This window comes from Pinus tabuliformis, chromosome Q (genome assembly GCF_031772625.1).
Source record: "Pinus tabuliformis cultivar Carrire ecotype Pingquan chromosome Q, CPIR1, whole genome shotgun sequence".
Classification (NCBI taxonomy): Eukaryota; Viridiplantae; Streptophyta; class Pinopsida; order Pinales; family Pinaceae; genus Pinus; species Pinus tabuliformis.
In genome coordinates, this window is record NC_142296.1 from 224,047,704 (window position 1) to 224,119,792 (window position 72,089).

Sequence of the window (72,089 nt, forward strand, 5' to 3'; positions counted from 1 at the left end):
GAGAAGGAATAAGAAGGATAACTCGCATTTTGGAGAGGAGATCTTATGTTCAGGCCACAGTTATTAGGCACCTCAGCAAAGGAGAAAAGACTAGGTCTGTAGCCTTTTCATGATTGTTTTGAGGGCTACACAACCAAGCAAGAGGGTTGATTTGTGTAAGGGAGATCTAGGCTACTTGTGACGATTTTGAGGGTTGTCTTCCTATGATCTAGGGCAGCGGCTGCTACAGCAAGAGACCGAGGCCTATTCTGAAGTAATCAGAGGGCTAGTTGGAGAATCTTGCGGCTAGGAATTAGCCTTAAGGACAGTGTGTTGGAGCATCAAGATTAGAAGGGAAGACCGTAGTTGTAGGAAGCCTTAGGAGTTGATTAGAGGGGTCTAACAAGGACTATTAGGAAGCCCAAACCATTTTGTTGCAAACATATCAGACCTCAATACAATGAGCTAAGGCATGTTCTCTATGACATCTCTTATAGGTGTTGGATCCTAGAAGAGGATCAGTTTGAACCAGATTGTTGGGCAGACTATGGGAGTCAAATTGGTGGTTGTACATAGTGGTATGGTACATGGGTATTTAGTGCAGCAAATTCATGGTGCTGTTATGGTATGGAAAAGCACAATGGGATAGCCATGACATTGTGCAGCAGTGGCACAACGGGAGAGCCATGACATTGTGCAGCAATGGCACAATGGGACAGCCATGACATAGTGCAGCAGTGGTACAATGGGACAGCCATGACATTGTGCAGCAGTGGCACAATGGGATAGCCATGACATTGTGCAGTAGTGGCACAATGGGACAACCATGAAATAGTGTAGTAGTGGCATAATGGGATAGCCATGACATTGTGCAGCAGTGGCACAATGGGATAGCAATCATGTGCAGCATGGTGTTTCACGATGAGGTGCAGCATGATGACGAGATGCAGCACAATGATAGGTGAAGGAGTCACCTTAGAGAATCAATTGAAGTAGCATGTCTTCAACTGATCTCACGTATCATCTTGTTAGAGATGATCTATGCTCTTATCTAGATAAGCCAAAGTGTTGACTTATGTTGTAAATGTACTCTCTCTCTCTCTCTCTTTGTTGAAATATTGAAGAACATATAAGAAGAATTGATCAAGGGTTTCCCCGCATTGGGGTTTGTCCCTGGCTAGCACCACATCTTGTGTCCTCTTGTCTTGGCTTGTCTTCAGCGATTTATGTTTATGTTCTATCTGCAGTTTACTTTAATGATGATGTGATTGCTAATCTGGAAAATATATTGAGCTAACTATGAAAAATTAAATAAATATCTCTAAGCATAGAGCATACCTAAACTTAACATGGTATCAGAGGTGAGGTGAAGACAATGCCCAAGCAAGAGTGAAAGAGCCATCACCAAAGACAGTTGGGAAAGGACAAAAGGATCAGTGGATTCCTCATCCCTCTTCAAATTCACCGAGGGTGAAATCAAAGAAGAGAATATTATCAAAATGGCGCAACGAAAGATTCTAATGACTTACCTAAAAGATCACTATATTGGGAAGTCCGGATCTAAGGGTGGAAGGAAAGGTAGATGCCTTGGCTATTATGCGATGGAGTGTTCGAGGTAGGGACACATCACTTGATGATGATAACAATCATTCCAGGGACATCTTCAATGATCAAAGGAATGACAGGTAATGCAGGTCATCAAGGAAATAGTCGACTCTTTAGAGAAAGCAAGGAACCCTAGGTATGAAGAATCAAATGTTGTTTCTGATAAGATAAAGAAGCGTTATCTTGTATTGGCCCTCTCCTTCAAATTCTTTGGGAATCTGGCTTATTGATTGTAGTGCTCCAAATCACTTGAACGGATAGAAGGATGCTCTCTCTAATTTGGTAGAGATGGAAACAATCGTGATATTATACTTAGAGCTGATGCCACCTATCCCGAAAAGGGTGTAGGAAATATTACCCCTCAATTAAATGAGGATAACTCGATTCATTTACAAAATCCTTTTTATGTACCTGATTGCAAGAAGAACCTAATGTCCATTTCGGCAATGGAAGTCAAAGGTTTCAGGGTGGCATTCATCGATGGAAAGGTACGTGTTTGAAAATAGAATTTTCAAAAGATGCTTTTACTCATGGGTTCAGGGTTGGAAATTTGTATCAAGTTGCTGGATGGTCCATTGGGGACCATGTTAGTTGGCACATCTCATCTATAGCACTGGAGGTCTACTTATTATAGGATCAATACAATTAATATGTTGTTTTTTTATATTTTGGAATGGGGAAAATCAAATTTTGGAATATAGCATTACACTCATAAACCAACACTGAAAATCCTTTGATTTGGGGCATTCAAATTCATTATTTGGGTTCAATATGGAGTCATACCCATGTCAAAATTTTAACACCCTATATTTCTTGTCAAGAGATTTCTAATGAAGTAGAGAGTACCCTAAACAACCCTCATATGGGAAAGGCATGCCCCCAACAAAGTAACCATCAGTTATTCCCTACAAGTAGATATAAAAACCATGAAACTCCTCATAATCCACCCATGTGGAGTTGGTAATGTAAGGAATTCCTTGGAGGTTTCTATAAGCATTAACTAGTTCTAAAACCATAAACCTTGTAGTTAAGAACAAGTGACCTTAGCTAAAGGAAGGAAATGGTTCAACTCTTATTCTAACGAACTGATGTTACATATAAAAATAACCAGCAAGAGAAGTAGAGAGATAGCATAACAAAGTAGAAAAAGAAATATATAGGGGACTTAAGTATATCATAATGTCTCATATATGCATAGTAGTCTTGGTGATCTCTATATTTTGCATTGATCTTGAGTCTACGTTTTAAAAAGAGAAGCATTATTTTTGCAAGATTTTTTTTCTATATGGGTTTCTCTAGGTAAATATTATGCTCATGGCATCCCATGTATGTCTTTGCTACAATATAATTATGCTTTTATATAATAGCTTAAATCATTGATGTGGTATGTTCATATTTCTACTAAGTCATAAAATAAAAAATAAAAATAGTTGTGTAAATGAGTTGAGCATAAGCTCACTCTATTAAAAATGAGTTCAATTTTTTTGCTCACGAATTGAGCATTGAAATGTCCAACATTGTTTATAGATCATTTACATATCCCTTAACCTTTAGTGTTTTACTTGTGTCGTTCCTATATTGAATGTAAATGATTATTTTGGGTCAAAATTTTCATCTTTCAATTCTATCTTTACTTCACAAATAACATCATCTTCTTTATTAGAATCATTTGATGGAATTATCATGGAATTTTATTCAAAATTCTTAACTTAGCAATAATATAAGTTTTATTCGGGGTTGGCAGGAGTGGGAGGGTGACATTGTGACCAGATGATCAAAAAGAGCTACAATTTGCATGGGTATTGGGCATATCTACCAATAACCAGGTTGAATTTTTTATCTGAAAATGGAATGTACTTGTTTAAGGGTGCAAGGTATCCATTTCCCATAATTGCAAATGTGAGCTATACACTCCAAGTGACCTCTGAAAATGTGAAAACTTCTTATTTCTTATACAGAGATAGACTGTAGGGGCATTCACCGGACATGTCACCTCTAAAGAGAGGATGAGTTCCAGAGGCTACCTGGCCCTCTACAGGCTCTGCCTAAAGAAATAACAAAGTAAACACTTAGAAGTCTTTGCAATACACATACTTGAAGTTTGATGTCTTGCGGAATAAGACAAATAACTTTCTACAGCTGAATAGGTGATTATGTGTGTATGCAAGTTATGTATATTTGTTGTTTAACACTTTATATCAGTTTTGTTTAGCATATCATCTTCAGCAAATAAAGACATCAAAATGATAAAGCAGTTCACCCCCCCTCTGGGCTACATCTGCTGGACCAAACCTCTCAAACTAGGCTTGTCCTCTTGTATTAAAAATGCTACAAAGGCTAATACAAGAATATGAGTGTCTCGAAAGACAGATCTGACTGTAAATATAGAATCAGAAGATAGGAATTAGCTAAACATGCTCTTTCCCAAACACTAAACAGTGAAATTGTACCTTCATACAGTACTTTCCCCAATTGGCCCTAGCGGCCCTTTAAACTTGCATGGATAATTTCGAGGTGAAGATGACCTCAATTGGTTTTGAAACCTCTGCCATTAGACTTAGAAGGTCGAAAATAGTAGACATAGGCTTTTGAATCACCAAAAATGGATGAACATAGCCCCCAAATAGCTCAAGCACTGAAATGGCCCTAGTGGCCCTGAAAGCTTCCCTGAAGCTAAACAGTGAGAAGAATGCCTCAACAGGAAAAACGAGCTGTAGAAATGGATTCAGAATGCTGAAAACCTTCAGGAATGACCTTCGTTCCACATTCATTGGCTGCACAATTCCCAATGCAGCTCCCAAACTGATTTGGCCCTGGTGGCTCCTGGAACTTCCACGAAGCAAAAACACCTGCAAATGACCTCAGATGGCTGTGAAACATGTGCCAATGGCTTCAGAAGGTTTAATATACCCAAAATCAAAAAAAAAATCGTCCAAAACCACCTTTCCTAGCCAAAGTTATGGCCATTTACTCCCAACTGCCCGCTGGTCCTAAAAAGACTCTAGCTAACTTTAGTTGGAGTCCAGTTAACTCTGCCAATTATGGCGGGACCGCCCAAATTTGGCGCTCCACCAAATTTTCCACCATGCTAACTGGTAGTTAACTCCATTTTTAGCGCGCATGTGACCGAAATATCGGGTTGGTGGTTTGCATGGGATTCCATGCCAGGGGTTAAGGGTCTAGGCCCACGGTTTTGGGCATAAGGGCATATGGAATGGGGGTTGGCCCCCTTAGGGCCCCGCCCAAACCAAATTTAAAATTCTTAAGGAATTTATTCCGCCCCTATATCAACGGTAAACCATATGGTCTAACAGTAAGGCGTCAGAGTGTTATGTAGTAGGTCGTGGGTTCAATCCACAATTCCACCAAAAGTTTTAACATGCGCCCATTATTGCTGATGTCACCCCGGCCACGTGGCTGCCTTCGAGCCTACCACATGGCAACCTGTGATTGGCTGCCCAAAAGAAATATTCCCTAGAATATTTTAAGTAATATTCCCTAGAATATTTTAAGGAATATTCTTTTTTTTTTATTTTTTTGAAAAATCAAAAAATTAAGGGTTATTGGGCGATTTTGTTTTTGGCATAACTTTCTCATACAGCGACCGTTTTTCGAACCGTTTGCGGTTCCGGAATTAGGAGAACAAGCTCTATCTGGTCGTTTAGGTTCAAACTAGTTCTGAGCACTTTCATTTTTGACCATTTTACAACACTTGGTCCTGAGCTCCTGATCAATTTTGGCCCTATGGTTGGGGTTACAACTCGCTATAGCCAAAAGGATCAGAGGGTTGATGGTCTCTGGGGACTCAATGCTGGTTATCAAATAGGTAAATAATTCCAGAGAAAATAACAACCCCTCCAGTCTCTCCATTCTTCAAAGGATAAAAATTCAATTGAGACAATAGAGTTTTATCATGTTAAGCAACATTTGAACACAAAGGAAGACACTTTGGCCAACAAAGGTACTACCATGTAATAAGGGAAGTTGGAACAGGAACCAAGAACCATAATCTACAAGTCTCTTCCGTGACAAGTGGCACTAATTATTTAGATTACAAATGGAGCATAATGTTAGATATGGTCATGGGATATTAGGTCAGACATTCATACTTCTCCAATCCTGCATCAAGGAAAAACCATCTAGTCTCATTAATAATCGCATGGATCGAAGGCTTCACTTCACAATCGACAAGGTATTGGAGTACAACTTTATTAAAAACATATTCCTTAGGGAGTTACACCACATCGTCAGACAACACACCTGGAAGAAAAATAATTCATCATGAAGAGTAGAGTGGTGTGAGCAGCGCAAACATTATAATTATGGCAAGGAAGGATCGTACATAACCTTTGCAATGAATTAACTAGGCAAATATTGAGCAATCCCAGGGAATTAACAAAGAGGGATAGCAACAACAATACCATGAGGAGGATAAGACAACAGTTAATTACCATTAAATGTTGACCTTGGAAGAGGAGAGTTGGAGAACACTGTTAGGAAAATTATAAAAAGTCAGTAGTTTCAAGTTCATTGTATCTCACAAGCAGAATTTCCAGGAAATGGAGACAATAGGGAACAAAACTAAAAATGAACAGTAATCTTAACATGGAGGATGTTGCTATGAATCCTCTTGCTTTGGAGCAGAAGATAACCAGCATGATGTTAGATCGATTAACAAAGTATGTGGAAAAGATTTTGATTCTCCTTAATCATCTAAGAGAGATGGAGAACCAACAAACAAAGGCGAAGTTGATGCTCTTGGACAAAAAATACAAGTTGTTGCAAGTGAAAATTGAGAAAATTTAGGCAAAAGTAGAAGCATAAATGAAAGTTATGGGGATTAGACTGAAAAGACTGGAAGTTGAATTCATCAAATAGGCAACAAGACTTAAAGAAAATTTGGCATGGCGAGAATATAATAGATCTGGAGCAGCAAGGTGCAATTGCTACAGGAAGTAAGGTGCAGGATGAAGCAACAAAATCAGGCAAGGCAACGCTGAAAGTTGGTCCATTAGGCTCTTGTTAAATATTTTATATATATATATATATATATATATATATATATATATAATGTATTGCAGATATATTTGATATTAGGAGTATTCTTTAAGGTATATAGGAGGAACCAATTTAATACAATAGTTAAAAGAACGAATAGGTGCAGAAAATGCATTTTATGGATTTGTATGCCATATGAAGTAACAGTGCTATGTAAAGGGTTCTGGTTCTAAACCCATACCATGATTTTAATACAAATTCTCTTACCTTTTTCGATGAAAAAAATATATAAGTTTTATTATTAATTTTTACAAAATTTTATCTATATTATTTCTTTCTATTTTCTTCACATTTTGATTCTTATTTTTTCTTAATCAACCCTTTATTTTTCATGTTTATTTGAAAAATACATAGAAAATAATATATTTTAAAGACTCAAAATTGAACACATTAACTATTTTTATTATTTTATTAATGAATTGATCTTAAACCCATTGCATGAGCTTTTTACATGGCTTCTAAAATATATTTCTTTTATGGAATTTTAACTCATTACATATGTTGTATATCCTCCAATATAAAATTCCTTGAAGGAATGTTAGGAGACCACAAACATTGGCAACCAATTTCCACTATGCATTACACTCGTCCACATAATGATTTTGGTGTAACAATGTTAATTAATTTAAATTCTTTTCCAATTCACTAAAACTATTAAGAAAATTGACAAAATATAATCTCAAATAAATGTATAACCATGGGTTTTTTCAAACCGTCATTAAAATCGTCCCAGAGGGACACCTTAATTGGTGATCCAAGTAATGTGACTTTGTGGTAACTAAATATCCGAGGTTCAAATCCCCCAATTGTGTCCTGATTTACGGAGAGGAAAACGGGTTGTAAACCCCCAATGGTCCTATTATTAAGGTTTCTAACATGGTGTGGATTATTATTCTCTATTGTATTAGAATATTAGTTTGATTACTCGAGATTGTATTTAGCTCGTTACAAAAATCATTATAATATTTCACTTTTTACTTCTTGTATTAATTACTTAAACATCTTGAACTCCATGATATTTAAGTTATTAATTTGCATTAATGACTTAGTGTTTGCTCACAATTTCTTCTTTATCTCATAAGTTTTATCAAAGATTTGCACTATCTCCACTGTCATTACCTTTTTTCCCTTTTCAAGTTTTTTGGAATTGATTTTCTTATGTTTCATAGTAAGTCTAATTGACCAAATAATAACAACATTTATTTATTTATTTATTTTTAAATTTTAAGATGTGTGTGAATATTTAAATTTTCGAATAGTAGGTACATAGTGATTATTAATATTCATATTAATTTTATTTCATGGAGGTTATTATTCAATCAATAGTATTACTGATTTATCTCAATAACTATATCATTGGTATATGTTTAGATTGACAGTAAATATATTTCTAACTAGTAGAAATATTCATCATTAACTTTATATATATCATCTTTCTTTTCTTAAAATAATAAAAAACAAAAAAACATTAGTTGGAGTTGTTAGTGTCAAAATTTTAAGACCAAGTTTTATTTCAAATTCAAAATTCACTTCAACTTTGAGGTTACCCCAATCTATTTCTGAGCACTTTCACACTTCAAGTTGAATCTAAAATATGAATATACCACATAATTATTTCACTCTTTTTTGTTGGGTTGTGTTATATTCTTTCCATGACTAGCCTACATAGTTTACGGGGGGGTTAGAGGGGGGGCAGAACCCCCCCACGCCAACTGCACAGCGGGGGGGTCACAGGGGGTTTGAGGGAGGCGGTTAGCCCCCCTCTACGGGGTCCGGGGTAGCGCCCCGGGGAAAAAAAAATTGGACCCTATATTAGGTTGGGCGAACCTACCTATGGTTTTGGACGCGATGGTTTTCGCACATGGTTTTGGACGCAATGGTTTTCGGTCCATGGTATTGGATGCTTTGGCGTGTATACATATGTATTGTAACATTGAAAGGAATATAATGAAAAATCAAGCTGATAGTCCTAGTTTTGGGAAACAGGGGAAAATCTTTGTGTATATGTGTTTTGTGTGTAATTCTCTCGCATTGTTTATTTTCTGTGTTTTAGAATTCGTATGCAGGTAATTCCTGTACGGGGTTAAAAACTACATTTGGTATCAGAGTTGTTTTGGCTTCAAGGGGACGCCTTTGTTGCTAAGAGGTTTTGCTTGAGCCTGTGGTAGACCCTGTTCAGTGGGAGATCTGCGAGATCGATTCTAGTGGTGAAAGAAGATGACGAGAAGTGGAAAGATAAAGATCAATAAATTTAATGGTCAGAGTTTTGAGTTGTGGAAACTCAAGATGGAGGATCTGTTGGTGGACAAAGATCAGTAGATCCAGGTACTAAACCAATGGGAGTGTCCGATGAAGAATGGAAGAAGTTGGATCGGAAGGCAAAGAGCACAATACGAATGTGTGTCTCTGATTCAGTATTGTTGAATGTATCAGGGGAAGCTACTGCGAAGGCTTTGTGGGACAAGTTAGGGAATTTGTACCAATCTAAGTCTCTAGTGAATAAACCGTTCTTGCAGAAAAAGTTGTATAACCTGAGGATGAAAGATGGAGACTCAGTGACAGAGAAGTTGAACGCATTTAATACTGTGGTAATTCAGTTATTGTCTGTTGATATTAAAATTTCAGATGAAGATAAGTGCATCAGTTTGTTGTGTTCTCTACCAGATTCGTGGGATAGTTTGGTTATTGCAATAGGTAGCAATGCAACTGCCTTGCAGTTTGATAAAATAGTCTCATCCTTGCTAACGGAGGAGATGAGACAGAAAAATATGGAGACCTTGAATGGTGATGCCTTGTCTGTACGAGGACGGACCCAAAATAGAAACAAAAATAAGTCGTCGAGTGGGAGATCTAAATCTCCAAGAAAACATGTAAAGGTGGTTTGTTGGAAATGCGGAAAGGAAGGGCACTACAAAAGGAACTGTAAATCTAAATCTCCTAACAAAGGAAAGGGATCTGATGATTCTCCTTCTGCAGAGGTGAAAACCACCTCATATGAAGGTGAGGATGTGTACTTGGCTTCTTCAAGTACACATGTAGATCATGAGGCATGGTCGATTGACTCAGGTGCATCCTTTCACTTCACTCCCCATAGAGAGTGGTTCTATGAGTATGAGAAATATGATGGTGGTGATGTCTTCTTGGGGGCTGATAGGAACGCTAGAATCGTCAGTCGCGGAAAAGTAAAGTTGAAGTTGCAAGGTGGAAGGGTTAAAACACTTCCAGGTGTTCTGCATATTCCTGCATTAGCCAGAAATATGATTTCTATAAGCAAGCTGGATGATGCAGGTGTAAAAATAGTGTTCGAGAAGAATACCTACAAGATGGTTCGGGGAGCACTGGTATTGATGCAGGGAGTTCAAATTGGAACTCTGTACACGCTGCGAGGTAGCACTGTTGTTGATGGGTGCAACAGTTTTGTGGTTCCTAAAAGTGGAGCAGAAAATCTAGTGGTCTCTGGAGAGAAAACCATGTTGTGGCATCAAAGGCTTGGACATACCGGAGAGAAGGGCCTTCGAATACTTCATGGTAAAGGTATGGTAGAAGGTATAAGTAATAGCTCTCTTGATTTTGATTTTTGTGAAAATTGTATATATGGGAAGCAGAATCGGGTGAGTTTCCCTTCTGGTGGTAAGAGGGCGAAACAGATATTAGAGCTCGTGCACAATGATGTGTTTGGACCTGTGAAAGTTCCATCACTGGATAAGTCTATGTACTATGTATCATTTATAGATGACTTCTCAAGGAATACATGGACATATTTCTTTAAGAAGAAATATGAAGTCTTTGACAGGTTTAAAGAATTTAAGGCTCTGGTGGAAAACCAGACAGAGAAGAAGATAAAGGTGTTGAGGTCAAATAACGGTGGAGAGTTTTGCAGCAAGGAATTTGAAGAATTATGTAAGAAGTGTGGTATAGCACGACAAAAGACTACTCCATACACCCCTGAGCAAAATGGAGTTGCAGAAAGAATAAAGAAGACGTTGATGGAAAGGGCAAAAAGCATGCTCAGTGGTGCCGGGTTAGGATAGGAATTCTGGACAGAGGCGATGGAGACAGCATGTTACTTGGTCAACATATCATCTTCATCAGCATTGGAGGATAAAACTCCACAAGAGGTATGGACTGGTGAAAAACCCTCTCTTTCACATCTGAGGATATTTGGATGTGATGCATATGTACATGTTCCAAAGAAGAAAAGAACCAAGTTGGATAGTAAATCTGAAAAAGTGCATCTTTATTGGGTATAAGGATGGTTTAAAGAGTTATAAGCTTTGGAACCCAATGACAAAGGAGGTTGTGTACAGTCGAGAGGTGGTGTTCATAGAGGTGAAAGATGTTAGTAAACATGAAGTCCCATCAAAGGAACCTGAGAAGATATAGTTTGAGCTAAAGGAGGAAGAATCGGACTCTACAGCAAAGGAGGAATCAGAAAATGAAGAACCACAAACTCTGGGTGTGAGAAGATTAGTTCGAGAAAGAAGGCAGCCAGAAAGATATAGTCCATCTGCTTCCTATTCAAATTTTTCTTTGTCTATTACTGATGATGATCCCAGAGCAGTGAAGGAAGCAGTAGATTCAGAGGATGGAAGATATGGAAAGAGGCCATGGTTGATGAAATGGCATCTTTTCACAAAAATGAGGCTTGGAATCTGGTGGAGTTGTCCGCTGGAAGGAAACCCATTGGCAGCAAATGGGTGTTCAAGAAGAAGACAAATGCAGAAGGAAAGGTGGAGAAATACAAAGCTCGGTTGGTAGAAAAAGGTTATTCCCGGGTGCCGGGAATTGATTTTGGTGATATTTTTTCTCCTGTTGCCAAGGTAGCTTCTATTAGATTACTTCTATCTGTTGCTGCTGCTTTTGATTTTGAGGTAGAACATATGTATGTGAAGACAACATTTCTTCACGGGGATCTGGAAGAGGAGATCTACATGAAGAAACCTGAAGGTTTTGCAGTGAAGGGTAAGAAAGAACTGGTATGCAGTTAAAGAAGTCTTTGTATGGGTTAAAACAGTCACCAAGGATGTGGTATCAGAAATTTGATACATTTATACGGGGACTTGGCTTCATCAGAAGCAAAGCAGATCCTGTGTGTATTTTAAATTAATTGGTGATCGTGTTATTTATCTGGTCTTGTATGTGGATGATATGTTGCTGGTTGGAAATGACAAACAAATTATCCACGATTTGAAGACCCAAATGTCCTCCAAATTTGACATGAAAGATCTTGGTGCTGCAAACTATATTTTTGGCATGGAAATTAAAAGAGATCAGGCAAAGAGGAAGCTCTAGTTAAACCAGAGGAAGTACGTTGAGACAATACTGCAAAGGTTTAATATGCAGAATAGTAAACCGGTGAAGGTTTCTATTCTTGTAGGTGTGAAGTTATCTACTGAACAGTGTCCCAAGACACAAGAAGAGGAAGAGGACATGTCCTGTGTTCCATATGCAAGTGCATTCGGTAGCCTAATGTATGCAATGGTCTGTACTAGACCAGACATTGCACATGCAGTGGGAGTATTGAGCAGGTTTATGTCAAAACCAAGAAAGGAGCATTGGACAACAATGAAGCGGGGTTTTAGGTATTTGCGTGGCACTAGTGATTATGGTTTGTACTACCAAGGAAGACCAGGATTGGACAAAGTTTTGTATATCTGTGGCTTTGTTGATGCACACTGGGCTGGAGATCTGGACCAGAGACGATCTACAAGTGGGTATGTGTTTAACCTGTTTGGAGGTGCAGTCAGCTGGATGAGTAAGAAACAATCTGTATTGGCATTATCAACTACAGAGGCAGAATACATGGCAGCCACTCATGCAAGCAAGGAAGCAGTTTGGTTGCATATATTGTGTTCAAGTATGGAGTTAGTACAGGGAGCTATAAGGATAGACTGTGACAACCAAAGTGCATTTTTCTTGGCAAAGAACTCTGCTTATTATTCAAAGACAAAGCACATTGATGTTCAATATCACTTTGTGAGGGATATGATAGAAGACAAAAAGGTGTTGTTGGTAAAGGTGGACACTTTGAATAATACTACAGATGCATTGACAAAATCTGTGAGCTCTGAGAAGTTCTCTTGGTGTAGAGAAACAATGGGCGTTTCAGGGCTGGATAAATGACTAAGTTCTCATATGGCCCCATGTGGAAAGAAAACAACAAGTGGGAGAATGTTGGGTTGTGTTATATTCTTTCTATGACTAGCCTATGTAGTTTACGGGGGGTTTAGAGGGGGGGCGGAGCGCCCCCTTCATTGCGCCGATTGCGCAACGGGGGGTTCACAGGGGGTTTGAGGGGGGCAGTTAGCCCCCCTCTACAAGGTCTAGGGCAACACCCCAGAGAAAAAAAAAAAATGGACCCTATATTAGGTTGGGCAGACCTACCTATGGTTTTGTGCATGGTTTTCGCACATGGTTTTGGACGCGATGGTTTTCGATCCATGGTATTGGATGCTTTGGCATGTATAAATATGTATTGTAACATTGAAAGGAATATAATGAAAAATCAAGCTGGTAGTCCCGGTTTTGGGATCCAGGGGAAAATCTTTGTGTATATGTGTTTTATGTGTTATGCTCTCGCATTGTTTATTTTTTGTGTTTTAGAATTCGTAGGCAGGTAATTTCTATACGGGGTTAAAACCTACATTTTTCAATCCAATTTCATAACGCAACCCATGAAAATAAATACCATTCAAGTGTAAGTCAATATCGCAACACTCTTTTCCAAACATATAACAAATTTGAAATATCTTATTATGGCATATTATAACAATAGTAAATCTACTCCTTATTTTCTAAATGCATTAAAATAAATTCACCAATTTAGCTCTATGTTATGTCAAATTGACAAGTACAACTAGCACTAGACCCCAACCTAACTAAAAAGATAACACAATGAAATTTAGTGATGCAAGTACACAAATTTGGATAGTTTTAGTAGTTTCTATATATAGAAAAAATGAAGTAAATATACATGCCAACAACATATCACAACCTAGTACAAATCAAGCTCTCCAAACCCTATCTAGGGAAACCATTTAAGAACCCTAGCCAATAACCTGTAGCTAGGAATCACTCCTAACCAAAGTTGATCACACCACCAAAGATCCTTAACAAGTTGGTGTAAAAACCAAAAAATCCTCCTTGGTACTTACACTTGCATACCACAACTATACAAGTATGTATTCTTTATCTTCTCCATAATAAGCACACCAAGTAACACTAAGGTTCCTAAATGCCACAAAACCCTAGCCTTCATCTCTTATAAGAGATATAAGATAAGAGGCCTTCCCCTGCTCCTCTAGGGTTTATCACAAACTTCGGTCTTATTTATATCCTTAACGTGAAACCCTAACCCTAGTCTTCCCCTAAAATTCCTCCAAGAACCCTAGCACAACATGACAAGCTTGCCTTAGCTTTCACATCTCTAACACAAGTATATGCGATTACATGAGTACTCAAATACAAGTGATGAAAAGACTCAACCCTCCTTTTATTTATATGAAAGGCAAGGGTCACGAAGAATCATAAAGTGGATCAAGTCTAAAACAAGCAACCTACCTAATCACAAAATAGGCCCACATGTGGAGCGCTCCAACTCCAAAGTAACACATGTCAATTTCTAAGGAATACACGTCCAACAAGAAAGGCTCCAATGTTAATTGCTCCTCAAAAAAGATATAGTGCCTCAAAAGGTCTCCAAAGCACCAAGGATACCTCCTAATCCATGTTTACCTCTAGATCCACACCTACTTGGTTACTGTACAACCCAAGCATCCTCAAGTCAAATACAAGATTGCATGCAAGAAGCCAAATATCCCAATGTCATTTAAGTCTCAATGCCTTCCTCCTAGTTTTAAGAAAGAGAAAAAGATTGGCCAAAAAAACCTTCAAGTCATCTCAACATTATATTCATCCAATGACATCAAATATATAATACATGGGTGTAATAACCTCATAAATTGAAGGGTGCCAATTCACTAACAAGTCATAAAATAAAATAAAATAACACTTCGTCAAGGATGGGGATGATACATCATCCAAGATAAGGATAACATCTCAAAGAAGAGGTTATAATGGACTTTATGATTAACATTCCCTCACTTAATCACAAGTATGACTAATTATACTAGTAAAGCAACATGAAAGTGTATAAATTGCTACCATCTTTAGTCGTCAATTTAAAACTTGTAAACTAAGCTTTGATGATGATATGCCTAAAAAACACCTATTGAGTTCTTCATCTAAAATGAATTAAGAAAGACCACAGACATTATATAAGTCAATAATTGCCATGTTTAAACATTTCTATACTAGTTAATGAACAAATAAGATCACCACTCTGCTATAAGTAAACAAAGAGGATCATTGAATCACTTTCTAAATTTAGACACAATTAGGTGTCAAACAAAATACCAATGAATAGTTGAATTCTTGTAGATACCATGTTGAGGAGACCAGAAGCTATGCTCCCAAAATATGATTTCTATAACTTTGAAACTGAAGCTTGACTATTATCATTAACATCCTACCCATTAGATGCAAGGAGAGAAACATGTCAAATTGATTCATTCTCGTTTTGAATAGCCCTTTCATCATTGTAGTTAGTGGTTTTGGTTGACCACTTAGCCATTGATAATGATATCACTATCATCCATCAATGTATTCCCCCCCTTCAGTTGTAGAGTACCATCTTTGATTCTTTTTCAATTCAAAAGACGTAAATTGGACCCCAATCACGCCCAAAATTTTCGTCTAGAACAATTGTTTGAAAGCCCTCTACTTTTGTGATTTCCCCATGCAATTTTGAATTTTCCTATGTATAAACTCCACAATAAAACTTATTTAACATCATTGTTTTTAATTTCAACTGCCAAGAAGTTATCTAACCATAATTGTTGAAAAATATGTAACTAGGTTAGGTCTTCATAAATATGAAATGTACTTTTGATTCTTGTATATTGTAAAATGAAAGAAAAATTATTATTGTTATTCTTGAAGCATGGGTTTCATACTCATGGTCTTTTATTTTAGAGCTCAAGCACCCATTGAGTGCTTCTAGGGTTTGTCGTAGGTCAAGAAGTCAAAAGAGTCGTTGTCATATGGTTGAAGATCCCATCATACACATTGTAACTTGTAAAAGAATTATTTTTGTATTTAAAAGTGTCAGAATACCCTCCAAGACCAAGTCGGCTTAATTTGAGGAACTTTGTCCATCTTGAAAACCTATATATAGGAGAGAACCCGATCTCCTAGGAACACAATTCATTCTCTCATCAAGTAAGCGAAGGATAAGAAGAAAGAGGTTAGCGAAGGAAGAAGGACAAAGGTCAAGTGTTTGGGCTATTTTTTATCTCTCCCTTCACATGTGCGAAGGAAGGAAGCTATTGTTTCTACTGTTGGGTTAGGGTTTTGTTGTTATAGGATCAAACTTGGAGAAAGTGCAGAAAGAAGGTCAAAGAAGACTCATTAAGTCATCCTCAAGCCCTAGAAGAAGGAGAAAGTCAAGCAAATGACTGAAGAAATCTTGGAACCCTGAAATAAGCTCATGCATGTGGAAGCAGCTATTGTTGGGAGGGATGGAAATTTCACACCTGCAGTAGAGGCCGAAATTCTATTGTTGGGGGTCAAAGTTGTGTTGTTGGAAGAGATTTAATTGGGTTTGACTTGGACAAAGGAAGCACATCATCTAGAAGGTTGGACTTGGTCTTGGAAGGGTATTGGTCTTGATCTAGAGATCTTGGAATTCGTCAATTGGAGAATCTATAAGAAGAGAAGAGATTTGTGGGTTTTCCTCTCAAGTGGAGAGGTTTTGGCCCTGGCTTGCAGCCTATATCTTATGTTCTTGTGTACTGTTGATCTTTTTGTTTTGATAGTAGTTTGATGATAAGAACAACATAATAATAAGAGAAGAACCTAATAAGTAAGAAAAAGTAAAAAGACATCACAAGCAATTATCAAGTATAAGAGAAATCATTCTAACTATTTCCCTATAGATTTCTCAACATGGTATCAGAGCTAAGGTTGGCTAAGGGCATGATGAAGATCACTACTCCCTTGAAGAAGTTTCTAAAGAAGTGTTCGATGGTAGCAAGTCATCTCAAGAAGGGCATCAAGGCATTGTGGAATCTCCTATTTTTCAAGAATGATATGACCAAGACATCTACAAAGGACGAAGGACTATTCTCAGCTCTTACTGGCACATTTGAAGATGAGAACATTTGGGTAATCGACAGTGGAGCATCAAGACATATGACTGGTGAGCACAAGCAACTAAAGACCTTATCAAGAGGAAAATCTTCTTACTATGTTGAGCTTGGTGACAAGAAGAGCTATCCTATAAGAGGAATTGGATCAACCTCGCTGGAGCTAGAGAATAGAGGAAGCATTCATCTCAACAACATCCTATTTGTTCCAAGTTTGCAAAAGAATCTACTTTATATTTCATGTCTAGAAGATAAGTGAGATATAGTCGTTTTTATAGATGGAAAGGTTGTAGTGTGGGATAAAAAATCCTAGCATCGAAAGAAAGAAGACTCTACAGATTGTTGACTCCTCTATCTCAAGCTTTGGTTCACATTGAAGTAAGTCCATGTCAACTTTGGCATAGAAGATTTGGTCACCTTCACTACAAAATCTTCATTCATTTTGATGTCTGTGGTCTTATGTCTACAAAGTCTCTTAGAGGTCACCTATATTATGTGACATTCATTAATGACCATTCAAGGAAAACTTGGGTTTATTTGTTGAAATCAAAGGATGAAGTATTCATTGAATTTCAAGAATTCAAAGCTAAAATGGAGAACCTTACAGAAAGAAGAATAAACATTCTAAGGTTTAATAATGGAGGAGAATATACTTCAAAGGAAATCATAGCTTTCTGTAAGGAGTCTGGGATTAAGAGGGAGTTGATTGTCCCATACAATCTCGAACAAAAAAGAGTTGCAAAATGAAAAAATTGATTGATTGAAAAAAGTGTAAGAGCCATGTTACATGATCAAGATCTGCCAAATTTTTTGTGGGGTGAAGCAACAAAGAGCGTTGTATATATTCAAAATCGAAGTCCTCACAAATCACTAGACAACATGACTCCTGAAGAAGAATTCACTAGGAATACCAAGCGTGGATCATCTCCAAATATTTGGTTGTTTTGTCTTTATTCAAATACCAAAGGACAAGAGAAAGATATTGGATCCTACAATGAAGGGAACATTTGTTGGCTATAGAAATACTTCAAAGGCATATAGGATCTATATAAAGGAAGGACACCAAATAGAAGTTAGTCGAGATGTGATATTTGATGAAAGTATTGCATTTAAGAAATCAAAAGACCACCTGATGGACTCTGATGACGAAGAACTTTCTATATTTGAAGAGGAAGGTACCAGGGAGGAAGAATATTCAAATCATGAAGATGAAGATCCCAGTGAACCCGCACAACTTGCGGTCACCCCTGAAAGTATAAAGAGACCTAATTGGTTGAAATCTACTCTTTTAGATGCAGAGGAACACGAAGCAGCCAAAGGCACATCTAGGGAAAGTGAAGCCCAAAAGATATTCAGGGTATGCAAGTTACATGACGAAGTTAATAGAAGTTGAACCATCCATCTTTAAAGAGGTTGTCAAACATTAGGAATGGAAAGATGCCATGAATGAAGAATACAAACCCATAATGAAAATGGAGTTTTAGAGATCGTACCTAGGCCCAAAGACAAATTTGTGGTAACTTCCAAGTGGCTCTATAAGATTAAACATGCAATAGATGGAAGTATTGACAAGTATAAGGCAAGATTTGTTGCTAGGGGCTTCTCTCAACAAAAAGGCATTAACTATGAAGAGACATTTGCACCTACAACAAGGTATACAATTATACGTTCATTGGTCTCTTTGGCAGCATCCTTGTGATGGAACATCCATCAAATGGATGTCAAAACTATATTCTTGGATGACACTATTGATGAAGAAGTCTATATATAGAGCAACCCCTGGGATTTAAAGTCAAAGATAGATAGACTTGTGTTTGCAAGTTGAAGAAGGCATTGTATGGCCTCAAGCAAGTACCAAGGGCATGGTATTCAAGGATGGATGCATACCTACAAAGATTTGGCTTCTCAAAGAGTTATGTTGATTGAAATCTATACATCAAGGTTTTGAAAGATGAACCTGTAATCATTCTTCTATATGTGGATGATCTTCTTATGATAGGTGTAGAAGGTCATATTCAAGAGTGCAAGAAGCAACTAGCAGTGGAATTCAACATAAAGAATCTAGAGTTGGTGCACTATTATTTGGGACTCTAAGTTTGGTAGGGACCTGATGAGATTTATCTAGGTCAAGGACAGTATGTGATCAAGATGTTGAAGAGGTTTGACATGATGAATTGCACACCTATGACTACTCCCATGATCACAAACTTGAAGAGGCTAAGAAGTTCCAAGTCAATCCCTGTGGATCCAACCAAGTATAGAAAATTGATTGACTCACTGATGTACCTAGTAAATACTCAACCAGACATATGTTCTGCAGTGAATGTTCTCAGTGAGTTCCAGGTAGAGCCCAAGCATGATCATTGCATAGTAGTCAAGCATATACTGAGATATCTGCAAGGAACAATCCACTATTGCCTAAAGTATGATAAGAAGAATGATGTCCACTTAATTGGATATACAGATTCCGACTAGGGAGGCAGTGAGTAGGATGGAAGTAGCACTACTGGAGGATGCTTTAGTTTGGGATCATCTGTGATCCCCTGGATGAGTACAAAGCAAGAATATGTTGCTTTGAGTGGTGTTGAGGTTGAATATATTGCACCTTGTGAAGTAAGCAGAGAAGTTGTCTAATTGAGGAAGTTGTCGTCTGATTTGTTTAAGGGACCAATGGACCCTACAGTGATACAATGTGACAACACCAGTTGTATAAGGTTGTCTAAAAACCCATTGTTTCATGGAAAGACAAAGCATATAAATAATGTATCACTACATTCGAAAGTTGGTGCAAGATGGAGTGTTGCAACGACGATATATCTCCGCCGATGAACAGGTAGCTAGCATCTTGACAAAATTTCTTCCTAACAAGAAGCTTGTGTATTTGAGAGACAATCTTGGATTACTTTGATATATCCTCCCTAGTTTTGTCACTGTAGGATCGAACTTGGAGAAAGTGCAGAAAGAAGGTCAAAGGCTCATTAGGTCATCCTCAAGCCCTAGAAGAAAGACAAAGTCAAGCGAAGGTCTGAAGAAGTCTTGGAAACCTGAAATAAGCTCACACATGTGGAAGCAATGGTTGTTGAGAGGGCCAAAAAGTTCAAACCTGCAATAGAAGCCAATTTTTTGTTGTTGGGAGTCGAAGTTGTGTTGTTTGAAGAGATTTAATTAGGTTTGACTTGGACAAAGGAAGCACATCATCTAGAAGGTTGCACTTGGTCTTGGAAGGGTATTGGTCTTGATCTAGAGGTCTTGGAATTTGTCAATTGAAGAATCTATAAGAATATAAGAGATTTGTGGGTTTTCCTCTCGAGTGGAGAGGTTTTGGCCCTAGCTGGCAGCTTATATCATGTGTTCTATTGATCTTCTTGTTTTGGCAATTGTTTGATGATAAGAACAACATAGTAATAAGAGAATAAGCTAATAAGTAAAAAAAAAAAAGTACAAAAATATCACAAGCGGTTATGAAGTATAAGAGAAATCATTCTAGCTATTTCCCTATAGATTTCTCAACAATAATGTACTTTTTGCTCGAATAAAATGCTAGCGTGTGATTCAAAGGAAATCACAAAGTTGGTGATCAACTCTTTTATGAGTTGCCAATGTGTTGACGTTGTTTAGTTTACAGGGAGATTACATCCATGTTACATTTATTAACATCATTGGATGAATATATTATTGAGATCACTCAAATCCTTTTCTACGAATTCTTGTGTCATGTCTCATGTCTCATTGCATATGTTAATATGTTATATTTCATAACATGGCCTCAAAGCGAAAAAGTTCATTGCAGCTAAATAACTCCCTAGAAGTCAAAATTTTGTCAAAGAAGTTCAACGAGTTTTATAGGCAAGTTAAGAAATAAGTAAATATTAATTTTCACAAATATATTATCACAAAAATAGAAGCTTGCTTTCAAACAATTATTCCAAATGAAGATTTTGTGCATGATTGGGCCCAATTCTACATGTCTTTTCAATTGAAAAACAAGTCAAAGATGTTACTCTCTGCACTTCAAAGTGGGAAGTACATTGATAGAGTATAGTGACATCATCATCAATGGTTAGTGGTTTTAGTGGGAAGTACATTGATAGAGTATAGTGACATCATCATCAATGGTTAGTGGTCTGCCAAAACCACCAAAAATAGTGATGAAAAAGCTCTTCCAAAAAAGAACTAACACTCAAACGTGGATCCCTTCAACATACTTTTCACCTTAAACTTGATAGGGAGAATGTCATTGATGACAGTCAAGTTCCTAAATCCTATCAATCGAATTTCCAAACACATAACTTTTACAAAAGTATTATTCGAGTTCTAAGCTCTTTTAACAATACAAATGCTCTTGTCAAAGTCTCCAATTTCTTTATTTCTTTGTTTTTTTAATAATTTTAACTTTTAACCCTTTTAACCAAAACGTTTAGCAACACTTACTGCAACGGATGGCACTTTAAAAATAAAAATAAAAACCTTACACAACCTTTTAATCTGCAAAAGCATACATCCATTTGGTGGCCAATTATAATCACCAAGAAGCTTATGCACCTGCATTGTAATACTATAGTGACTATTTATCACTGATGACAAATCTATAAATGCTTTCATTTGTTTAATGCAGTGTTGTCATAAAGTCCCATGTCCCATGTGCAGCACTCTTCACATTTGAATATCTCCGCTACAACACAGAATCAAGATAGCTACTCTCTCGGTTGTGTAGAAGTTGAAGGAAACAGTTTCCTTCCATTACCGTATTATCCTTTTATCCTTGATATCGAAATCATAGAAACCACCTTCATTAACTTAGAAATAATCTTAATTGCATCTGGTATTTTACAGATAATAGTATAAATGAGCACAATGAATGCTACAATGAGATGAAGTAGATTTATAAATACTTGATTATTTCCAGAAAAATGCATTAACCAAATTAGAGGATAGAAAGGATTGGTTAAATGTTGCAGAACAAGATGAAAGGAAGAAAGCTAAGAAGTTCTTGAAATGTTATGTGAAGGGCGCATTCAAAAGCACCATAACGGTTGATGAAGAAACAAATTCAGCACGCCATACAAACTAAATAAAGCCCGTCTTCCAAAGATTTCTAAAGAAAAGGCCTCTCCATATTATAGGAATTATAGGAAGGAGTCAATTTGAAATAAAGCCACAAGAAGATGCCTCGTAAGTCAATACCTACAAAGCTGTCTAACGTAATAGAAGAATGAATTTGAATAAATTCGTGAACCACAGAATCGGTTCCACATTTTGTTAAACTAGAAAGATTACACGAAAAACAAAGTTTCTCCTTTACTGGAATGCAAGTCTCTAGTTGAAGAGGTTACTGTTCAACCAGTCCCTGCAGAAAAAACAAACAAGAAACCAAAATGGTTAAACCTACAAATAAAGGGCCCTAAAAAATAGAATCAATAAAGAGAACATAGCAATGAAATTTTCAGGGAGATAGATTTTCGTTGCAAGTCAGAGTAAAAACATGTAGCCATAGCATACCAACAATATCTTTCTAGAATCTGTTTCCAATGGGATAGCAACTTATTTGGTGTTTTTGAGCTTAGTGAAAACTAGAATTTCTTAATGCAATTTAATCATAGCATTGCTTACTTGCTAATGTCATCCAGGTGATCATCAAAATCCACAACATCTTGCTCCCTTCCCTCTGTGATATAGTCCCAAAGAACTGTGTTAGCAGTGGGTTCTTTAAATACCAAACCCACGCCTAGGCTTCCACTTGATCCAGCTTGGCGCCAAACTTTTGATGCATCTCGAGTATAGAGCTGCAATAGTAGAAAAAACAGTAAGAACATTTTTTTCCCAATTATGCAATGGGAAACAAAGGGGTGAAAATAGATTTGTTTTGGAGCATTTGCATAGACATAGTGTTCTTCACAATGAATTATTTCAACAATTCAGCTCTGTGTCTCTCTCTCTTTGTGGTTTCCTCCTGTCCTTGAACTGAAGATCTCTCCCGATTGAACTTTCTGTTGTCCCTCCCGGTCGTAGGCAGGGACTTTACAAGCTTTACATATTTGTAGTCCCCTTGTATCCTTAGCTACACAAATCAATCACTGTGTATACCTTATGTGGACAATCCAATATTCCTAAATTCCAAAACTTGTCATATACCCAATACAATAATAATTCATGAAATGGCACCCAATTATTTGTCATGACATAAATAGGGGGGCCACAAAACAGTTTACCTTGTTTCTATTATTTCAAGAACGAATCAATAGAGACTGACAATTCCATCAATGAGTATAATAGAAACTGTAACACATACCAAATGGTAGCATGGCGTTGCAGACTTTAATAGGATACTGCTTCATGCTGCGGAAACATGTAAATGTGAACTCAATACATTGAATAGACACAAGAATGCAAAGCCCGTTCTTTACACATTCAATATTTGCCACATGCAAAAGACTACCAGTTATCAAGATAGGAGTTATCTTCTTGTGGGTTCAGCCCGCTAGTTCTATCACTTGGAACCCAACAGTTGGGACCCAGGCAACAGAAACTTTTGGAAATGCAGCGAAGTGACATGGAATTCCAAAGGACCAAAACTACTCAGTGTGTTGGTATAAGCTTTGGTCAACCTGGTCCCCACTTGACTCTGTCAAAAGCAAGCATAAAGGAAGACTCAAAGAGGAATTAACTCTCATTGATTTCAGGGATTTACAAGAGTTTCAAAGAGTTCTTCATCAGCAGGAAGAGACTCCAAGGATCTCACATGTCTTAGAATGCAACTATCATGAGCCTCTTTGTTCAGCAAAAGACAAAATCGGACATTCTTGAAGCAGAATGTGGCATGCTCTGAAACTTGTTCCTGAATTACCGCAAGGATTCTCCATCCACTGCATCTAATCACTGGTTGTCAATCAACTCAGCTCAGGAAGATTTTGAAGAAGAGAAGACTGATCATCAGTCAAAAGAGGCCATGGAGGTTGACCAGCAGACCTCCCTACACTCCAATATTGGCCAGGAGTTGGCCACCAGCCAGCATGTGTTCAGTTAAGTTTTATGATTTTTAAAGTTGTTTGAATTTTGGACATTTTTATTAAGCAGTATACCCGCGTAGATAGCTCAGATGTAAAACACACAATCATCTCCAAACTCTCTCATGTAACTCACTCTCAAATTTTGTTTAGCGCTAGATAACAGCTCTATTTGTATGCTGTTAGCTATGCTACAGCTTTCTAATATTATATTGTCCAGTTCCAAATATAAAAAAAGTATATAATTTCATTAAGATGGTTATATTGTATCTGTGTTATATTGTATGTATACTATTGATAATATAGTTAGTGTAGCATTGGGATAATAAATGAACTGTGGGATTAGAGATTTTCTCAGTTTTTCTTGTACAACTTTCACATGTTGTAGATCCTTTGCTCACGTCAAATTGTATCCTAGGATGCCATTAAGGTAGACAATGCCAAAATTGTCTAAACAAAATGAAGTCAAAACGTGTTTTGATGAGTGTACTTCTAATATATTTCAATTAGTGAGAATCAATCGAGTGGTTGATTATCCACTCCTTAAGATTTCATTGTACATCAAATAATTTGAAGTATTGGAATAGAAAATAAGTTGCTCTCATCTCTACATCTCGGTTACGTATCTGTCCATGATTTTTATAGTACCAAAATTGCTCCTAGTATACAAATCCTAAAAAGTCCCGAGTCTCTAATTTCCTTTACAGCAAAACCTCCCCTGGTGGATGAAAACGAACATAAAATAGGGGGCAAAGAAATGAGATTGATCATACTCACATTGCATCTAAAAGAGGAAAGAAATCAAAACAAACAGAACAGCTTCTGACACAACATTGTACTGACCCAGTGCCAAGAACCATCTCCCCCATAGAATCAGAGATATGCCCTCTCCATCACTTGACTCTCACAAAGGGCCCAAAACTATAACAAAATGCTAGACAAGAATATAAGGAAATCAGATCATTACTTATACAACTGACAACTCTCACCAACAAGAAGTAACAATACTCTAGCTGTGTAAGGGGGGGGATCCAAGAAAATCTAATTTCCGAATGAATATTTGTTAAAATTGGCAACTAGGGCCAAATTCCACCTTGGGACAGCTCCTTTGATGGAGATGATGATTGCATTAGATTCCTCTTTTCGAGAGGACCAAGATTGATATAAATATGATAATATCATCTCATTTGGACAAGAAGAAGTATGATTTTGAATTTATGCCCGCTCATGTACAATTTGTTCAGGTCAGCCACCTCATCATGTAGGCTCATGAAGCCCAATAGACATGACTCATCACCCTCGTTGACTTGTATAAATACAAGTGTCCCCTCACCTCATTTGGCATCTTCATCACTCACACATTCTCTCTCCTTCTCTCATTGGTTCGTACAACATTGGGCATTCTCTCTCTCCCACGTGTGGCACAAGGACGAAATTTCAGAGCTAAATTGCAGGGCCAAAAATCACAGAAATTCTGCAGTTTGACCAGTGTTGACTGTGACCTTCTAGGAATCATTTGACTTCAATTTTTTGGGTTATTTCTGTCTCAGCAGGCCGCATCTTTTGGAACAGAAATCGAGGTATTTTGTGTACTTTGACCGCAGACCAAAATTGCAGGTTGACTGCAGATTTTAGACACCAGTTTGACCAAGTTTGACCATTGCCTTTATCACTGTTTTGGGCTCACTTTGACCTCCTGATCAGGCCAAGTTTGACTGGGGAAGACCAAGCTGTTTTGAAGACATTCTATTGCTGCTTTGACAAGCATTGACTTTTCTGGTTAGGGCTGAAGTTTGCCTGCAATTGACTGCAGAAATTTACAGGGTTGTTTTGACTTTGAATTGGACAAGTCAATTTGAGTTTTGTACTCTCTCTGCTGAACATTTGATATAATAATAAGAAGATTCGATCAAAGGGTTTTCCCCACATTGGGGTTTTTCCCTGGCATCCGCCAAATCTGGTGTCCTCTTGTCTTGGCTTGTCTTCTGCATTTTGTTTCATGTTCTATCTGCTTTTACTGTCAATGTGATTATTGTGATTGTTATTGGAAATTGGAAATTGTTATTGGGCTGCTAAGGAACATTGAAGTAAATTGTGCTAAGCATAGAACATACCATTATTTAATTAAATGGAAAGACCTGTGAGCAATTTTGAAACCAACGTTTCGGACTAGCTAGGTGAGTCCATCATCAGGGTAATGAGATCTGCATTTTGAGAAAGAGAGAGTCAAGAAAATGAGAACCTATTAATAGAAGGATGGATAGATAACCTAGGTTTGGAGAGGTCGGCTTGAATTTCATCAATTTATTAATAAATGGATTAAATAAATTTTAAATTTTGATTTTAAATTTTAATTTAATTAATGATTTTTAAACCTATATTAAAAGTAAATTTTTTTAACTAGATTAATTTGACCTAATATTAAAAATAAAATTAATTTAAACTAAATAAAATCAATTTAATAAATTAATTAATTAATTAATTAATTAAATTAATTTTAAATATAGTTTAATTAATAAATTTAAAACTATATTAATTTATTAATTAATTAATTTTTAAATTTAGTTTAATTAATAAATTTATTTTTTTTTTTGTTTTTTATTTTATTTTTTAAATAAAATAAATTCACTTAAATTAATTTGGCCTAAAATTAAAAATAAAATTAGTTTAAACTAAATGGATTCAATAAGTTTTTATTTTTGTTTTAAATTTTAATTTTATTAATAAATTTAAAACTATATTAAAAGTAATTTTTTTTTTTTTAATAGATTAATTTGACCTAACTAAAAATAAAATTAATTTAAACTAAACTTAACATAAAATCAATTTAATTAATTAATTAAATTAATTTTAAATTTGGTCTAATTAATCAATTTAAAACTATATTAACTAATTAATTAATTAATTTTTAAATTTAGTTTAATTGGATTAATTTTATTAATAAATTTAAAACTATATTAAAAGTAAAAAAAATTATTTTAAATAGATTAATTTGACCTAACTAAAGATAAAATTAATTTAAACTAAATTTAACATAAAACCAATTTAATTAATTAATTAATTTTAAATTTGGATTAAATAATAAATTTAAAACTATATTAATTAATTCATTCATTCATTAATTAATTAATTTTTAAATTTAGTTTAATTAATATTTTTTTTTTTAATAAAATTAATTCACTTAAATTAATTTGGCCTAAATTAAAAATGAAATTAGTTTAAACTAAATTTAAAATAAGATCAATTTAAATTAATTAATTAATTATTTAAATTAATTTTAAATTTAGTTTAACTTTTAATTAATTAATTAATAGAATTTGGATATTAATTTATGCAATTATATATATATATATATATATATATATATGTTAATATTAATTTATTTATTTTTTTGAGCTGTGAATGCTGTCTTAAGGGAGAATTTGTATAAATTAAAGTTACTTTATTTTGTTTAACAAGGGTTTCCAGGTATTACTTAGTTTAAGACCATCATCCCTATTCATATTATTAGAAGACTTTTCAATTTCTATTGCCTCTTTAATTCTTCTTTTTAAATAGTGGTCTTCCTTGTGGATTAATTTAGCTTGTTCCATGCATATATAGTGAGAGGAGGAACAAGCATGCTCTGCAAGACCTGATTTATCAGACCTATTTCTATTAATATCACTAATGTGCTCTTTTAGTCTTACTCCAAGGGATCTCCCTGTTTCCCCTATATAAACTTTACCACACGAACAGGGAATCGAATAAACGCCTTTGTGACTTTTTGGGTCAATTGCATCTTTTGCAGATTCAAGCATGTTTTTTATGGTGTTAGGGGGGGTGAAAGCTACCATAATGTTATGCTTAGCTAGAACTTTGGCAATTTTATCAGTGATTCCTTTGATGTAGGGAAGGGATATTCTAGGGTTATCAAATGATTTCTTTTTGTTTTGTTTATTGGTTAAGGAGTTTTTAATAATTTTGCTGATGGTGTGATGTTGATAGCCATTGTTTACAAAAACTTCATGGAGATGGATAAGTTCTTCCTTTAGATGCTCTGGGTCGGAGATTCTAGAGGCTCTGGTGGTTAGGGTTTTGATGACACCCATTTTTTGCTTAGGATGGTGGTGGGAGTTTGCATGAAGATACTTGTCAGTGTGTGTTTTCTTCCTGAAGACCTGGTGGCTTAGCTTGCCATCTTTCAGGGATGGAGCCTACACCAAATGGATGTTAAGACCACTTTCTTGCATGGCTCGCTTAAGGAGGAAGTCTACTTGGAACAACCTTCGAGGTTCAAAGTACAAGATCGAAGGACACACGTGTGCAAGTTGAAGAAAGCCCCCAGGGCTTGGTATGAGAGGATTGATGGCTATCTTATGAAGCTGGGACTTATAAGGAGAGAAGTTGATCCTAATCTGACAAGTGCAGACCCTCTCATTTATCAGTGTACAAGGGAGTTGGCTTCCGAATTCGAGATGAAGGACCTAGGTTTAATGCACTACTTCCTAGGCTTGGAGGTTTGGCAAAATCCAAGTAAGATTTTCCTTTCTCAAGGAAAATACATTGTGAAGTTGCTCTAGAGATATGGGATGGCGGATTGCAAGTTTGTGTCTACTCCAATGGAACTCAACTTCAAGAAGCTATGTGGAAGTGTTGTTGGGCCTGAATTGGCAAACCGCTCTAAATGTAGATAACTTGTGGGGGCCCTGATGTTCTTGGTAAACTCCTGTCCTGACATATGCTTCGCTGTGAATATGTTGAGTCAATTTATGGTCGAGCCTCATCACATACATTGGATCGCTGCTAAGAATCTCTTGAGATATCTTCGAGGCACAATCAATTATGGACTGAGATACGTTGTCGGGAATTTGAGACTGCATGGATATACACATGTTGATTGGGCTAGCAGTGTGGTGGATCATAAGAGCACGTCTGAATGTTGCTTCTCATTAGGGCCTGCTTCAATTTCTTGGATGAGCAGGAAGCAAAAATCGGTTGCTTTAAGCACTGTCGAGGTCAAATACATTGCAGCTATTATGGCCTGTTGTTAAGTTGTTTGGTTGAGGAAGCTCTTCAATGAGCTATTTGAGCACGTGTTAGATACCACTGTGCTCTTCTGCGACAACCAAAGTGGGATTTTCCTTTTAGAGAATCTCGTGTTCCACAAGCGCTCCAAGCACATTGATATCAAAAACCAATTTATCTAGGATATGGTACAGCGGGGAGCAATAAGGCTCCATGTTAAAATTGGCAACTAGGGCTAAACTCCATGTGGGTCATCTTATTTATGGCAGCTGATATTTTTCTTGGATCCCTCTCTCATCAAGAGGTGTAGGATTGATCTAAAGATCATCCGATTCCGATAAGTATTCACGGAGCTATGAATTTATTTGTGTTATAAAACAATTCGTCAAGGTCGGCCAGCAACCAAATAAACCCCTCATGTGCTCAACGTTTTACTATAAAAAGAGATGACTTGAGAGTCATTTTACACACAACTTCTCTCTTGATTTCTGTCCACGTGTCTTGAGTTTTAGTGTGAGAGAAATCTAGGAGAAAGAAGCCCTAATGCTACCCTATGGAGAAGCCCTAACGCTGCCCTATGGAGAAACCCTAATGTTGCCCTATGGAGAAGCCCTAACGCTGCCCTATGGAGAAGAGCAAATGCTACCCTATGAAGAAGCCCTAACGTTGCCCTATGGAGAAGAGCTAACGTTGCCCTATGAAGAAGCCCTAACGCTGCCCTATGGAGAAGCCCTAAACGTTGGTCTATCCTGCCCTAGCCGTAGGTCCATGATGCCCTAGCCGTAGGCCACTTCAAGTGACCGAATTGTTGGATGGAGGGCCAAGGATTTAGGGCCGAGAGGGCAAGCTGCAAGGCCAAGTAGATGACGAACTAAACACTGGAAATTAAGTGACTGTTTGGGCAGGTTGAGTACACTGAAAGCTACAGCAAGCATGGTGTTGCAAAATTGGGACAGCAGCATGGTACAACAATGCAAATTGGGACAGCACGCATGGTGCTGCAAATTGGGACAGCATGTATGGTGCTGCCATAACAATTGGGACAGCAGCAAGAACATAGAGCTGCAATGTTTCATGGTGGACACATAGGACAGCAAGCACATAGTGCTGAAATGTTTCATGGTGGATACATAGGACAGCAAGTACATTGTGCAGCAATGGCACAATGGGACAACCATGACATTGTGCAGCAGTGGCACAACAGGACAGCCATGACATTGTGCACCAGTGGCACAATGGGACAGCAAGCATGTGCAGCATGGTGCTGCACGATGAGGTGCAGCATGATGACGAGATGCAACATAATGATAGGTGAAGGAGTCATTTTGGAGAATCAGTTGAAGCAGCATGTCTTCAACTGATCTCATGTATCATCTTGTTAGAGATGATCTATGCTCTTATCTACATAAGTCCAAGTGTTGACTTATGTTGTAAATGTACTATCTCTCTCTCTCCCTCTGCTGAACTATTGAAGAACATATAAGAAGAATTGATCAAGGGTTTCTCCACATTGGGGTTTGTCCCTGGCTAGCGCCACATCTTGTGTCCTCTTGTCTTGGCTTGTCTTCTGCGATTTATGTTTATGTTCTATCTGCAGTTTATTTTAATGTTGATGTGATTGCTAATCTGGAAAAGATATTGAGCTAACTGTGAAATTTGAAATAAATTGCTCTAAGCATAGAACATACCTAAAATTAACATGGTATCAGAGGTGAGGTAAAGACAAAGCCCAAGCAAGAGTGAAAGAGCAATCACTGAAGACAGTTAGGAAAGGACAAAAGGATCAATGGGTTCCTCATCCCTCTTCAAATTCACCGAGGGTGAAATCGAAGCAGAGAATATTATCAGTATGGTGCAGCGGAATATGGCCTACCTAAAGATCACTTCATTGAGAAGACCGGATCTCAGGGTGGAAGGAAAGGCAGATAACTAGTTCGGCCATTATGCGAAGGAGTGTCCGAATGGCAGGGACACATCACTTGATGATGATAACAATCATTCCAGGGACATCTTCAATGGTCAAGGAATGACAAGTAGTGCAGGTCATCAAGGAAACGACCGACTCTTCAGAGAAAGCAAGGAACCCCAGGTATGAAGAACCAGATGTTGTTTCTAATAAGATAAAGAAGCGTTATCTTGTATTGGCCCTCTCCTTCAGATTCTTTGGGAAAGTGGCTTATTAATTGTAGTGCCCCAAAGCACTTCAATGGATAGAAGGGTGCTCTCACCAATTTGGTAGAGATGGAAACAATCGTGGGATTATACTTGGAGCCGATGCCACCTATCCCGGAAAGGGTGTAGGAAATGTTACCCCTGAATTGAACGAGGGTAACCTAATTCATTTACAGAATCTCTTTTATGTACCTGATCGCAAGAAGAACCTAGTGTCCATTTCGGCAATGGAAGTCAAAGGTTTCAAGGTGGCATTCATCGATGGAAAGGTACGTGTTTGAAAATAGAATTTTCAAAGATGCTTTTACTCATGGGTTCAGAATTGGTAATTTGTACCAAGTTGCAGGATGGTCCATTGAGGAGCATGTCAATTGACACATCTCATCTATAGCACCGGAGGTCTATTATGGGGCCCTACCCGATGTGAGTCAGATGGTAATAGGGATGCCTGAATTCAAGAAGAGCATGAAGGTACATGTCTAAGATGTATTGAAGGAAAACCTTACAAGGAGACCATCCCCCTCATGTAGCAGGTCCACAGGTTTGGAACATCACGAGAGGTTTGAGATTCATAATTGGGAATCTCATGTGTGCAGGGGGAAAAAAGCCCTCTATGGCTTGAAACAAAATACCCCGAGCTTAGTATGAGAGGATCGATCGTTGTCAGATGAAGCTGAGATTCACTAAGAGTGAAGTCGATCCAAACCATTGTTTGAAGGTTGCGGATAATAGACCTCTCATACCGGCACCTTCTGAGAACGACCTATCTCTGATAGGTGCAGACCCTCTCACTTGCAGAAATAAGAGGGAGTTGGATTCCGGATGTGGAATGGTAAACTGCAAGCCCATGACCACCTCGAGGATCTTAACTTTCAGAAGTTATATGGTGATGATGCCGAACCAGATTTGGGAAATGCCTCTGAGTTTCATAAACTCATCTGCATTGATGTTCTTGGTGAACTTTCGTCCATATATATGCTTTGCAATTAGCATGGTGAGCTCATATTTGGTTGAGCCTCGCAATATTGGTGCCAAGAATCTTCTGAGATATCTTCAGGGCACAATCTCTCATGGATTGAGATACATTGCCGGAAATATGAAGTTGCGTGTTTATTCGAACGCTGACTAGGCAGATAGTGTGGAGGATCGCTAGAGCACTTCTCAGTGCTGGTTCTCTTTGGATTCTGCTTCGATATCATGGATGAGCAGGAAGCAGAAGTTGATTGCTATAAGCACCGCCGAGACTGAATACATAGCTACGAGTATGATCTCGTGTGAAGTTGTCTGGTTGTGGAAGCTCATCAGTGAGTTGTTTGTACACATGATGAATACCACTGTGATTCTTTGTGACAACCAGGGGGGATTCGATTATTGAGGAATCTCGTATTCGATGATTGCTCCAACAGATGGACATCAGATACTACCTTATCTAGGATATGGTAAGTCGATGAGCGAGGAGGCTCCATCGCATTGAGACTGATGTACAAGTCGTAGACACTTTGTCAAAGCCCCGGTGAAAGATCAAATTTCTGATTTTCCCGAACAACTTGGAGTCGTTGAGAGACCTTTGTAAAAGGGTCCTGCATGTTGCATGCATTGAGATCTGGGAGCTCTGGGGGGCTTGGGGTATTTACTAGAGCGACATACGACGACAAGGCAACTCACCCTCCCCTGGTGGTGCGCTATGTACAGGGTGACAGGTTCAACCTTTTCCTGTGATACCTCATGGCGACTATGGAACATGATGATTAGTTCTCCTGTGGGTCGGGATGATTAGTTCTCCCCTGGCAACTGTGGAATAAGATGATTAGTTCTCCTATGGGCCGGGATGATTAGTTCTCTCGTGGCGACTGTGGGACAGGATGATTCGTTCTCCTGTGGACAGGATGATTAGTTCTCCTGTCGAGGCATCCTATCCATGCAGTCTAGGACTCATGGGAAGTACCTCTCATCTGATCAATGAGCAGGGAAATGGGGTTAGGGACCATAGTAGTACTATCGATGGACGCATCATTGTATCTACCGTACTCCCTATGCTAGGATGACCTCCAACTGATCTGGGATCAATATGAGTGGTTTGAGACACTCTCTTGTGATATTGATCTGGGATCAATAAAACTGACTTCAGGTCAGTAAGAATGGTATGACACACTCTCTTCATATGAAACTGACTTCGGGTCAATAGAGAATGGTATCAGACATTCTTGATCAATTCTTCTTCTTCATGGTTCAGCAGAGCAGAACTGAGCAAAGCAAAGCTCAGCAGAGCAGAACTGAGCAGAGCAGAGCAGTGTTGGGGACTGATGGCAGAGATAGTACAGTCGGACATATGGATCAGGGGATTTCTCCCTAGTTGAGAGGGAGTGTTAAAATTGGCAACTAAGGCCAAACTCCATGTGGGTCATCTTATTTATGGCAGCTGATATTTTTCTTGGATCCCTCTCATCGAGAGGTGTAGGATTGATCTAAAGATCATCCGATTTCGATAAGTATTCATGGAGTTATGAATTTATTTGTGTTATAAGACAATTCGTCAAGGTCGGCCAGCAACCAAATAAACCCCTCATGTGCTCAACATTTTAGTATAAAAGGAGATGACTTGAGAGTCATTTTACACACAACTTCTCTCTTGATTTCTCTCCACTTGTCTTGGGTTTTAGTGTGAGAGAAATCTAGGAGGAAGAAGCCCTAACGCTGCCCTATGGAGAAGAGCTAATGCTACCCTATCGAGAAAGCCTAACGCTGCCCTATGGAGAAGAGCTAACGTTGCCCTATGGAGAAGCCCTAACACTGCCCTATGGAGAAGCCCTAACGCTGCCCTATGGAGAAGAGCTAACGCTACCCTATGGAGAAGCCCTAACGCTGCCCTATGGAGAAGAGCTAACGCTGCCCTATGGAGAAGCCCTAACGCTACCCTATGGAAAAGAGCTAACACTACCCTATGGAGAAGCCCTAACGCTACCCTATGGGGAAGCCCTAAACATTGGTCTATCCTGCCCTAGCCGCAGGTCCATGATGCCCTAGCCGCAGGCCACTTCAAGTGACCAAATTGTTGGATGGAGGGCCAAGGATTTAGGGCTGAGAGGGCAGGCTGCAAGGCCGAGTAGATGAGGAACTAAACACTGGAAATTAAGTGACTGTTTGGGCACGTTGAGGAGACTGAAAGCTACAGCAAGCATGGTGCTGCAAAATTGGGACAGCAGCATGGTACAACAATGCAAATTGGGACAGCAAGCATGGTGCTGCAAATTGGGACAGCAATCATGGTGTTGCAATAACAATTGGGACAGCAGCAAGAACATAGTGCTGCAATGTTTCATGGTGGACACATAGGACAGCAAGTACATAGTGTTGCAATGTTTCATGGTGGACACATAGGACAGCAAGTACATAGTGCTGCAATGTTTCATGGTGGACACATAGGACAGCAAGAACATAGTGCTGCAATGTTTCATGGTGGACACATAGGACAGCAAGTACATTGTGCAGTAGTGGCACAATGGGACAGCCATGACATAGTGCAGCAGTGGCACAACGGGACAGCCATGACATTGTGCAGCAGTGGCACAATGGGACAGCAAGCATGTGCAGCATGGTGCTGCACGATGAGGTGCAGCATGATGACGAGATGCAACACAATGATATGTGAAGGAGTCACCTTGAAGAATCAATGGAAGTAGCATGTCTTCAACTGATCTCATGTATCATCTTGTTAAAAATGATCTATGCTCTTATCTACATAAGTCCAAGTGTTGACTTCTGTTGTAAATGTACTATCTCTCTCTCTCCCTCTGTTGAACTATTGAAGAACATATAAGAAGAATTGATCAAGGGTTTCCCCACATTGGGGTTTGTCCCTGGCTAGCGCCACATCTTGTGTCCTCTTGTCTTGGCTTGTCTTCTGCGATTTATGTTTATGTTTCATCTGCAGTTTATTTTAATGCTGATGTGATTGCTAATCTGAAAAAGATATTGAGCTAACTGTGAAATTTGAAATAAATTGCTCTAATTATAGAACATACCTAAAATTAACACTCCAACATATCTAGAGTCAAGACTAATGAGCAAGTCATAGATATCCTCACGAAGCCCTTGGGGAAGGTCAAATTCTTAACCTTTCGAGAGGTTAGGCTTGGAATTGTGGAAACACCCTCCCATGAGGGTCCCCCCTGAGTTGGACATTGAGCTCTAAGAGCTCATGGGGGCTTGGGCTACTTCTTGGAGCTATGAGCGACCATAGGGTGAGTGGTTCACCTTCACCTATTGGTGCGTTGTATACAGGGTAAGTGGTTCACCTTCCCCTGTGGTACCCCATGATGATTGACATATGCATAAGATGAGTGGTTCACCTTCTCCTACGGCATATGAGCAAAATGAATGGTTCACCTTCTCCTGATGATGCCCCAGCATACATCCTACCCATGTAGTCCGAGACTCATGGGAAGCACCTCTCGTCTGACCAATGAGTTGGGAAAAGTGGATAGGGACCATAGCACTACCAATGGACGCATCGTGTACTGCACATAAGAAACTCGAAATTTATAAATATCATGATTAATAAAATAAAACTAGAGATTTACAAACATAACTTAATATTAAAACCATAAATTGCAGATTTTTCAATAAGTCATCAAAATCAAAATGTATTACATAGATATCGAGGGAATGCCACAGGAAAATACAAAATAGAGTAGATACAAAATAGGTAGGAAAGTCATAGCTCATAAGTGGTGCTGGTCATGACTCACTAGTCACGACCCTATCAATAGTCCAGGTCCTCCTCCATGTCATAATCACCATCACTACCACTACCATCTGCCTCTGCTCCATCCTCCTCCTCTATGCCCAATCCAAAATCTCCTGTTTCATTTGTTGGTGTGGAGAATGACCCGTCAAGAGACTCATCATCAAAAGTGACTGGCTCCAGCACTAGGTCATTAAGATCCATGTTGGTTAACACCTCACGAACAGACACGAAATTGACAAAAAAAATGAAAAAAATCAAGATGTGACGCTTTTTACTTTGGTATTTTAGTGGGATACATGTCCTAAAATCAAAACACCTTAGGCCACGTGTCCAACACGACCCAAACACATGTCCTGATTTTAGGACACATTGGAAAACGTGTCGGACACGTTTTATGGGTCGTGTTGTGTCCGACACGCAAGATACAGAACACAGGACCCCTAAGGACATGTCTTGTGACTTAGCTTGAGACAATACAGTGACCTTGAGACAATTTTGAAGGAGTTCTGAGGTGATTTCGTTGGCAGATTTAAGACAGCTCATTCATCATCCTGAGTTAATTCGGCCCTAAAGTCCAGTGGCACTCAGTTAATTCCCTGTACCAGAATTAGGGTTTCATTCCTGAGACAATTCAGACATTTCACAAGACATTACCAACTGCATAGTCTGCGGATCAGTATAATATATATCAGGTCATTTAGGGTACAATTGTTTATTGATCAAGCTCTGTTGAATTTGGAGTTCATACTGGGACTGTTGCTAAATCTGTGGATTGAATCATGGTATTGTGTTGAATGGAATATTTTTGCTGAGAGGGCAGTGCCATTTATTGGAGTTTATATTGCTCATTCATATGCTGTGTTACTGAATGAATTATTTGTTTCATTGTTGAACAAAGCGAAAGAAATTTGTTGTAAAACCCTAGTTAATTAAGAAAAACCTAGGGCAAAATTTCCCTAGGACATTACAAAGTAGTAGCAGTAGCTGTTATGGACTTAAGTCTCTTAGCACACAAATCAACCTACTCAGATTCTACGAGGCAACTAGTGAATCATCCATACTACTTGATTCATAGAGTGAAAGGCTAGAGAATGGCCAAACATTCCATGTGGAAAAAACACACATGGTTAACACCACTTGACATTCATCACCATTTTCCACACAGTAAAAGACACAAATAGTCCCAGATTTCTAATTTTTGGCTTCACCAACTTGCCATATCATCAATTGTGATTCCCTGATAGAATATTGAATGTTGCTAACCACCTAAAAGTGGCATCCACTATTAAATTATTCATCCCAGCGCAACCTCTATCCACTATTAAAAGTGGCATCCACTATTAAATTATTCCAATAAAGATTCGCTACATTTAACCATTTCGAAATTAATTGTAAAAGTGTTGGTTATAGTTTTTCAACAAGTAGGAAGCATTTTGATATTTCAATGGACCTGAAAAAACCTTTTAGTTATCTAGCTACGCTTTGATGAAATTTTAAGTAGCATTGGCAATTTGGTTTTAATGGGCATTCATTTACTCACTCATCACTTCATTTTGGGTTCAAGAAACCAACCTGTACAACTGGCCTCTTGCTTCCACCTCTAGGTAATTCTTCTAGTAGCTTGTTATCCAGCTGCAAAAAGGATCATACATCAAGACATACGGAAACATCAGTCCTAGAAACATCTCTTTTCCTTTGAACAAAAAGAAGACATGTCATGAAGCCAAAGGTCCGAAGCAAGAGGTTTCAAGTTGCTAAGGATAACTTATACCTACCAAAAGTATTGCTGCTTGAGGACAATAACGAGTAATGTGATCACCAATTTTCTTGGCTAAGGAACTAAGCTCAAGGTCTTCATATCGCTCATTTGCATGATAATAGCCCACCACACTCAATCTGTCTCCTTTCGAAGCAAAGTACTCTTCCCCTGTTTTAGCAACAAGTCAGATCTGTCAATAAGATGGAATTAAACATTTTTGATGTTCAAGATTTATTACCTTAATCTTTAATTTCATAAAGTCTTCTCAATGCAATTGATTTTCCAAGCAAGATTCAAAACAATATATTTCCCACTAATGATCTGAAAGCATATTATGTTTAAAGCGCATATTCTGTGATTGTTTGAAATTATTTTTTTATATACAGAATAGAAAATGATATGCTAAAAGTTCAGATTTTTGGACAAGTGCAATAAATTTCTCTCAATTTGCAGTATTAACACTTAGGAAAATGTCTGCAATCCTTTGCATGTGCTGCTTTTCATGTTTTTTCTATCACTTGAAACTGATTTGTGACATTTCCCGAGGCCACACCCCAAGGACTGTGACAACCCATAGCCCAATGCAGTAATAAATCAACAGAATATTTTTATTTTCTTATTTTCTGGATTCATCTAGTTGTGTGTGTCAGCAGGCCTGTTCTAGCACTTTTTTTAATGACTGTGAAAGGTATTTTCTTGGCTTTTAAGTCTGTCAGGCAATTTTGTACTATGAGATAGGGCAACTTTGTAATCTGGACTCTAGGATACTTAGCTTGTGGAGGCTGCCTTTGCAGCTCACTTCTTTTTCTTTTTCTTTTTTATAGAGAGAGCCTAGTATGCACATATTTAAATTTTGACCATCTTAATAGTTTTAAAAAAAAAATATTTTATTCAAAATAATTGCTCCATTTTCTTCATTATCAGGATTAATCAATGAATTTATTTTCAAATTTTGGTGAGATTCAAAATTAATCAGTGAATTTATTTTCAAATTTCGCTGAGATTCTGAAGATAGTCAGAATTAGACATTGGCATGACCTGATTTTCAGTAGTTAAGGTGGACGTCTTTTTAATTTATTACATAGGCCACAGCAGGTGAATTATAACAATATGCAGTAGGTGCAATTACAGCAATATCAGTAATAGGCTTAGCCTGGATAGTAACTACCACCCTCCAAGCGCAAGATCCAAAATGTAATCAGACCTGTAACCATTGGTGCAAACATGCTGCTATTGCTAGACAGCATGCCCATTGAACTGAAGCCCTGCATCTGGAGAATACTCCATTTTGGCTCATGTCCTAATTTTCTCAATAGTTATCACACAATGCGGAAAAATATTGTATTTGTGAAGCTTCCAGATAGTGACTACAAAATATACTGTTCCCGGGAAGAAGGGAGACTTGTGTACACAACAAATCAATCAATAAACAACTCATATAGGCAAATGCTCCTGGCAAGAAGCACCTAAAATTCGCAAAGTTCATGACATTGGTAAAGGTCTTATGAGGATCGAATCCAAGAAAGGAGCTATGAACATGATCCTATAAAAAAAGGGGTCCTATATTGAACATAAATCAAACCATCAATGCTTAGCCAGTAGGGTCTTGATTCTTTGGTGAGGGAGTATTATGCTGTCCACCGGGGTTCCATTCTCACTGTGGTCTGCCCCACCCGAACAGCATGTAAAAAAGAGACGAGGCCGGGGCAAATCTTAGGATTTGGAGAAATAGAAACCCCTTAGAGCAATTTTGGCAGAATAGATATACCTCAGAGCTAACACCTTGGCCGAAGGAAGTCAATGTTATGAGTTGCGACCCCGGGGCATGTTTGCGGAAAGCAATTCTAAATCAAACTAATTACGAAAAAAAAATCAAGGCTTCGTTACTTTTACTGTAAATAACGTTGAAGAATACCCCCTTGGTGCATGACGCCTGGAATGAAAATTAACTAAATAAACTAAACAATTAACCTATGACATGGCCCAGATCAGAGAACGCTGAAGAGATACCGTCCCTGTAGTCAGTCTGTTAGTCCTGAAACCAAACTTAATTTGGATCCAGCATAGTAATGGGCATGGTTTATTGGTTCACAAAAAAAATGTTGACATACCTGAGTGATAGCGATCTCCAAAGTGGGTAAGAGGCCGAGCTGAGAATGAGAAAGAGGAATAATATCGATGATCTCCACGGCTTCTGTGCTAATGCTGTTATTGTCCTCTGAAGCAGAGGATTGTTTGAGTCTGCCCACTAAGATGCCATTGACAGCGGAGGTCTTATGCTTCAAGGCATGCAATACAAGTTTCACATAGGCAGTCTGACTTATCTCGTATCTGGACTGCCCCATTATGCCTTCGCGAGGTCTAATTCAATCCGGATCTCAACCTGGTTCGATGAAAAATTAAGGTCACTGACCCTGCATAAAATACAAAAATTTCCAATAATTCTTGAACTATGTGTGCCAGAAGCTCACTGAGAGCTAGAAGATCACTGAGATGACAGACGATGCTTTACTTTCCACATGCCGAAGGTACACCATAATATACAGGGCTTTATCTGCACTAGGGTTAAATATGTAATAAATATTTTCGCTGTGTTCTGAGGGCGTGTAAAGACAACGAAGTTTTATGGAGCCTGATAATTCTTACATCCTTGCGGCTTAATATATAGACAAAAGAGGGATTAGTTAAACTCTTCCAAGATATATTTGTTGGGCCACAATGTCATACAAATTTAGTTAAAAAACACTAAAGTTATATCATGGTCGAAATGTGGAATGATATTTTTTAAGAGTTTTGTTTAATTTTAAATCAATCAAAATTTAATAGTCTTGATAAGAAATCTCATTTCATGTATTAATTTGATATATTATTAAATTTGAGTAATTTTTTATCAACCACTTATGATGTAATTAATCTAAAAAAATTTATCAAAATATATATATAGTTAAAGCATTTTTCGTGACATTATTGGTTTAAATTTTAACTAGGAGTGGTTAGGTTCTTGGGTATATCTAGAGGTTATAGTGGTAGTGAAAGACATCTACCCCATGTTACATGAGTACAAGCCCACCTTACTTACTCATTCCACCATATCAAAAAGAAAAACACTTGGTTTGTAAATTTATTGCACATATGTTAAATCTTGTTTATGATGGAAAAGCACCTCCCTTCACATACATACAGCAACTCTATGTTTGTCTAAATTTGAACTTGAGTTATTTATATAACAATACCTTGTCTGAGTCATTAAGCCATGGCTCAATAGGTAAACTTGAAATAGAATGGAAGTAAAAAAGACTCACCTCCACTAGCTAATCACTTTTAGAGTGACTTGATCGTTGTGAATTAAGTCCAGGTACAATGCAACACATTCACAAGATGTTTTAAACTACTAATTTTTCAACAATATACACTTTAGCTATGTGTTTCACATGATTTCTTTTTTGTAGTATCAAATCATGTTGATAATTAATTCATTAGGTAGTAGGTAATTAGGTATTTATGGTAATTAATTTTGGTCTTTGATTGTATTAAAGATTTTGAACTAACGTGTTTTGCAAAATGATAGGGGAGGAGAGGAGATTGTAAATATTGACGTAAGGTGGGGCTCGTGTCCCAAAACAAGGTGGTCCCATTTGTCAATTTGGCATATGACTAGGTTATGATAGCTTTAAATTAGATAATAATAAGGGACTATGATACACACATCCCATGGAGAAGGAGGGGGAGAATGAACAAGCATGCATATTCATCTAGCAACCAACCAACCATTATGTTACTAGGAGGACTACTACCTATGTGAATACACTCATTGTTATGAAACCAGCTCAAGAAAAAGATAGAAAATATAGATCAACGCCTTAAAATTTAGCCTCTTCGAGGGGCAACCTCCTTTACATTACATAAATGAACAATTCTTGGATGATTCAAATGACAAAACCTCCTTTCTATATATAGGAGTCTAAGGAGTCACAATATAACCCAGTGGACCTAACAATAATAATATAAAGCCACAAAAATAACAATAGAGGGATTCTATGGGGCACAGTAATAACAATATGGAGACAATAGGGGCACAACAATATTAATAAGGGGTACAACTACAATAGTAATGGGGTAATCACTAGTATTATAGGGACCCAACATGCCCCTCTCCTTCAAAAAAGTGTTGTCCTCAATGCTTGAGTAGTTCTAGATGCTTTTGTATAAAATTCTCATCCTCCCATGTGGAATCTTCAGCGGATAAGTTCTTCCACTTGATAAGATACTCCGAAATTGATCGATTTCGTAGCTGTCGAGTTCTTGTTTCTGTGACTGCTTCTGGTTCCAATATAATTTTTCCTTCCTCGTCAAGTTCTAGCAGTGTTGTTTGAACTGGGAGCTTGTCGCCTATAACCTTCTTTAAACATGAAACATGGAAAACTGGGTGCAATCGAGAAGCTGCAGGAAGCTCCAATTTGTATGCCATAGTACCAATCTTTTGCAACACCTTGTACGGACCATAATACTTTGGTGATAATTTATTATCCTTCTTAGCTTGCTTGAGGGACATTTGCTTATATGGTTATAGCCGTAGGAATACCCAATCACCTACATTAAAACTTCTTTCACTGCGATGTTGATCTGCCTGTTGTTTCATTCTATTCTGTGCCATCACGAAGTTATCCTTTAAGAGTTGGAGGACTTGTTGTTGATGTTCGATGTGATGTTCCACTGCTTGAACCTTAGAATTTTCTCTTAAATATGATGTGATGGATGGTGGTTGATACCCATAAAGTGCCATAAATGGGGTCATTTTTGTTGTTGTATGGAAGGAAGTGTTATACCACCATTCAGCCAGAGGCAACCATTTGACCCATTGTGTCTGTTTATCAGATACAAAGCAACGAAGATATCCTTCCAAACATTTGTTTACTATCTCAGTTTGCCCATCAGATTGAGGATGATAAGATGAGCTATGAGCTAACTGAGTACCAAGACAAGAAAATAATTTTGTCCAAAAATTTCCAGTGAAAATGGGATCTCTGTCACTTACAATAATCTTTGGGTTTCCATGTAGCTTTTGAATTGTTTCCATAAATGCAGTAGAAACTGTACTGGCTTTAAATGGATGTGATAATGCACAAAAGTGTGCATACTTGGTAAGTCTGTCAACTACCACCATGATGACACTCTTTCCCTCAGACTTGGGTAAACCTATAATAAAATCCATTGAAACCTCCTCCCAACGTTGGCTTGGAATGGATAAAGGTTGTAATAGACCCGGTGTCTTAATTGTTTCAACTTTATTTTGTTGGCAAACCAAACATTCCACCACAAACTTTTGAATATCTAATTTAAAGCCATCCCAAAAAAATTCCTTCTTAACTCTGTGGTAAGTTTTTAAAAATCCTGAGTGCCCTCCTAAGGGAGAAGTGTGCAATTCCATAAGAATCTTTTGTTTTAGCTGGGAATTCTTACAGAGGTATAAGCGATCTTTGTACCATAACGAATCATTTTTCCAACTAAATGTATCAGACATACTGGAATCTTGTTGTAACTTTCGAATAAGTGCCCACACTTCTTCGTCATTCTTCCATTCCTCCCTTGCTTCATTTATCCAATCTGGTTGGATAATAAAATGGCACACAACAATGCTTCCACATCCTCATCCTTTCTTGAGAGTGCATCTGCCACAACATTTTGCTTCCCTTTTTTGTAGATGATTTCAAAGTCATAACCCAACATCTTTGTGACCCACTTTTGTTGCTCTTCAGAGGATAATCTTTGTTCTAAAAAGTATTTAAGGCTATCATGATCCGTTTTTACCTTGAAGTGTCTTCCCATTAGGTAGGGTCGCCATTTCTTAAGTGCATGGAGTATTGCCAACATTTCCTTCTCATAAATAGCTTTGTGTAAAAAATTTCCCTTGATTGGACGACTTTCAAAAGCAATGGGTCTTTCATCTTGCATTAAAACAGCACCAATTCCATTTCCTAAAGCATCACATTCCACAATAAAGGTTTTTGTGAAGTCAAGTGTAGCTAAGACCGGTGCTTGGCACATTGCCTCTTTAAGATGTTCGAAGGCCTTTGTTGCTTCTGGAGTCCATGAAAATGCATCTTTCTTCAATAATGTTGTTAGAGGTGCTGCTATTCTCCCATAATTCTTAACAAACTTGCGATAATACCCTGTCAACCCAAGAAATCCTCGCAGATGCTTTATGGATGTGGGGATTTTCCTTAATGGCTTTAATTTTGCTAGGGTCTACCTTAACTCCTTCATGAGATACAATATGACCCAGATATTCCACCTCTTGTACTCCAAAGAAACATTTGGATCTTTTTGCATATAATTGTTTCTCCTCCAATAGTTGTAGCACCCTGTCAACATGTTCAACATGATCCTTCCAAGACTTGCTGTAGATTAGTATATCATCAAAAAATACTAACACAAATTTTCTAAGGAATGGTTTGAAAATTGAATTCATCAAACCTTGAAATGTTGAAGGTGCATTGGTAAGGCCAAAAGGCATGACCAAAAATTCATAATGACCCTCATGAGTTCTAAATGTTGTTTTCGGAATGTCTTCAGTCTTCATTCTGATTTGATGATATCCTGAACGAAGATCCAACTTGGTGAAGTAAATTGATCCATGCAATTCATCCAGTAATTCATCAATGACAGGAATGGGAAACTTATCTTTAATAGTGAGCTTGTTGAGCTCCCTATAATCCGGACACATGCGCCATGATCCATCCTTCTTGTGCACCAATACTACTGGAGCAGAGAAAGAACTTTGACTTGGTTGAATTATACCAGCCTCTAGCATTTCTGCAACCATACGTTCAATTTCACTCTTTTGGGCATAGGGATATCTGTACGGCCTGATGTTTGGAGGAACACTTCCTGGAATCAGATGAATAGCATGATCATGATCACGAATAGGTGGGAGACCTTTGGGAGTCTCAAATACCTTGGAATGATTGTCCAAGACTTTTTGGAGATCTGGAGAAATAGATGATTCCAATGTGGAAACATCTAGCGAACATAATTGTGCAATTACACCTCTTTGTTCCTTTTTTAGAAGCTTTGTCATACCGTTAGAGCTGATTATCTTTCCCGGTTTCCCTGCAATACCCCTTAATTCAACTTCCTTTCCTTCCACAGAAAATTTCATGAAAAGTTCTTGAAAATTAAAAGCTATTGTACCCAAGGATTGTAGCCATTGGACTCCTAGTACAACATCAGCACCTCCCATTGGAATGGAAAGCATTGGGCTAGTCAATACATATTCTCCCATGGATAGCTTGATATTATGGCACTTTCCAGAGCAATTTATTGTTCCTCCATTTGCAACCATCACTTGACACTCTGGTGCTGGATATAAGAAACAATTCAATTCTTTTGCTACCTTACAATGAATAAAATTGTGGGTACTTCCTGAATCAATCAACACTATTACCTTTTTCTTCTTGATTTGTCCTTCTATCTTGATGGTTTGAGGAGTGGTAATTCCCGCCAATGCATTACAAGATATGGTCGGATTCATTTCTTCTTTATCTAGGCTTTGTTCCTGGAGTATATCCTCTTCTTTTGACCTTTCTTGCTCCTTTTTTTCTTCCTCTTCACAATCTATGTAGAATAATTTCTTCTCAGCACACTTATGACCTTTAGTGTATTTGCTATCACAACTATAACAAAGCCCTTTGCTCTTTTTTCTTCCAATTGTTGTAGTGTCAACCTTATAGGTTGTGGAAGACTAGGGGCAACAACACTTCCATCTTTATAGTTGTGAGTGGTATGCTTCCTGGTTGCCATAATTTTGCTTTCCATTTTTCTTGCTAACCTGAATGCCTTCTCTAATGAATCAGGTTCCCAAAGGCAAACATCATGTTGGATATTATCCTTTAAAGTCCCTATGAACACATCAATCCTATGCTCCTCTAGAATATTTTTTACCCTTATGTTCAATTTTTGGAACTCCTCAATGTGCTCCATTATTGAACCCTTTTGTTTGAGACTTATCAATTGGCTAAAAAAAGTGTTGCTTTTTGTATCCTCATAATGTGCTGTCAATTCTTCCGTAAAAATTGCCCAAGTGATAATTTGTTTACGAGAGCAAAGCCATTGATACCATACAAACTGATTTGGTTCCAAATATAAAGTTGCAATACGTACCTTTTGTGTGTTTTGCACATTATTGAGATCGAAAATTTACTCCATCTGTAATATCCATGTTGCGGGATCCTTGCCATCAAACTTCCTCATATCGATTTTTGGAATATGGTGGGTCTTCGATCCCACATTAGAGTCTATGAAATCATGATTAACATTTCTTTTGTTCGCATCATGAGTTTCCTTTACTACCTTTTCACCATTAGTAAGTATTTCTTGTAGAAAATTTGTCAAATCTGTCTTCAAATCTGCCATGTCTCTCTTCAAATCGTCCATCTTAGCTTCCACGCCCTTTATCTTAGCTTCTATTAGCTTTTGTGAGAGTGACATTTGTTGCACCTAGTCTTGTAATTTTGATATATCATGTAGCATTTCTTCCTCTTCTTCATGAGTCATGCTAGAGCTTTCAGATTGCTTACTAGGTGTTTGCATTTTCTTTCCTCGGGGCATCAGTTACCAATAATAATGCTCTACTATGCCCTTTGAATTCCTTCAAAATAAATTTTCAAACCAAGCTTAAGCAAAAATTTAAAAAAATCTACACACCTTTTTTCACTTTGTAGGAGCTAGATATTGCCTCTGATGTATCTCTGTACTTTCAATCATCCAGTTTTGAAATTGTGACCTGCAGTATCCCTCTGTGTCCTCTTTCCAATGCCACCAGTGTGATCCAAATTGGATTCTCCAAGGAAGAGTTATGTGAAATCTCCCACAGTGACCTGATTATAGACTAGTTCAGTAGAGCGAACTTGTACGACGTGCCACGAGTCACTGTTTTGACCTTTGGCTCTAAAAAATATATACAAGAAACTACAGTCCGTCCTCTTTCTGTACCTTCTTACGAAATTTCAATCCGATGCTCAGAGAGAAAGTTATGACGATTTTCCCCAGGTCACCTATTTGGAATGTATTTCAGGAGTCCGCAAAAATACCAACTTCCTCATATCATATCTCTGCAAATATAGCGCGAGAAGCTCTGAAATTCAGACCTGAGATTCAGCGTGATGTCTTCTCAAATGGGTTTTTTTTTAGCTTCTGAAACATCGCAAAAAAAAATTTATAGCGAAAATGCCACGATGACCTGTTTGGAGCAGCGAAACCCTAGAATCCAAAGCTCTGATACCAAATGTTATGAAACCAGCTCAAGAAAAAGATAGATCAACGCCTTAAAATTCAGCCTCTTCGAGGGGGCAACCTCCTTTACATTACATAAATGAACAATTCTTGGATGATTCAAATGACAAAACCTCCTTTCTATATATAGGAGTTTAAGGAGTCACAATATAACCCAGCGGACCTAACAATAATAATATAAAGCCACAAAAACAACAATAGAGGGATTCTATGGGGCACAGTAATAACAATATGGGGACAATAGGGGCACAACAATATTAATAAGGGGTACCAACTACAATAGTAATGGGGTAATTACTATTATTATAGGGACCCAACACTCATTGGCATGATGATTGTGGTATCTTGGGACTTATATATTATCATAAACTAGGCATCACAACCAATATGAGATAGCATGCAAGAGAACAGATGATTTTACAGTTGTAGAAACTAGTCCAAGATGTTAGAAACAACATATCAAATTGTTTATTATCTTACATGATCTTCATTTTTTTATTGTTCACACATACACATGTAAACAACACATCTCACAAAGGAGGGGGGAAGCGAGAAAGTATGCACATCAATTCCATAATCAATTTGTGTTTATGTTAGTGGGAAGGAACCAAGTACAACATTCATATTTTAAGACAAATGTTGTAAATATTGAGGGAATTAGGTAAATCTTTCATATTTTATGTATGTGTTAAAATATGTGTACATATGTTTGTTCATTTGTTTGCCTGCATGCAGATGTATATTAAAATTTGAGTACATGTGTAAAACATGTTAATTCTCTGCAAAATAGATCATTAGAGTTTCAAGGTTTGTTTTGGATCCCTCTTTAAACCAAAATTGATATGAACCAAATACTTAAAAAACCAGAAGTATGCACCATGTACAATAGTATGAGCATGGAGCTCAACTCCAATATAGATAAGAGAGAGAAGTTACACAATAACTCCTTAAGGAATATGAGAACCTCTAAATACCCAAATACATTTATACATACTAATTACCTCTCCCCAATAATGATTATATGATCTTTATATATACATATTCACACATTTCCCCTGTTGCCCCTTCATCACTAGCTCGACCATATTACATATACATTTACATATTATATGTACATATAACCCCATATGTGCCCCCCTCCAGGTTCATATCACATACAATTAACCCATTAGAGGCCCTGCTTAGAGTCATAACATAGTACCCTCCTTCAAAAAGCTTTGTCCTCAAGGATTTTCAATTATGGGTGTTACTGTGATGAAATCAAATAATAAGATTCCCTTATATTCTCTCATTCTTCTTGCCATTGATAATGATCCATCCATCTGAATTCAATCATTTTCGATCTTAATCCTTCATGGCTATTTGTCACATAGTTTTCTTTCCTTTGCTTCCCTATATTATTGTCATGACTTCTCCAACTTGTAGTAGTTGTTGGTTTTCGATAACATCATGTTGAATAATGATTTGGTGATGCCATGTTCCATGAATATTGATGAGTATTATATTTTCTTCCTTGATTATGTTGATATGGATCTTCTTGTCCTCCCTGATAATGTTGATATTGATCTTCTTATCTTCCTTAAAATCTTTCTTGGTGATGAGGACATCAATATGATTTCACATTTGATGGCTTTCCTTTACTCTACATGTCCATTTCATCTATCTTCTTTGCATATATGATGACCACCTCTATCCTCTTTTCATCCTCTTTGATTACTCTAGCCTTGGAGGTAATACCATCATATTTGACATCCACATCCTCTAAATGAAGTTAGAATTTGTCAAGTATCTTTGGAAGATTGTTGGGTAGGGTCCCCCTAGGTCAAAGTTTGTCAAATTTTTGCAAAAAAACCCGCATTTTGAGGAGCGGAATTTGATTCGCACAGTGTTTTAGGAGTCATAGGGGCTTTAGGGTGAGTCAAAGCCCCTTATTTTGTAAAAGAATGGGATTAAATTGTATGTTTTGAGTCTGCCCATGGTTTGTGGACCATGGTATTGTAAGGGAAAAAGATTTATAAAGGGATATATTAGTAAGTCAAAGGCATTTAGGCTACGCTTGGACGTTTTAAGTTTGTAATTGTTATATCTTTCTGTATTTGGGTGAAGGGGAAGGCTTTTGCAGCTATGTGCGCAGAGACATTGGTAAGTCTGCAGTTGTGTGTGCAGGACCCTGCAGCTATGTGCACATGCCCCTAAAAATGTGTGCGCAGGCCCCTACAATTGTGTGCGAAGGGTAAGAAAGATTGTAATTCTGAATATTTGAAGATAATAAAGAGGATTTTGAAGGCAGATATGTGTATTTACATGTTGTGCTTAATTTATGCAATTATTGTTTACTTTAGTGTTGTGCAACTAAAAGATGGATTAGAATTGATGTATGAATGTTGTTATAGTTAATTACAGTTAAGATTCATTGATTTGTTCACAGTAGATAGAGTTTAGATCTGCGAGTAGTTTTTTTGCATGAATAGATCAGATTCGGTATAATACTAAGTAAGATCACATAACGCAGATATAAATATAAGATTAAGTTAAGATCCACACTCCATACCCTTCTGGATGCAGAAACTTGGTTCCAGCATCCTGTAGAAATTTTGAATAATATGACACTTATTCACAGAGATTATCCTGATTATACACTATTGCGGAATACATGCATAATACATAACCTCCTCTACGTTGATCATCAATTTAGCAGCATTAAAAACAATAAAACATCAATCGCATGCGCACATTAACACAGTATGTAACTCGGGGAAAGCATACAGTTGAAAACCCCACACTATCTGTATATTATAATGATTGAGAACATGTAACAATACATAGTACAATACTCCTCACAAGTACTCAGTACTATCTCCACCTGTTACACACAAACTAGCTCAGATCTGATGCCTCAAATCTCCTCCATTGTTTGCCTGCCTCCACTGCGCAATCCTGCAAGAGAATAATGATGAATGGCTGATCCAAACTCGTCTTTTTCTTGGCTGAACCATGCAATCCTCATTGGCAATACTCAATCCATGCATGTGCAAATCTCATGCACAACTATAGTCACAATTGACAACTGTCTTGCCCTTTCACTCACCTCTAACACCTGTCTCCACTTAACTGTGCATGCATTGAGTTAACTGATGTATTCTTCAGTTGCTTTATGAGTTTATAATTAGTGAATTAATTAATAATTAATTCACACAACTCATCGCTAGTGTATTCTTTAGTTAGACTAAAATACAACTAGTTCAACCAAGTCAAACTAAACACAACTCCATCAACTCCACAATCAACTCCACCAAACTCAACCACTTGAGTTCTAACTGAAGTCCATCATGCAATAGCTCAATTGACCCACAAGAAAAGTGTATTTCCTTCTGACAGCTGCATGTGCCACATCTGTAGCTCAAACTGAAGTGCTCCAAGAGGATAAGATAATGTTTATAGTCCAAATATTATTATGAGACAATAATATTCGACTGTTCTATTTTTAGCCAGGTAGTCTAAAAATAGACTCCGCCCATATGTCTAAAAATAGAAGTCCATCTATTTTTACCAACATGACCAATCATCCACAAATAGCATCCTGCAACTCATAGACCATGATCCATATGTCTAAAAATAGACTTTGCACCAAAAATAATCTGCGGGCCCACTTAGTGAAGGCGACTCCTTTCCACTAAGCTCCATCATCTTGTTGCATTTTCAACACTCCCTCTCAACAAGATATGGATTATCTGCAACCCCTACCTTGCAACTCTGGAATGTTCTGCATGCAACACATTTGCCCGGTCCACTTGCTCCAACAACACTTGGAACAAAAACACTCCTAACTAACCACTCTGTTGGGCTAGGAACATACTCTGATGCTAAAGCTCTACCCGCTGCTGATAAGTGCTCCCTCTCTGACATCTGCGCTACTGCAACATCTCCATGCATCTCGCACCATTGCACACTTCTCTGTGCCACCTAGCACTGTGCAAAGCACTTGTGCCTCTCGCATTGCTGCAGCCTGCTAGTTATGCGCTGTCTTGGGATTCCCTACACTATCACTCTCTCTGTTGTTCCATCCGCATCTGTCTCTACCCAATCAGTCAGTTCCTGCTACTCCACATCGGGGCTCCCGTAGCAAGGTCTCATCCAAGAGGTTGGGTACCTCAAGGATCCTGCCCCTCCTCCTTGGGACGATCAATCCACATCACCCCACCCCCTACCCGGAGGTATGGCTGCATGCGATCCCTCAGCCCACCTGGCTCGAAGTTTCCCCCTACTGGAGGTCTCTGCATGAGTAGATGTCTCTAGCCGATCTCCTCTCAGCTTCCCTTGTTGTGGCTGCTCCACAACCTCCTGAAGTTGCTGCACCAATCATGGCTCCTCCACAATCGTCTGATACTTCTTCTGGTTGTGCATGTTGAGAGGTAATATACGCTCCCTCTCAACCACCAAGTCTCCATCAGTTGCCTCGCTACTCAAGGCTTTGCATGCATCTTGAACCTCAAGAGCATACAGGTTCTTGACCCGTGAACCAATCTGCTTCACCTGTCTAGTGATGATGTGTCTAAGGAAAACATTTCCCTTACTGAAGACTACATCACAGCCTCTGTCTTCCAGCATCGCAATCGACACCAAGTTTCTATCCAATCCTAGTACATACTTGACATCGGTCAAGGTAAGGCGAGCTCCATGCTCCCTCTGAAAAATAACCGTTCCTACACCTGAGACACTATACTTCTCATCATTACCCATCGCTATGAGTATCTGGAGATCTTTCTCCTCCAAAGTACTAAACAAACTCTTGTCACCGGTCATGTGGAAAGAAGCTCCACTGTCAAGAAACCAACCACTTCCCACCATGGATGAAACCATGCATGCGAAGAGTGTGAAATCCAACTCAAATTGTGAAGCAAGTGCCTCACCTTTAGATCCTTCCCCGGATCCCTTCTTGGATTTCTTCTTTGGGCAATTAGTAACATAATGGCCCAACTCATGACAACGAAAGCATCTCACCTTCGACTTGTCAACCTTCTTCCCATTATTGGAAGAACTGGATTCGGAAATAGAACCTTTCTCTTCCCCTTCTTTGCTTTGGCAGCCAAAGCGCAATTTTCTTCATCAGATCCCTTTGATGAAGATCCATCCCTGGTATTCCGCCTGATCTCCTCCTGCACAAGATCTGACCAAAGTCTCTCCCATCCTGGCAATTTCTCCTGACCATTGACAGAGTCCTGATAGGAATGCCAACTCTTTGGAAGACCAAGGGGAGCCAAGCTCACCAAGTCCTCATCATCGACAGTCACCCCCACACTTCCCAGCTCATCCCGGCATTGGGTGAACTTCGTGAGATACCTGGGCATACTGTCTCCATTCTCACACTTAATGTTTTTGAGTTTATCCTTGAGCGCCAGCCTCCTCTGATCGCTCTTGCTTTGGAATAGATCTGTCAACGCTTTCCACATCAAGTATGGAGAAGCCTTTCCATGCAGGCTGGACACAATGTGATCCTTCACGCCCTCCAACATAATCCTTCGACACTTTGCTGTCTTCTTTTGCCAAACCACAGCTTCAGCAGCATCAGTAGGTTTTGGGACTTCAGCATCTATGAAATCCTTCAACCCATTGTCATCTAACACCACCTCCATCCCATCCTTCCATGCAATCTAGTTCGAGCTGCCCTCAAGAGCATACTCCAATTACAATTTGTTGAAAGACATTGCAACGTTGACACCAAGAAAACACTGCTGCAAATTCGAATTCCACCAGCTCAAAACTCAACCGCCTCTGATCTAAAATTCGTGAGAACAAGGTATTTCTCGTACAGAGATTGACTGTATGGGATTTTACCGGATATCTCACCTTCCAAAGGAAGGATGAATCCAGAGGCTACCTGGCCCGATTACAGACTCTGCCTGAAGAAATAAAATGTAATCACTTTCTGAATAATAGATCTAATGATCAACAGCTCTGATACCATGTAGAAACTTTTTCTACAAATTATCTAGCTCTGATACCATGTAGAAACTTTTTCTACAAATTATCTAGCTCTGATACCATGTAGAAATTTTGAATAATATGACACTTATTCACAGAGATTATCCTGATTATACACTATTGCGGAATACATGCATAATACATAACCTCCTCTACGTTGATCATCAATTTAGCAGCATTAAAAACAATGAAACATCAATCGCATGTGCACATTAACACAGTATGTAACCCGGGGAAAGCATACAGCTGAAAACCCCACACTATCTGTATATTATAATGATTGAGAACATGTAACAATACATAGTACAATACTCCTCACAAGTACTCAGTACTATCTCCACCTGTTACACACAAACTAGCTCAAATCTGATGCCTCAAATCTCCTCCACTGTTTGCCTGCCTCCACTGCGCAATCCTGCAAGAGAATAATGATGAATGGCTGATCCAAACTCGTCTTTTTCTTGGCTGAACCATGCAATCCTCATTGGCAATACTCAATCCATGCATGTGCAAATCTCATGCACAACTATAGTCACAATTGACAGCTGTCTTGCCCTTTCACTCACCTCTAACACCTGTCTCCACTGAACTATACATGCATTGAGTTAACTGATGTATTCTTCAGTTGCTTTATGAGTTAATAATTAGTGAATTAATTAATAATTAATTCACACAACTCATCACTAGTGTATTCTTTAGTTAGACTAAAATACAACTAGTTCAACCAAGTCAAACTGAACACAACTCCATCAACTCCACAATCAACTCCACCAAACTCAACCACTTGAGTTCTAACTGAAGTCCATCATGCAATAGCTCAACTGACCCACAATAAAAGCGCATTTCCTTCTGACAGTTGCATGTGCCACATATGTAGCTCAAACTAAAGTGCTCCAAGAGGATAAGATAATGTTTATAGTCCAAATATTATTATGAGACAATAATATTCGACTGTTTTATTTTTAACTTGGCAGTCTAAAAATAGACTCTGCCCATATGTCTAAAAATAGAAGTCCATCTATTTTTACCAACATGGCCAATCATCCACAAATAGCATCCTGCAACTCATAGACCATGATCAATATGTCTAAAAATAGACATAGTCTAAAAATAGACTTTGCGCCAAAAATAGCCTGCAGGCCCACTTAGTGAAGGCGACTCCTTTCCACTAAGTTCCATCATCTTGTTGAATTTTCAACACATCCCCCAATATCGCCTCGGGTGAGACTGCGGTCTGCGCAAGCAGATTGTTGCAGAAAGGGTCGGTGGTATAGGGTTTGTTGGTTAGCGCAGCTAACTCTGAACCTGGGTCTGAGCCCCTCAAGCCAACAAAGAGCTTCTTGAATCCTATCTTCTTTATCTTTTTGAAGTTGCAAAGTGACCCCATCTATCAATTTTTGATGTCTTTCTTCAATTCTAAAAACCATTTCCAATTTTACCTTATCTATGTGTAGAGCTTCTTCAATCTTCTTGCAAATTTCCTCTTCAATTCTTTTGGTAGTATCTTCATCTAAGATCCTTGTTTCTTCTTTAATTTGTCAATGCTTCCTTTTATCTTTCAACCTCTTGATGCCATCCAATATTTTTCTATTATGGGTTCGTAATCTACATATTTATTCATCTTTCTTTTTTCAATTCATCCTTTGAATTGTCCCTTTTCTTTATCCCCTTACTACTCTTTCCTTGTTTAATGTTTGATCTCCTTAATGATTGGTTCATTAAGGTTTTGTATTTTAGATAGCTCATCACTCTTCTTCTTGATCTCCTCTTTAACTTGTTTTAATTTGTCCTGAATTTTATGCATATCCTCCATCTCTGTATTCTTTACTCATTTGTTCAAGAAGAGTTTTCCAAACACTTCCTATGTTGTGTTCAGTGTAATATCATTTTCAATACTTATCCACCACATCAATGCTTCATGATGAAAAAATTGTATTTCACTTGAAATATTCATACAATTTTCCTTTACCACGTTTAGTCAATCATCAAGATTGTTTTCATCCTTATCTTCATCTCCATTGAAATTAGATATTTCCATTGTTTCTAAATTGATTTTTAATCAAAACCCTTAATTCACAACTTCCATATATTAACAATAATGATATCAAATGGTTAATGATTATTTTCCACATATTTTTCTATGTTTTCTCTTTCCAATGTCTTTTAAATCGCTTGATTGGGCTATCCAATCAGAGGTTATGATCTTTTTAAGTTATCATACCTCTTAAAACCATGTTTTGGAGTATGTCCTTTTCATTGACCTTTCTTTTGATGTATCTCTAGAATCTCGGCCCACATAAGTCTAAAATTTTGGCTTATACTCTGATATATATTCTTTTCAATCTCACATGTATGAACAAAATTTGATGTGCCAAGTGAAAGCTATGATAACTTTTCCAAAACTTGTTGATTTTTGGCCTTCCTTAGAGCAAGCTTGTACAACTTGCCACATGTCCAATTTATATATATATATATATATATATATATATATATATATATATATATATTCTTAAATTTTTAGCTGAGATACCTCCATATTTCTCCTTAAGCTCATGAAAATTTTACATTCTCAAACACTTCCGTGAAAAATTTATAGTGAAGCTACCAATATGACATTTAAGATTGATTTCAAGCCCATTAAGAACCGTAACTTCCTTAGACTATATCTCTGATATTAAAGCGAAGTAGAAGCAAAAAGATTCACTACTCATTACTCTAATGTATTTCCTTAGTTTCCACACAATTTCATGGCTGGAAGATTCCCAAAAAAATGTTATAGAAAAAATTCCAAGATGACCTGATTGAAACTAATTTAAGGACTAGTCACAAACCCTAACTTCCACAAAATATATCTCCAAAAGTATAGTGAATAAGAATGTAACATTTTGGCCATAGGTTCCTAGGTTTGTCAATCTCCTAAAAATTTTACTACATGAATCCCCCCCTCCCCCCACCAAAAAAATATAGCGATAATGGAAAGATGTCTTGTTTGGAGTAACAAAACCCTATGATCATAGCTCTGATATCAAACAGTATGAACCAAATAGTTAAAAAACCAAAAGTGCACACCATGTACAACAACGTTAGCATGGAACACAAATCTAGTATAAATAAGAGAGACAAGTTACATAATAACTCCTTAAATAATAGTAGAACCTCCTCTGAACACCCAAACACATTTATACATCCCAATCACCTCTCCTCAATAATGACTATATGCTTTCTATATATACCTATTCACACATTTCCCATGTGGCCCCTTCATCCCTAGGTAGACCCTATTACATAATACATTTATGTATCATATGTACATGTCACCCCATATTTGCTCCCCCTTTGGGTCATACTATATACATTTAACTCAATATAGGCCCCCTTTGGGTCATGCTATATACATTTAACTCAATACGGGCCCCCTTTGGGGCGATAACATCTCATAAAGGAGGGGGAAAGTGATAAAATATGCCAATCCATTCCATAATCAATCAATGTTTATGTCAGTATGAGGGAACCAAGTACAACCTTCATAATATTAATAGAATAGTTGCAAATATCAAGGGAATCAGGTGAAGCTTTCATATTTTATATATGTGTTAATATGTATGTACATATGTCTAATCATTTGTTTACCTACACACAAATGTATATTAAAATTTGAGTAAGTGTGTAAAACATGTTACTTTTCCACAAAATTGGTCATTAGAAGTTTTCAAGTTTGTTTTGGACCCCTCTCTAGAAATTCATGTGTACACTAACAAATAGAGCATGGGAAATTACAAGGATTTTATAAAAGAAAAACCTCTATACATGTTGAGTCCATTGATTACTGTGAAAGTTGTAATAAAGAATTATGTCGCAACTCAAACACCGAAAGGAAAATTAAAGTTTATTGCACATATTTAAGCAATAGGATGAGGTGCCAACTTCAGGTCTCTCCTTTTCTCTAAACCATAATTGTGTTGCACCTTACTTAGAGATGTCTTTGCTTGACAAGTTTATATGATTCCCTCGCTAAAATAATGGAGGGATGAAGCCCAAGGGGTTAGCTCAACCATTATTGTTGATGTCCTTTGGAATTTACTAGCTATATGCCAATAAGTGCCTAATTCAAATCCTCTCGGTTAAGTGCACTAGTCTACACCAATAGTGTTACTAGAGATGCCATCCATGAAGGTGGGGAAGCATCCCTTGGGTTTCATTGAGAATTCAATAGGAAAATGAATATGTTAATTCTCTTAACTTGATAATTGTTTGTGTTACCTTTTACTTATTAGCTTTGTTTGTTATTATTCCAATGTGCAATACATCAAACAACTACCAAAACAGTAAGAATAGTGACACAGTATATAGGCTGCAAGCCAAGGCCAAAACCCCTCCTCTTGAGGGGAAAACCTGAAAATCTATTCTTTATCTTTTATATCTTTCAATTGACAAATACCATGACCTAGACTTAGAAAAATACCCTCCAATATCAAGTTTACCATGACCTCGTGCTGCAATTTTTTCGACCTCCCAGTAGATATGAAATTATGCTCCCCAACAACTGCTGCCACTGTTGTTGCTTCTTTAGGAGATTTGATCTCCCTCTAATAGCCTTCCTCTTGACTTTGCCTGCCTTGAATTGAGTCCTAGGGCTAGTAGGATTCCCTAAGTGACCTTCGCTTTCCTTCCCTTCTCTTCTCCTTTAAAATCGAACCTCGGAAGATCCAACGTAAAAACCCTAACTTCGATCCTCCCATAAGAATGGATAAGGCCTAGAAACTTCGACTTCTTCGACTTCTTCTTCTTTTTCTCCTTCTCATGAGAGATGAGTGAGTGATTTATCCAAATGAAGGACAAGTTCCTCTTATATATAGGCTTCTTCAAGGTTGGACATGGCTCTTCATTTAGGCCGACTTGACAACTCATTAGGTTGACTTGATCTTGGAGGTATTTTGACACTTTTAAGACGAAATATTGTTTTCTTTACACTTTACAATGTGCCCATAGGGTCTTCAATATATGACAATGACTCTTATACCTAGGACAAACCCTATAAGCACTCAATGGGTGCTTGACCTATAAAATAAAAGAACTCGAGCATGAAACCCATGCTCCAATAATAATAATAATAATTTCTTTTTCATTTTGTATTTACCAGAATACATTTCATACTTATGAAGACCGAACCTAGTTACACATTTTTCAACACTCCCTCTTAACTAGGGAGGTATTCATAAGAGGTACATGGTCATTCTCAATCTGAAGAGATCTCATAAGAAGAGTCGGATTGGTAACCCATATGTCTAGCATCATATTACCAGCATTGTCACATAGCAAGGCCTTGACTAACAACTCTATCTCTCCACAAGATCAAAGCACAATGCTAGTGAGACCAATGATATATATAGACACCATCATCATTGTCTCCCAAGGTACATACCCCACCCAGGTGTTCACAGAGTATGACCTCCCATTCGTCTTGGGTAGCTAATCCTCAAAGAATATCGGTCCATGACTACTCTTGTCTTGAATTCCCTACCACATTATCAAAGAGTATCGAATGCCAGATGGTTACCCAATCCTCCATTCTTTCTTCCTGTTGGACACCTAATCCTCAATGGGTTAGTGTGGAAGCTGAATAGACAAAGTAGTCCAAGAGACCTTGGGATGTGAAACCCAAGAGTCACATAATTTACTATAAATGTATATCATTTGTCAATAAAAATTGTACTGCATGTTTTATCTTTCATATCTCTCTTGCTGTCCATGTGTATTAACATGGTATCAGAGCCATGATGTGTGGTCTGTGTAGTTTTCTTCCTCACAGTTTATGCCTTAGGTAGAAAAAGAAAAATAAAATAAAATTTGGCATGTTGTTATTCCCTGTGCAATTGGTCTGAGTTGTCTTGAATAGTGCTGACCTAGTCTTCATTACCTGACAATTTATTTTATTAGCTGAGCGCATCAGATATGCAACTAGGCAATGTATTCCTACCTGTGGCCCATCAAAGTCTGCGTACTAGTGTCACTGGTATAACAGCGCTGTGATTTACCATTATTCTCTGACAAAACTGTGAATTTAGACTGTTGAGATTCCATATACGCGGGTGGCCTCCATACGCTACCCTCTTCACGCCGCTGGCCTCATAGACATTCTAGATTCTCTTGTAACTCCTATTTTCTGCCCATATTGCAGCACTGACCTCCCTGACATGGTACCATGCCTTCAACCATTGACTGCGCCCGTTCATAATTGTCCTCCCTGCGCTCATTTTTAGCACGTTTTTGGGTGTAACGTCTCTGTTATACAGAAGAAGAGCGTTTGGTGTCAGAGCGTTTGATGAATGCCCAGCTCCCACAGAGAAACACCCAGCTCCACGAATTCACTCATTTCATACAATCAGCATAAGGTTTTCTGCTCACAAACAGGGAGTGAAACAAAAGAAGTCCGGCGACGTGCAACAAAAAAAAATGAAGGTGTGTGGAACTTGAATTGAAAGTGCATTTTGGCCCTGTAGTGCAGTAACTGGTTTGCTGCTGAGAGACGGACGAGGACACACAAGATTGACCAGCACAAGCAAGGCTGAATGAATAACTTTAGGCTGTAACCTCACGCTGCTCCCAATACGCTGTGTTTGGCTCTCAATACGCTGTGTTTGGCGTTATGGTATTACACTGCTTCCAACGTTCCATTGCCTGCTCTACTACGCACTGTAATTTCTTCAGAAGTCTGACTCTGTCCCTTTGCTAATTTTCCTGGAATACTTTGGATGAAACGCTTGCATGAGCTGATTAATTTTCCTAGATACGAGTCTCTTGGCGCTGCTGGTGAAGCCTAGCATTCTTGGGAAGCAAGAAACGACGCTGTCTTTCAGAATTGGTGCGGAAATAGCGTGCGGAACTTTTCATATGCGTTGGTGAATTGAAATACTGCGTTAATTCTGGTTGGGACGCTTGTCAAAAAATCTTGTATGGCGGAACTCCATTTGGAGTATAATGGAGGACGATGGACAAAAGAAATGAGGTAAATTAACCCTGGAAAATTTGTGTGGATTTTCCTTACTGTTCTTACATCGTTGCCTCATGTCTGAGGCTTGGGATTCTCGCTGAACGTTGTTTCTGAAAACTGTTAGAATATTGGTCCCTACAGCTGGTCGAAAGGAAAACAATGATGTTGTGAATGAATAATGGTCTTCGTGCATTAGGCGTTCAATCATGTTGATTGTATATGGCCGATCAGTCTCACGGTTGATTGTCTTCTCCATCACAAGTGTTGCAATGTCAAGGAACTGGCTTGATAACTTAGATTCTCTTTCCTTTCCCACAATTTGGAGCTCTCCTTTATTAAGAACCTCCAACCATATATTTTCATGATCATCTGTTCCGAAAGATTTTATCAAGTCCTTGGATTTTTCCAGAATTCCTTTGGAGACATTTGAATACACTGTATGAGACTGCAACACCTCATCCAAATCCTTCTCTACTCCTGACCGCCATGAGAGCACTTTATTCTTGTAACAAGCAATTTCAAAACGCATTCCGTGTTTCTTCAAGCGAACTACGACCACGTTCGTTAATCCTTTTTGCCCAACGGGCTGTACTATTGTCTTTGACATTTCCTATGGCCGATGTGGACAAAATTATACGGCTTCCTCCCATCTCTTTTGTTTATACAACGTGACTCAGCTGAAACAATTGTTGAAGAGAATTCCACTGCGGAGAGGCTGGATGAGATAAGTGAATGATATTCAATTATTCGAGATAAAATGGGAATTTTCCTTGGTTTTTAAAAGCTACAGTTGCTTGTAGTCATCTGAATGTTATCATCAACCAGAGTTATCGACCGAGAAGACTACCTGAACAAGAAACAATCAAGAGAAAATGGGCATTGATGAGTAATAGTCTCAATAACGTCGCTATATTTTGAAGGAGTCAAAAACACTATTGGGCAGAAGTCTGGTTGGGAGATCCTTCATTGTGCATTCAAATCCTACTTTAATTTATGGTGATGTGTTAATAGATTTCCATGTAAAATGCATTAAAATAATTCTGTTGTGCGTTCTCTTTTGGAGGTTGAGCGTTGGAGTCACTGATCATAATATATGTGCATCTATTGAATATTGTGCATACACATTCGATGCAATGAAATTATATGTAATATGGAATATAGTTAGTGCAACTTTATGAGTTGTGATGGGTATGCGTTGATATTAATTGCCCATGACATGGTGTTCTAATAGCCATCACTTCTGAAGGAGTATTTGAAGGATTCAAGCAAGTTTGTAGTTGTTGCTGCCCCAATGTGGCTTTGTATTTAAAATTCATTATAGTGCATTAATTCCTTGCTTCAACTGCTGCATAAAGAGTTTGGTGGGCTGATTGTAATCTTTTACGGAGAAAAGTTTTGTCGGTTGTTTTGTCAGAACATAATGCTGGTCATGAGTAAACTCTTATTTTCATGTAATGGATTGTAATTGGTGCTTGCTGGTTGAACTCTGATCATTTGTTACACATGTATAAAGGATATTATTGTGTACTATGAGTAGGTATTACTTTTCTGCACTGAGTAGTAGTTGTAAGGTGTAAATCTGACATTGAAAAAAAAAATGGCTAGAATCAGTGAAGTATTAGAGTTCCTCAAAACTCTAATGTCGTCTACTACTCATGATATATTAAAAGTCAGCAAAGTTTCTCTCACAGATATTCAGGTCTGTCTACAAAATGCACAGGAAAAGATTGATTGTTTGTAGCTTGAATCATAGCTACAGCAAGAAGAGCTACATCAAAATAGACATCATTCTGAACCTGTTGAGACAACCACCCATCAGCAGCGAGTCAATAATGTTACAGTTCATTCAAATAAAGCAGCAATTGTAAATGCAGATGCAGAAACTCAGTCTGCACCTCCCAAGCCCATCATCAGACCTTGGGAACAACTTGTCCACAACAAGCACAGAACTGGTCTTGGATATGACAAGGACTTGTCCTTTCGTATTCCAGACTACTCCAAGCCCATTCAGTTTCAGAGTGCTGGATTCATTCATGACAGTTCACTTGCTCCTCATGACAGTTCACCTCCAGCTGTTCCAGATTCTGCCCCTCTTCCACAACAACAACAACAACAGATCGTGAAATCCCAACACTGTGATCGATTTGGCCATTTGAAAGATCACTGTTTTGGTCTTCATCCATGTAAGCACTGTCATAAAACCAGCCATTCTTCACACATATGCTTCAGAAACAAACGTCCTGCAAGAACAAAGATTCATCTTGGATGGATCGCTTCTTGGCAATGGGCATCAACAGCCAAGAAGATATTCCAAACACATGTCAGAACTTGTTCCAGAGTATTGAAAAGTCTTGCAGTTGAGTTTTGACAGGGGGGAAATGATAGTCATCTACAAGCTTCAAAGCCACATCAAGCGAGCCTGAGCCACAACCTGCCACACCAGTTTCAGAGTTGTAGCCAGCAACAAAGATGCCCGTGAACATGCCTTCAGTTGGCAACCTGGGACACTTCCTCTAGCAAAAGAATTCAGCTTCTTGCCAGTTTCGGAAGAATTCCAGGAACAAAATTGAGAACACTTCCTCTAGCAGAAGATACCAACTTCTTGCCAGATTTGGAAGAGTTCCAGGAATTGCATTAAGCATTCCAGAGTTGTTGGTCATCCTTAAACCATCACAAGTTGAGACTTCCCTTTTCAGGTTGAAGTTCTCCCTTTTATGTGGGGTGAGACCTCCCTTTATTGGTTGAAGGTTTCCCTCTTCAAAACAATAGGAGCACTTCCTCTAGCAGAAGACTTCAGCTTCTTGCCAGTTTTGGAAGAGTTCCGGGAACTGCACTAAGTGTTCCAGTGTTGGTGGTCATCCTTAAACCACCTCCCTTTATACCAACATTTCATAGAGCACATTCAGCCTAGTGCTGCCATGCATATTTGCACATTTTGTATTACAACTCTCTTCTTGGACTCATACATAACCCTTCAGATTAAGGGGGGGAATGTTAGACACCTAATCCTCAATGGGTTAGTGTGGAAGCTGAATAGACAAAGTAGTCCAAGAGACCTTGGGATGTGAAACCCAAGAGTCACATAATGTACTATAAATGTATATCATTTGTCAATAAAAATTGTACTGCATGTTTTATCTTTCATATCTCTCTTGTTGTCCATGTGTGTTTAACACTTCCCAAGTGAAGACAATAATGTAGTGTTTATCTCTCCCTCTCAATTAGGGAGGACAAATCCACCAAACCAATGTTGTCCCTTAAGTATACAAGGTTCTTGTTTGGAAGTGATTTTGTCAATATGTCAGCTACCTGCTCATCAGTGGAGATTTATCATAGCTGTAGCACACCATTTTGTACTAGCTCTCCAATATAGTGATACTTGTTGTTGATATTCTTTGTCTTTCCATGAAACATTGGATCCTCAGATAAACGAATACAACTAGTGTTATCACAAAGTATCAATGTAAGCTTCATCAGTCCTTCAAACAAGTTGGATAGAAGCTTCCTTAACCAGACTTCTTCTCTGCTTACTTCACATGCTACAACATATTCAACCTCAACACTACTTAAAGAAACAATGTCTTGCTTTTTGCTCATCCATGAGACCATGGAGGATCCTAAACTGAAACATCCTCCCATAGTGCTTCTTCCATCCTGTTCACTACCTCCCTAGTCGGAATTTGTATACCCAATCAGTTGGACATCATTCCTTCTATCATATTTAAGACAGTAATTGATGGTTCCTTGTAGATATCTCAGAATATGATTTACTGCTATCTAATGATCATGCTTTGGCTCCACTTGGAATTGACTGAGTACATTTACTGCAAAACATATGTTTGGTCGAATATTCACCAAGTACATCAATGAGCCAATGAGTTATCTATACCTGGAGGGATCCACAAGGCTTGATTCAGAACTCCTTAGTCTCTTCGAGTTTGTGATCATCGGAGTGGTCATAAGTTTGCAGTCCATCATGTCAAACTTCTTTAGAATCTCTATCACATACTGACCCAAATAGATTTCATTAGTTCCTTGCCAGACTTCTAGTCCCAAATAGTAATGCATCAGTCCAAGATCCTTCATGTCAAATTTTGCTGCCAATTGCTTCTTACATTCCTCAATTTGACTTTCTACACTTGTCAAGAGAAGATCATCTGCATACAAAAGAATAATTACAGGTTCATTGTTTACAACCTTAATACAAAGGTTCGATTCAACACAGCTTTCCGTGAAGCCTATTCTTTGTAGGTATGCATCCATTCTAGCATACCATGCCCTTGGTGCTTGCTTGAGGCCTTATAATTCTTTCTTCAACTGGAAAACACATGCCTCCTTATCTTTGATTTCAAATCCCAAGGGTTGTTATATACAGACTTCTTCATCTATAGTGCCATTCAGAAACATGGTTTTGACATTCATTTGGTGGATGTTCCATCCCATCGATGTTGCGAGAGACACTAATGATCGAATCATTGTATATCTTGTTGTTGGAGCAAATGTTTCTTCATAGTCGATGCCTTCAAGTTGAGAGAACCCTCTAGCCACAAATCTTGCTTTATACTTACCTCTAATTTCATCAACTGCATGCTTGATCTCATAGATCCACTTGGAAGTAATTGCAGATTTTTCTTTGGGTCTAGGTACGATCTCCCTGACTCCATTCTTCATTATAGATTGATACTCTTCAGTCATGGCATCCTTCCATTCTCGATGTTCTACAACCTCTTCAAAGGTAGATGGTTTTGCTTCTATTAATTTTGTCATGTATGTAGCATACCCATAATATTTCTTGGGTCTCTCACTTTCTCTAAATGATCCTTGTGTTGCCCCATGACCTTCTGCATCAAGTAGTGTGGATTTCGACCAATAAGGTATTTTCCTTGTTTCTGGAATGACCACGGGTTGAACAGGTTCACTTGGCCCTTCTTCTTCATGGTGTGCTTCTTCTCCTTCCTTGTCAACTTCCTCCTCAAATATCGTAAGTTCTTCATCATCAGAATCTATGGAAAGTTCTTTTGACTTCTTGAATGCTACACTCTCATCAAATATGACATCACAACTAACTTCAATGTGATGTCCATCTCTCATATAGATTCTATAGGCCTTTGATGAGTTAATATACCCAACCAAATCCCCTTTCATACTGGAAGGATCCATCTTCTTTCTTTTGTCCTTTGGTATATGAATATACACATGACACCCAAATATTTGGAGATGATCTACATATGGCTTCTTCCCAGTGAACACTTCTTCCAAATTTTGTTATCTAGAGATCTGTGAGGACGTCGATTTTGAATGTAGACTGTTGTTTTTGTTTCCTCTCCCCACCTAAACTTAGGTAGATCTTGATTGTGTAACATTGATTTTACGATTTCTTCAATGGATCTGTTCTTTCTTTCTGCAAGTCCATTTTGTTTGGGATTGTATGGGACTATCAACTCCCTCTTAATCCCAGACTCCTTATAGAATGTTATAATCTCTTTAGATGTATATTCTCCTCCATTATGAGATCTTAGAATCTTGATTCTTCTTTCTATAAGGTTCTCCACTTTAGCTTTGAATTATTGAAATTTTGTAAATACTTCATCCTTGGTTTTCATTAAGTAAACCCAGGTCTTTCTTGAATGATCGTCTATGGATGTGACATAGTATAGATGGCCTCCAAGTGATTTTGGATTCATAGGGCCACATACATAAGAGTGAATAAGATCCAAAATTTCTTTCGACCGTGAAGCACTGCTTCCAAATGGTCTCTTGGTATTCTTGCCCAATGCACATCCCTTATAGACACCTTCATGATCATCCTTCAAATTCGGTATTCCATCTACTATGGAACTTAAAGTTGGAAGTATTTTGAAATGTAGATGAGCAAACCTTCGACGCCAAAGTTCACATGGACTAATCTCAGTGTGAACTAGGGCTTGGTTTACATGAGATATTAATTTGTAAAGCCTTCCTTCTCTTATACCAATAACTTTAGCTTGATCTATGCTTGAGTATTTTCCCCAAACAAACACTTTTCCATCAATGAAGGCTACTCTATCCCCTTTATCTTATAAACTTAAATAGAAAGTAATTTTTTGTGCAAACCTTGAACAAATAGATTGTTGTTGAGGTGGATGTTGCTTCCATCCTTGAGTTTTATGGAAGTTGATCGAATTCCCTTCACTGGATAGCTTTTGTTGTCTCCAAGTTCCACAGAGTAAGTGGATTTTCCTTTTGATAAGGTCTTCAATTGGTTGGAGTGATAAGGTCTTCAATTGGTCTTCATGTGCCTTGATTTACCACTATCAATTATCCAGATGTCTTCATCTTGGAATGTACCAGAGAGAGCCAAAAAGAGACCTTCATCCCTTTCATTGATTGATGCCTTCTTTGAAGAGAATAAGAGACTTAATGCTTCCTTGATACCTTTCTTGAGATGGCTTGCAATCTTCTTGATGAACTTATTCATTGTAGAGGAGATCTTCAAGATGTCCTTAGTGAACCAAAACTCTGAAGCCATATGCTGATAACTCAATAGGGAAATGAATATGTTAATTCTCTTAACTTGATAATTGTTTGTGTTACCTTTTACTTATTAGATTTGTTCATTATTATTCCAATATTCAATACATCAAACAACTACCAAAACGGTAAGAACATTGACATAGTATATAGGCTGCAAGCCAGGGCTAAAACCCCTCCTCTTGAGGGGAAAACCCAAAAATCTCTTCTTTATCTTTCACATCTTTCAATTGACAAATACCATGACCTAGACTTAGACAAATACCCTCCAAGATCAAGTCTACCATGACCTCCTACTACAATTTCTTCAACCTCCCAGTAGATCCGAAATTCTGCTCCCCAGCAACTGTTGCAACTATTGTTGCTTCTCTAGGAGACTTCGATCTCCCTCTAATAGCCTTCCTCTTGACTTCGCTTGCCTTGACTTGAGTCCTAGGGCTAGTAGGATGCCCTAAGGGGCCTTCATTTGACTTCCCTTCTCTTCTCCTTCAAAATTGAACCTCAGAAGATCCAACGTAGAAACCCTAACTTTGATCCTCCCAGAAGAATAAATAAGGCCCAGAAACTTCGACTTCTTCGACTTCCTCTTCTTCGAACTTCCTTCTTCGACTTCTTCTTCTTATGCTCCATCACATAAGAGATGAGTGAGTGAGTTATCCAAATGAAGGAAGAGTTCCTCTTATATATAGGCTTCTTCAAGGTTGGGCGTGGCTCTTCATTTAGGTCTACTTGACAGCTCATTAGGCCGACTTGATCTTGGAGGTATTTTGACACTCTAAAGACAAAATAATTATTGTCTTTACATGTTACAATGTGCCCATAGGGTCTTCAATATATGACAATGACTCTTATACTTATGAAAAACCCTATAAGCACTCAATGGGTGCTTGGCCTATAAAATAAAAGAACTTGAGCCTGAAACCCATGCTACAATAATAATAATAATTTATTTTTCATTTTATATTTACAAGAATACATGTCATACTTATGAAGACCAAACATAGTTACACAATTTTCAACAGGTTTCCCTATAAGGTTTTCCTTGGGAGAAAAATAATGGAGGAATGGATCTACAAAAATTGGTCTTGCTTTCCATAATGCTCTATCAAATTTGTTAAATCTATGAGGAGGTGTTGTAGCAGCTACAACCACCCTCCAAAATTTTGCCTTAGCTTCGTTTTGGAGCATCCCTTCCAACCTTCACAGCAGCTTGCCTTGCTTTGTCAAGTTCACAAGCTTCAGTGTCTTTCTTGCACAAAGGCAGCCTCTTAGTCACATCTTGATCCATTCTCCTCACAGGCTGTTCACCCAGACTTCGTCTAACTGTAGGCTGAGCAGCTTCCCCTTGAAAGTTTCACATTTCTGGAGGGCAACCAGCCTTCCCTCCAGAAATTGCGCAATCCTCTCTGGCAACCTATTGGGCTCCAGGATTACGCAATCCTGTCTGCCAACACTCCGAGCAGGATTTGTGCAAATTTCCCCAGTAAGGCTACTCAGCCCAGCATTTACACAAATCTAGGTAGCAGTCAGATGCTCTACCTAGAAATTGTTCAAATCTCTTGGGCAGCCAGCCTAGCTCCCAGCCAGAAATGCGCACTTTTTCTGCAGCAGTCGAGAGGTCTCTTGCATGTGCAACTGAGTTGACCAATTCCCTCCGGGACTGAGAAAAAATACTTGCATGCATGGGTTGCTTCTCCCAAGGCAACATGCAAAGGCATCCCTTGTTTCAGGGATCTATGTTTAGGAATTGGAGGTTGCATGCAAGGAGAAATTCTGAAACCTCCCACCAAGTGTCGCTTCCCCTAGATTCGTGGCATGCACATCACAACCTCAATGTTATCAAAACTCATCAACCGAACACATAGCTCATTCCTCACTTCAACCTTGCAGATGACATCCCACATCACATCTAGGAGCAATGAGCACATTCAGCTCAATTGTTTTGGGGTAAGCCTTCTTCCCATGCCTTGTGCTGCATTTCTGTCGCTTTTTGTGTTTTCGCTTGTGGGAGTACTATTTTCCTTATTTCTTTGAATGCTTGCTATCGTTTACATATATACTAGCTTGTCCTAGCTCTATTTCAGTTTTCGTTGCTATCTCAATGTCGTCGCATGCATGAAACTATTTTGCATGGATGTTTGCCCAACCGACGAACTACCTCACCCACATGCATGTTGATCTGTTTGTCGATTCTTTCTTTCATGTTTTGCATGCACTGTTAATCAATTCTGCTATCACTTAGTGTTGCCATGCATTTACTATCTTATTTGCTTTCAATTGCCCGTCAGCGAGTCGGGCCAACCTTGGCCCGGACTCTGCCTTCACCAAGGCTGCATTGCACAACCTGGGGGAAGGAAGGCTCACCTTCCTCTCCATATTTTCACATTCCTACCCAGCATTGGCCTCCAGAATTATTTTGCACATTTCTAGAGGACAGTGGCTGCTTGGCCCAAGAAATTATGCAAATTTGTCCCTAGGCCAGCAGTCCTTCCCAACTAGAATTGCGCATTGCGCAATCCAAACAATCAACAACTAGGCTAGATTGTGCATTGCATAGTTCTAGTAGTCAACCAATCTCCCAACAGCCCAGACTGTACCTTGTGTAGTCTTGGCAGTCGGTCTCCCGACCTCCTGGCTGAAATTGCGCAACCTTCATGATCATGTAGCCAGGTATGTTGCAAGTTAGTTCTCATGTTCATTTTGGTTTTTAACTGACAGATTACTTGCCATGAGTGTTGCCATATCTCTAGGTATCTGAGGTGTTCATCTACCTCTCAGTAGTACAGGTACAATGGTTTCCAAGAGAGCAGAGACGAAGACATCGTTCAAAGCATACTTAGGGATGAAATCGATCAAGTGTCCATGGACTTGCCTACCCATGAAGACATCAAGTTGTTCGTAGACAAGGACATCAAGATATGACAACAACATCATCACAGCGAGTAGCATCGTGAATAGTAGTTGGAGACAACATACCAAATGCAACGAATGCAAGAGGAGGGTTGTTGACAACACGGAGGCAGAACAAGGTTACAAGCTCAAGCAGGTCCATTGATGATGAAAGCAACTTTGGAGACTCCAGCTATGAAGTGATGGCACGACATGAAGATTTCACGAAGGAAAAATATGGAACAAAGAAGGAGTTGCATGTGTTGAAGCAGCAACTCACGAAGAACATGAAGTTGCACATGCAGACGAATGAGTTGCAATAGGAACAAGAACAGTAGTGGACGCAACATGCACTCACGGATGAAACTGCGCCTGTACAAGTTGAGGATCCATCCCAACAGCTGACACAGAGCAAACATGGTGAGCAGTGTTGTTGATCGCATGCAAGGGATTCAACAACATGCATGTCGTTGAGAGCATGTATGCAATCCAACCCATTCAACACACTCACCAAGGCAAAGACAAGAAGCAAGTCCAACTAGGGCTGAACATGTACTTCGACAAGTTAATGCGCATGACCACCAGCACACACTTGAAGATCAGCACAGACACTATGCATCAGTATGTTTCCTATTCAACCATACCCAAGAAGACCATGTGCATGTTAGCAGACGAGTTGGATGAAGGGGCCGAACCAATGCATCGGTTGTAACATAGGTAATAGCTCGCTTTAGCAAGATGTCACCATGAGGTGCATGCACACCATCACGGACGACCAAGTTTGGCATCGTCTCACCACCTTCACCATGACAAGCATGTCAAAGAGTTGGTCTCATCACAACAGACCGAGTGTCATTATGTCTTACAAGGCTTGCTCAAGCCATGTTGTCTCACATGAGTACATGTGCATTGTAATGTTGAGTCATGTCAGGTGTAATTCAAGTGTCAATGGTTAGATGTAACAGTCATAGAGTAGGTGAAGAGTCATGAGGGTAGTTGAACTGTCACAAAGGGGAATGTCAAGGGTCACCCCACCCTTTGCTATAAATAGTCCCTCATAACTCATTGTAGGGGATTTTGGCTAGCCAAGCTTCTACTAAGACTATCTTGAAGAAGGCTTGGACAGTATTGTAACGCGCCTTGGCTTCTCCACTGCATGGAGCTAATACATCTCTTTGGAGGAGCAAGAGGATGTGGTTGTAACATTCCACTATTGGGGCTAGCAGGTTTACATGGATGTATTGTATGATGACTTACACTTCTTTATATAATAAGAGCCAACGCATTTTCATGCATATGTTGTTGTTGTAGTTGGACTGCTCTGGTTGCCTTAATAATATATGTTGTTTAACTTACGTATTTTTGTATGAACTGATTTGTATGCAATTATATGAATCTTGTTGTTAATGCGTTGTATATGTTGTTAATGATGTCCTATCCATGTCGACTACTCTGCCGGACACCAGACAGATCTTTCACATGAACCTTGCTGTAACAACTGTTTCACTCATCTCAGACTAATATGTGAGTGTTGTACGTGTTATCTTACCTTGTATGTTGTGACTACTGCATCTGAGTGGACTACTCTGTCAGAAGTTGTGCATGTCCTTTTGTGTTGTGTGTTCCTAGCTGAGTTGGGACTGATCCCTTTCAACCTGGAACTCACCTTCACACTCATCTTCCCTTTATGTGTTAGAACCTCTCATACACCTTCTTTGACTCACTGCGTCAGTTACACCCTTGCTACTAATAGAGTTATCTAACTTGCCTTTGTGCAACATCGCCGTCAAGGCATTACCTTACGACCCACTGCTGGGACTCCTACACCAAATGGTTTGAGGTCTAATTGGGACTTCTTACCGGGGAGATCCCCTTGACATGTTGGCGGGTCCAGCATCGTCAACAGGAGGGCGTTGGTGGGCCCCAGTATTGTAGCAATAATGCTACAACTCCTGGAACTCCCTTCTTTAATTTTATCAACCCGGTAGTTCGTAACAAACTTGGAAGCGACGGTGCTGTATGCACAAGTACTAGCTCTTGCCGCAGCTGTCACTTCAGCTGGCACAAGTCCACTAGGGGCTTAAGCCAACCTCTATGAGCTCTTAGAAGAATCTTTTTAACCTATGGATGAAAGCTAACTCAAAGGAAGCTAATCTACTTGCGAAAAGAAACTGAAAACCAAAAAGAAACGCAAACCCTAGCAAACCCTAATTCTACCAGCTAGTCCTACTGACGCAAAGGAGAGCATGAAAACTACTGAAAGAGATGCCATTACTTCTATGAAGGTAAAATACATGTGTCTAGACTACCTCTATCTGAAGAAAACATCTTTTTGTATTTTTGTTCAAGTTGTTGGAATTATCATGCATGTGCTTCTAACTGGCTTTTTACTGTGCAGGGGTGGATCAAGGAGGAGAAATGCTTGGAAAAGGTTGGGATGGTACAGAGAGGGCCTAAGGGGTCCCTAACACCCTTCCAGAGAGTTTCACAGAGTTTGGCTATCAAGAAACCTCATTCGTGAGCTTCTACAGGAAGTCTGCAGGGGTTCTACAGGATGTTTTAGGATTTCTACAGGATGTTCTGTAATTTTTCTACAGGATGTTTAAAAATTGGATTTTGGAGGATGGGTGAGTGAGGTAAGGTGCATGAATGGATAGGGAGGCAGGGTAGGGGCCTGAAATGACCCAAGGACTGATGGATAGAGTTGAGGAGAAGGTGTAGATGGCTGGACTTGTTCCAAGAAGACTGAAGTAATGCTGCACAAAAGGTAGGTTTATGAGGGCAGTATGGCAACGTGAGGCAAGAAACCAAGTTAGGAGATGGAGAAGATGGGTTTGAGGGAGTCTGGGTAGACAGAGAAGTGGTACAGGTGCTTTGCAATTTGTGTTTC

The 72,089-nt window shown here is 38.4% G+C and overlaps 1 protein-coding gene across 1 annotated transcript; it reads right to left on the reverse strand.

The window, feature by feature from the left end:
• Positions 1-21,714: 21,714 nt before the first annotated feature.
• On the reverse strand, positions 21,715-40,190 carry EMB2731 (ER membrane protein complex subunit 8/9 homolog). Its single transcript, XM_089384216.1, has 5 exons — positions 39,647-40,190; positions 37,553-37,704; positions 37,350-37,409; positions 22,458-22,630; positions 21,715-22,194 (listed from the first exon to the last, which is right to left on the reverse strand). Exons 1-5 carry the CDS (start codon positions 39,879-39,881, stop codon positions 22,164-22,166), a joined length of 651 nt encoding a protein of 216 aa, XP_089240342.1. The 5' UTR covers positions 39,882-40,190; the 3' UTR covers positions 21,715-22,163.
• Between the last annotated feature and the right edge of the window lie 31,899 nt (positions 40,191-72,089).

Bases quoted from the DNA above. Each gene is read 5' to 3' on its own strand.
- EMB2731 (XM_089384216.1), bottom strand. From the start codon at position 39,881: ATGGGGCAGTCCAGATACGAGATAAGTCAGACTGCCTATGTGAAACTT. The intron at 37,705-39,646 runs TATGTCAACATT...TTGCTAAAACAG, and splicing joins GGAGATCGCTATCACTCAGG to GGGAAGAGTACTTTGCTTCG. The intron at 37,410-37,552 runs GTAGGTATAAGT...TCCTTTTTGCAG, and splicing joins CTCAAGCAGCAATACTTTTG to CTGGATAACAAGCTACTAGA.